The 72,089-nt window shown below is 42.6% G+C and overlaps 1 protein-coding gene across 1 annotated transcript; it reads left to right on the forward strand.

Moving 5' to 3' along the window:
* Positions 1-3,072: 3,072 nt before the first annotated feature.
* On the forward strand, positions 3,073-16,195 carry LOC308610305 (centrosomal protein of 78 kDa-like; the record flags this gene model as incomplete). Its single annotated transcript, XM_081259489.1, has 4 exons — positions 3,073-3,522; positions 6,167-6,305; positions 15,347-15,424; positions 16,100-16,195. The coding sequence occupies exons 1-4, from the start codon at positions 3,266-3,268 to the stop codon at positions 16,193-16,195; spliced, it is 570 nt and encodes a 189-aa protein (XP_081115615.1). The 5' UTR covers positions 3,073-3,265.
* Positions 16,196-72,089: the final 55,894 nt, after the last annotated feature.

Consider the following 72,089-nt stretch of genomic DNA (forward strand, 5'->3'; position numbering starts at 1 on the left):
ATATCAGGACTTGGTTTGTTATCTTGGATGCCCTGGTTTGATATCTTAGATGCTCTTTAGGTATCTAAGCGTCTGGATGGTGCTCAGACTGTACTTTGTATCCAAAGGTATCCAAAGCCACTTTAGATGCAAAATGTTTCAAGTTGACCTTTGCTGCTGCCAAAATAGTAGCCACTGTGGGCAGTCTGCAAGATGGCATCTTAGGTTTCTGAGGAAGAAATTAGAATACACAAAGGGGGAAATAAGTGTATAATTATATAATGTAGATTTCATATTTAAATGTCTGGGAAAAGCAATAATTAGTTGGCTTTTGGTTTTAAATGGAAATAGCCACTCATTGGAAAATAATTAGTCTAATTTCAATTCATTTTACTTTAGATCATTCTGTGATGAAAACAGTTACCAAACAAGTTCTCCAGATAGAAGGAGTGCCAAGTCAGAGGTATATAGCATGTTTCAGTTCTCTTGGAAGAATTTCTCTTTAATGGCTTGGTTTTCTTTCTTTCTTAAAAGAAAATTATCAAGGTACTTTCTGCCATCTTAAAACTAAGATTTTAGTCAAATCAAATGGCTTTTCTGTTTTTGAAAATGTTGTGTGATGCTTTAATTTAGGTTCCCAGATATGCAGATTGAAAACCTTTTAACTTTTTACTTTCTGTAACATATTATCGTTAGTCACAAATAGTCTTTTTTTTTTTTTTGGTGATAAGAATGAATAGCAGGAGCAGCATTTGTGAAACCAAATCTAATATATGAAACTGACTCTTTCTTGTGAGTAAATTTGAATTTTGAAACAGCAAAACAATAAGGTTTAATAAAAAGGAAAATAAATTTTTTATGTTTATGATCTGCCAATTTCCCAGAAAGAGTTTTGTGGTGACTTTAGTTATATACCAGATACATTAAAATCACCAGTGGACAACACATCTTTTATTCAGGTGCCCTCTGAAAGTTTTAAAAATTTGTTGACTTCATATCACTGAACGGTCCACTTTAAAATGGTTAAAATTATAAATTTTCTTTTTTGTGTAGTTTACCACAATTTTTAAAAAATGTGTTGTTTGAAGATTTTTGGGTTTTATAAAGGTATTGTATTAGCATAAAAATGAAAAATTTAAAAGACCACCTCTAATCCCATTATCCTATCAAGCAATATTTACATTTTTATTTTCTCTTCCTGCTGTCTATAAACATAATTCCACATAGCTTCAATATAATTTGCCATTCTTATCTTTTCATACTAAATTTAAATTCTGTGATTCATAGTTAATACTTTTTAACATTGCATTCACAAGGTTTCATTGAGTAGGTCAATTTTTTAAATTGGTGAAAAATTGGAAATAACCTAAAATAAACTATTGTAAACATCTTCATAAATACAGCTTTTTTTTTCTACTTAAAGTTGTATGTTTTTGATTCTCTATTAATCAACTTGCTTGGACAATAGTGTATTAAATAAGTTGTTAAGAGTGTTTATGAAGTCAAAAAAAAGCTTATGATCGTCTGCCAATTGTTATTTCAAGAGAGTGATATTTTAATAATCAAATAGTACATTCAAAGAAGTTAAGATTTGTGATATCACACTAATTAGATATTATTATTAAAAATTTATATCATATGTAAAGCATTCTTAAAATAGCTACATTGACTTTTGCTATGATATTAGAAATGGAAATATATATAAATAAAACATGTATATGTAAAACATATTAGGAATTCTGTAAAATTAGTACAGAATAATAGGGCATCATGGAATGAGAACAGTTAAACATTTTTTTTTAGTTAGCATGATTAAACAAAGTGGAAATGTAACTGAAGTATACAAGCTCATTGAGCTCTTTTAAGAGTAATTTTATTTCTTGGGCTTTTTTTTGTATTTGCCTCCGTTATTTGGAGCAAATAACGGAGGTTATTTAGAGGTAAGCCAAATCAGTATCTGGGTATATACCTAGATCCAGGTGAGTATAGGGGTGAAATAATGGTGTGAATTGTGTCACATTTATATTGTACTTATGTATGCCTAATAAAAGATGGGAACTTTTATTAGAAATTTTTTAATCTTCTAACAAGAAAAGTGTAATTTAAAAAAAGTTTAATACAAATGTATTTGCATTAGTTTCTGAAAGTAAAGGAAGGGTATACACATAAAAACCATATGCATACAAACATTTTTTTTGATGGCAATTAAGTTAAAAAACAATAAAATAGCACAAAATGAACTGAGCTCCTATATATTTTTAAGAGGCATGTAAATCACACAGGATCGTGTGGTGATTATCAATAAGCTACACTCTATGAAATATTTGTCCTATATTACCGCATACACTCCATTTTACCCTGCATCCTAATGCTGCTAAAATATAGTAGAAAGCAGCAGCATAGCACAGGGAGATCAGCTTGGTGCTTTGCGATGACCTAGAGGGGTGGGATAGGGAGGGTGGGAGGGAGGCTCAAGAGGGTGGGATATGGGGACATGTGTATGCATATGGCTGATTCGCTTTGTTGTGTAACAGAAACTAACACAGAATTGTGAAGCAGTTATACTCCAATCAAGATCTATTAAAATAAATAAATAAAATAACATAAAATATAGTAGCTTTGAAGGATAAATATAACCATTTTAACCTATGATGTTTGTTTTCAGTAAATTTAAATTAAATATTTAAATGTGAATTTTAATATATGGCTTGTTCTAAGTAAAATATTAACACGTAGGTCTGGTTTTTGCAACCAAATGTTTCATATGAAGATACTTGCCTCTTTACTACTGAAATATAGGGTAAGTCTCCACATTTCACTCTTTCATCCAGTGGGTTTCATTTGTTTTTGTGTGTGTTTTCTATATGAAATCAAAGGAGCAGTGAAGGTTGACAGGCTTATAGGAGGGTAAAATTGACTCACCTACCCCCCAGCAACTTGCAGCCTTATAACTTGTATTGTTTTTACATAGAAAAATTCATCTTAAATTTAACTTTTGGTCTACTTCTGAAGATTCTGTTTGGCAGAAGTCATGGGTGTATCTGTGTTTCTGTGTCCTTGAGATTCAGAAATGCCAAAGGTGTTCTAAGATTCAGGAAACTTGAGTGTTTCTGCATGATACATAAAATGTATCATACTTTGGGATTTTTTTTAAACTTTATTTTTGTATTTCTGCACATCTCAATACTTTTGTTTTAGTTAAAATAACTTGTTACTGTAGAGAACTTATATTTTTTAAAAATGCTGGCTTATGTAAAACCTTTGTACAAAACCGATCCTCTTTTTAATGGGCTTGGCATCATTGTCAAGTGCCTTTTTGATTCCTTTCGACGTGTGCACGTGTGACAGTTGCTCTGTAGACCTTTGGTGCATCTTGATTCCTTCTTTTCATGCTTTGTCAAACGTAGTCTTGGCCGCAAAGAAGCCTGTAAGTAATGGAAGGAAACACTCTGCTGGTAAAGAATGTTACCCTCCTGAACCGCTACCACCTGGAGTGTCTGGTTTCCGGCCATTGTGTCCTGCAGAAAGTGCAAAAAGCAACAGGTAACCTGTTTGCATTCCCTGTCTTTTTCAGTCATTTAGAGTTCTTTATTTTGGGACTTCTATTATGTGGGTGGTCTCTGGTGCTTTCTGTGGAGGAAAAAAGGTAACTCACACATGGCTTCTGCCTAATGAGCCCTCTAAGGAAGAAAAATTAAAAGTAATGGGGAGTTTCAAGTTGTTTCTCAAGTGTCACAACAAAGGTAACTCCGTGGGAGTCTTGAGGAGACTAAAATTATCACCAATTGTGCATGTGAGAAAAGTTTCATTAAAGGCAGGTGTAGTTGAGCGAAGCCCTACAGCACAGAAGTAGGAATTTGGATACGTACAAATGGGAAAAAAGACATTTTAGGAACGGGAAATAGTTTAATGCAGAATGGATGAAAAATATGCATTAGACCTATTCTAAATCAACTGGCTTATTAACTCAGTAAATCAGATTTAGTGAGTCAAACTAGCATTACCTGATTTCTTATCCAGGGGATAGCTGTTCATAGTAATTTTTGTCACAGAACAGTAAATAAAATGGTTGAATTATAGCTTTAGGCTTGGTAAGTGAAATAGATGGCTCTAGATGATCTTCAGGTGACTTACTTGGTAGTAATCACGAAATTGGGGATTAACAATTGCTTAAGAAAACAAAGAGAATTGATTTTGAATAGTACTTGAAGTAGTTACTGTGTAAAATATCTGTTCAGTTGCTCATGTTAAATGGATGTTTCTAATCCCCACTGGACAACCGACTACTTTTTTGCAAATGGTAATGTGAATTGCTGTTGCATAAACTATAGTGTTGAATCCCCAGTGTTTGCACTTGAGTTTCACAGCTCTGTGGTTTCCTATCTTCTTCCTGAGACACTTAATCGCAGGTCCATCCTCGTCACACAGGGTGGTAAATTAGAGAACGATTAATATCACCATTTAAAAAAGTGAGACTGAAATCTCAACCATCCTGAGCATAGGCGCTGAAGGGGCCTCTCAGCAGTTCAGAGAGTTATTACCAAGCCAGTCGGCTGAATTCTGTTCTGTTTTCTCCGTAGCAGAGGCCTCCAGGTCCTTGTTTTGAGCTTATTTATTTTTATACACAATTCTGTATGGATACTGTTCATACTACTAAATAGTTGTATTAAGTGGGTTTAACTGGTGATGTATTTACATGAAGATCTAACTTCGTTTTGTTGATATCTTTTTAGGGGCTTTCCATTCATCAAAGCTTGTGATGTAGGTAATCAGTTGCTGGTGTGTAGCTATCATATTTATGATATATAGGGCTTGAACTGGGAAAGGTGGATGGTCATTCTTCTTGCTTTTTAAACTGACAGAGCCTTACAAGAAGCATTTCCCTCTCTGAAATAAATCCATGTAAAACATGTTTGGTCGCTCTCCCAATGCAACTGTGTAGTTGTGTGGATTTGGCACACAACGGGCAGCCTTGTGGCTATGTCTGTAAACAAGGAAGCCTGTTTTCCAGTCCGCAAATCAGCTGTTACCCAGTGAAGTGAACTTGGCTGCCATTTCTGACCCCTCACACGGAGCTGTCATACTCAAGAATGTTCACACGTTTTCAAGAAACGTTGTTTGCGGGCTATATGTACAAAGTCCTGATCTGAAAGCCAATATAAAGCAGCATCTCCCAAACCTCTGCTCTCTCACCAAGGCCACACACATTCCCTCACTTATGGCCTCATGGCAAGCTAATACTGTCGGTATCAGATTCTCCTTCCCAGTGGTCTTGGGAGACTGCGTAGTTGGTCTGTGAAAGGCACCACTGCTGAGGTTGAGAGAAGAGCATCTTGGGTGTCAGTCCTGGCCTTGCATTCCCAGAGAGAGGGGTGTGCACCTCGTTCTCCTGTTAGGGTTTTCCTATGCTGCAGGGTTTGCTGCTTGTTGTCAAAATGATGTCCTAGTGACTTGTCTTCTGCATGGTTATATAATCCCAGCACAGTTCTTTATGATCTGTAGACTTTTATGGAGTTGTGGCACGGTCAGTTTTTAAATGTTTGGAAATGTCCTATTGAACAACATTGCAGTGGCAGTGAAGCTTGCTGGGAGAATTGTTGCCCTAGTTTTGGCTTAAGGGTGGTGAGAAGATGAAATTTTTGATGGGTCAGTTTTAGTTGTGTATGTGTATGTGATTTATTTTTTTAAATTCTAATGTCTGTTATTCACAGCTTAGATATGTTGACTTTCTGATTATTCATCAGTCCCTTTACTGATGTATTTTCCTCTGAAAACTACATTTTCTTCCAGACTGTTTTTGTCTGATGGTGAAGAATAAATTTTTCATTTGCAGTATAAAGTTGATCTGAGAAAAAATGTTTACCTTGGATCTTCACTTGGCTTCTGTGAAAGAAACTTAATAAAATAATATGGACAATTCCCATTACTAATCCTAAGCATGTACAACAGAGGTCTGTACAGTAACATAGCAAAAATAAGTTCCTGTAATTTTACTTAGTCATTGCCTGTTTCAGACTAAGGAGCAGTGAGAGACATTTATAAAGAATGATACCTCAGTTCACTTTTGTTAAATGTCCTCTAATATTTGGATACTTGGTATCTGGCTTGTGTTGTCTTTTATACAATCTTGTCTTCTTTCTTTGCACTTTAGTTTAACAACTCTGTGATTTCTTATCTTCTTCCTCAGACACTCAGGTCCATCAGAATTTCTTATGACTGTGACTGTAGAGAGTCCTTCCTCCTCAGAAGTGGAAGAGGCTGATGATTCCTCAGAACGTGGTCAGGAAGAGCCAGACAAAATCCGTTTGAAACAAGGAGCAGTGCAGGTACAAAGTTATCACTTTAAAGCCATAGAGAAGATTATTTTTCAAATGGAAGCCTGATTGCAACACTGCACAGCTTGTGTGAGGGTTCTGTTTTCTCCTCCCATCTGCATTGTATCCCCTTGAATGATTCCTTAAGCTTAGACCAAGGTGAATGGTGGACATTTGAACTCTAAGACACTAAAATCAAAACATGTCGTTAGTAATATATTTTCCTTTCCTTAGAACCTTAGTATATTAGATTTAGGGAGAACCTCAGTGATCATAAGATAAGGAAATTGAGTTCTGAATGAATACAGTCAGCTGATTCAGTGATCTTGTTTTACAGATGAGAAAATTGACAGTTGTAGTTGAACTCTCTTTTTATAAGAGGAAAATATGGCCTCATTTTAAATAAAAGTAAAGTTGAAAAAAGTTTTGATGTTGATATTCTCCGTTCCTAAAATCAAAAATATCAAGAAGCTACATTCTATTACCAGATAAACCTGACCTCTAATGTCATTCCATACTTTTGTTCGTATGGACAGAAAAGAAAAATAGATTTTTATAAGAAATTTTTGCACCTCAAAATTAGTATATTTATTTTATTTCAACTTTAATGCAGAGCTGAACATTTCTAGTAAATAAAGGAACACCATTTGGGGGGGACCTTGTCTTTGTGCTACAAAGTCCATGTTTAATTTTTAAAAATTATTTAATATGACTTTCTCTTCATATGAAACATGACACTTGACAGGTTTCAGAACTAATTATCCCATTATTGTAGGACTACGGGAATTACTCTTTGATTTTCAAAAGAGAAAGTTAGATTTTTATTTTTTAATTAAAATTAATGATAATATAGAGAAATTTTAAGAAAAGAACTTAGAAAATTATGAAATGTTAGAGTAGGAGAAATCTATAGTTCATGTAGATTTACTCCTTTTCGTTTTATAAATGAGCACCTACAATTTGTAGAATGTAAGTGGTTTATTACTAAATGGCAGAGTATGAGAAGACCCTAGAGCATCTAACCCACATTCCTTGTTATTTTAGATGTGGTGTATTCATTTCCTTCACGAATAGACCACGAGATTGTATTTCTAAAAGCAGTAATAGACACTGGGGAAGTCCAAGAAGTTTAAACACTGGGACCACAGAATAGCAGATTCAGAATGCACTGAGAACCCTTTTAGCTCTTCTCTGTTTTGACAAGACACTACAATGATGGTATCAAAGTGTTTCAGTATATAAGCCCACAACAATCAAGAGATTTCAACATAGTTTTCAAAGACAGAAGACAGGTGGAAGAGTGTGAAACCGAAGCAGTAGGACAGAGGAAAAGCATCACCTAGAATATGCACAGGGACCACCTGCAACTGAGGAGGATTCTGACCCCACCTGAAAAAGTAGCCCCATGCTCAGGTGCGCATGTAGGAGAGAGGGTGGAGTTAGTTAAAAGTGTGACTGAGATAGGGGAGCTCATTGAAGGGTTGTGTTTGGAGGAGTGGACTCCCAGCCCTGCCCTCACGCTCCTGAAATAAGATGATTTCATTTTGAAAACAGTGAAACTGGCGAGAACTGGGGCAGCTTGTGTGAGTTTTTATACCCTAGAAAATTCTGTTTGGGGGAGATCCTGTTACAATTACTCCCCACTTCTTCCTGCATAAGAAGCCAATCAATCGTTGACTTCAGGGAGCTTTCTGCACTCATTCTTAAATAGAAAATAACTGTCATTTGCCTGTTAGTTGAGTAAAGCTTACAACATGAGAGAGGGGGAAAGAGTGCAAACATATCCTAGTAGGACCAGGGACAATTTAGGGAACAGAATAATTTAAGAAAAAACCCTAATTAGTATCCTGAGAGAGGTTAAAAAAGAGCTAGCAACTATAAAATAAGACTAGGGTATTAATGAAAAGGAGGATGGTCAGAAAGCAAGAGAGGTCTCCTGGAAATGAAAATATGGTTGCTGAAATAAATTCAGTAGGAATTTAAAACCTTTCTCAGTATATAAAAAAGAAAGACACAATGGAAAATGTGATAGAAATATGTTAGAGAGGCTGCATCTGGGAGATCCCGCATGTTACTATTAGAAAGTCCAGACCCAGAAAAAAAATGGAGGGAAGCTGTCAAAGGGCAACAAAATTCCCCACAGCTGAAAGTAGACATCAGGCCTCAGATTGAAAATAGTTATGCAAGACGAGCAAGAATAGACTCATACCTAGGCACCCTTCATTGTGAAACTTTAAAATACTGAAAAAATAAATTAAAATAGAATAAAATACTGAGAGGATACATCCATTCCAGAGAGAAAACTACTGGTCACCTAATAAAAAGGTTAAAATCTGACTTTATCATACTTGTCATCAGCACCATGGATCCTGGAAGGCATTAGAAAGATACCTCCAAAGTTTTTCAGGCACATAATTTTCACCCTAGGGGTTTGTATCCAGCCAAACTATGAGTCATAAGTGGAGGCTGAAGAAGATATTTTGTACCCAAAGAAATTTGAACAATTGACCTCCTGTGCTACACCTTAAGCTATTTATAGAAATAATCCAGCAAAATGAGGCAATAAACCAAGAAGGAAGGTAATAGGGGATTCAGTGCAGATTGCAGCTAGTCTAGAGTGGAGAGACTTCTACTGATTGTGTGATTGAGAGCTTAGAAACACCTTGAGGCATATTGTACTTACTAGGTGTTAGGCACTGTTGGAAGGGAGGAGGGAGAGGAAGAGGAGAAGGAACTTGAACTCCAGAGGAGAAAAGGCTATACGGACATAAACCTGAAGCAAACTAAACTATGGTTGATTTTTAACCTACTATTGGTGAGGAAGGGAAGAATCCATTTAAACTGGACACTATAGATGTCCCCCTTCTCAGTGACACACAGGGGTAATGACCACCTAATTTGTTGTCCAAACCGGAACTTGTCCAAACTCCTTCCACTTCAATAGTGTAAGGAGGCACTCTAATTCTGTAACATCAGGACAACAGGTATAAACTGGAACAGCCCAAGGCGGCTTGGGGTATGTGGTCACCCTGCACAAGGGCAGTGACACTGGCACGGTATGGAACGAGGTGTAGTCTATACACAGAGACACAGTACATCTGCAGGGGGCAATATTAATGTCATTGTAAGAATGGCAATGCTGTCTTGGTTTGCAGCTTTTATTGTCAACTTGCATGTAATCACAACTAACGTAAACTATACTTAGTATGTATTAGTATTAACTTGGTATGTACTGAAATGTATTGTGTACTAGTATGTATTTAGTATATATTAGGCTCTAAGTGTTTTTGCATATATTAACTCATTTAATCCTCTGAATAGCCTTATGAGGTTGGTGCTAATATCATTCCCACTTTTGAGAACAGGAAGCTAAGACAGGGAAGGAACTTGCCCAGGCTGTACCTAATTTAAGGTTGGATCGAGGCTTTGAGTTTAGGCTCTCTGCCTATTCTCTTAAACCTTACTCCGTACTGACTCTCAAATAACAGAAGACTTAACTGCACATAGAACAGAATATAAATTTCAACTTTGACAACGTAAAAGCTAGGTTTGGAAGGTAGACAGGAAGTAGGAAAAAGGGAAGATGGTATGAATGTCCTCATTTTACAAAGCGTGACGTTGAGAGACTTTCTAGTTGATCAACAATGTAGGTTTTTAAGTATATCACTACAAGTCAAAGAGATCATGAGCAGTGGAATAACTCATGATGACATAACTTTACTGAGCAGTGTGGACATAGGAAAGAGTGTAAAGGAACTAAACCCTTACTTATTAGTAAGTTAGAAAGTGAACAGATAATGCCCCCAATTTAGTGAGAAAATAATCATGGAAGAGTATTACTTGGAAATGGAGAAGAATTCAAAATAACAATAGTTGGACCTCCCTGATGGCGCAGTGGTTAAGAAACTGCTTGCCAAGGCAGGGGACACGGGTTCAAGCCCTGGTCCGGGAAGATCCCACATGCCGCGGAGCAGCGAAGCCCGTGCGCTACAACTACAGAGCCTGTGCTCTAGAGCCTGCGACCACAACTACTGAGTCCACGTGCCACAACTACTGAAGCCTGCACGCCTAGATCCTGTGCTTCATAACAAGAGAAGCCACTGCAATGAAGAGTAGCCCCCACTCTCCGCAACTAGAGAAAACCTGCACGTAGCAACGAAGACCCAATACAGCCAAAAGTAAATAGTAATAATAAAATAATAAAAAATAACAATATTTGACGTAAACCTCATAAAAAAGGAAATCCATACAGCCAGTAAACACAGAAAAGTGTACGACTTCATTAAGTAATAAGTGAAAAGTGAGTCAAAATCAAGGAAACTACATGTCAATCAGATTGACAAATACATAAATAAAAAGTCTGGTAGTATCAGGTATTGTAGACCTGGAGTACTATGGGAATCTTCTACCCTACTTACACTGGAGTATAAATCGACACAACTACTTTGGAAAGCATTTAGCCTCTCCATCAACTGAAGGTATATAAAGAGCCTGTGAGCCTGCAGCCCTCACCCCTGCCCTGTGTAAATGCACCAGAGTAACCGGTACAGCAGGATTCCTGTCCATGATTTGCATTAGCACAAACTGAAAACAAACCAAATGTCCTTAAGAGTCAAAAATTAAATAAATGATGTGTATTTGTACAGTGGGAAAACTATCCAGCAATACAGTTGAATGAACTAGAGCTACAGGCAGCAATGTGGATGAATTTTTTAAACCAATGTTGAGAGAAAGAAATAAGATAGAAAAGACTTCATATACTATGATCCTGTACCTAAAGTTAGATGTTGACACAACTAAACTCTTTTGTTAGGGATGCATGCAGGTTAAAGGAAATGACTGTCAAGAAGTGAGGTTGGTGTTTAACCGGGAAGAGGGAAGGAGCTTGTGATGAGAAGATATGGGGGGTTTTTGCGATGCTGACAAGTATGAATACTTTCAGATTCGAGTAGTGCTTATGTAAGTATTCTCTTTTTATTTGTCACATTGACAGTTTTGTTCTGTGCACTTCTCAGTACACATATCGTATTTTACAATTAAAAACTGCATAAAGAATCAGTCGCTTCTTGAGTGCTGGATGTGGGAGTGGGATGAGACCGTTTCATTTTAAGCCCTTCACTACTGTTTGCATTCGCATGTTCATTCATTCAGCATTAATTGCACATATTCTATGTACCAAGCTCTCTTCTAATTTTATATGTGTTTTAACTCATGTAATTCTCACAAGAGCTCTGTGATATGGGAGCTTATCTCCATTTTATAGATGAGGAAGTTGAGGCCTAGAGTTATAGAAGTTGTCCAAGGTTATATAGCTAATGCGTAGTGCCAGGCCCATTTGCCTCAGAGAATCTGAATATTTACAATATAATCTAAAAGAGAAATTTAATTACTAATTATAAGGAAAAAAGTTGCACATTAAAGAAGATGACAAGTTTTCATCTATCCAGTTAGAGAAAAACACACAGTCTTTCTTTCACACACATACATCTTATATGTACGTGTGTGGCAGGGATTTTCCTTATTAAGCAATTATTTATTGACCGTCTACGTTGTGCTAGGCACAGGTGCTGGGGATAAACACTTAATAAAATACACCCCCTATCTTCAAGTAACTTGCACTCTAAGTGAGGAAGTAAGCCAACAGTTATAGTAGAGGTTATATACCAAGTGATACATCGCTGATGGCAGTGTAAAATTTCAGAAATCTTTTGGAAAGAAGTCTGGAGATAGGTACCTCAGAGCCTTAAAAATGTTCATTTGCTTTGATCTCAAACTCATTTTTATGGATTTATTGTAATTATGTTATTCTCAATATGGAAAAAAGCCTTCATGCATAAAAACGGTTATTTTGTCTGATAATATTGAAAAGTTGGAAAGAATTTAAATGTGTAAAATGGTTAACCAGTAAACCCACTCAGTGGAATATTTTGTAGCCCACACAAAAAAATCAAGGTTATGAATCCCCTGATTATATGAGAAATGATTGATTTCAATGTTAAATGGAGAAAAGTTGAACATAAAATTTGATATCCAATATGATGGGAGCTTTGTCCCAGAAAAATCACCCTAGCCGGTGTACAGAAGGGAGGAAGGGAGAGCAGACGGCAGGAAGGAAAATTCTTCCAAAGCCTTATCATTAGTCTTACTTAAGTAATAGAATATCAAGCAATTTTACTTTCTAACTTTTTTGGTTCCATATTTCCCACGTAAGGGACACGAATTCTGAATACTTTGTAGGAGGAGGGTACACTTTTTCACAAAAATTTAACACTGTGTTCTAATTCCCTCCATTAGAGGGAGAAACTGTTGCATGTAATTGCACTTTGATGTGCTATTTCGAACCAGTCAGGAATTTTAGTCTACTTTCCTCTGACCGTGCTGAGGGTTTTTTGTTTTTTTGTTTATTTGTTTAGAATTTCTTTGAAATCAGTTTTAGAAGATTGATTAAACCATTATATTAAAAGTAGAGGAATTTTGCAATTTTTTTCCCTTTTTCCCCATTGAAAACTTGACTGGCTTTAGTAATGAAACATTAAAGAATTTGAAGTTCTTAGACTCTCAATTTTTTAAACATGTTCTGAATATAAAAATATATGTTCATTGAGCAAATGTTTGAAAACAATGAACAACTTCTTGAAGGAAATAAAAGCCACTTCTGCATGTACACACACCTAATCTGCTCTTTTGTCTTAAAAAAGTATCAGAAATATTTTGCCATGTCACTAACTACTCTTCTACATCAGAGAATTTGATTAAGCTTATGCATCATCTCCCAGGAAAAACGCACAGATACATTTTGAATGTAGCACTCCTGAAGCCCATTCATTAACTCTGGTTGAGACCTCTTGTTATTCTTAGTGGCTTCATAGCGCATTCCTTCAGACGATGAGCTGTTTTTATTTAAACCAGTCCCAATTCGGAGGCTCTTAGCTTTCTTCTAGGGTTTGGTTATAAACAATCTTATGACATCATGTTGGTAGATAAATCTTTGCCCACATCTTTGATTTCCTTAGGGTAAACTCCTGATGTAGGATTGTTGTTAGGTACCAAAAGCTACTCTCCAGAAAGTGATACCAGCTCCTCTCCCAATGATGGCAGGTAATAGAGTTCCTCATTCTTTAAGTGATTGTTCAAAGCAGTTAACATGTATAAATATATCTTACTGTTTTCATAAGTATAGGTATTATGATTGTTTATCACTGCATAAGAAACCACCCCAAAACAGTGGCCTAAAACAATGACAATCATTTATTTTGTTCACGAACCTGGAGGTTGAGTAGAATATTAATTCTTTTACTACACTCTTACTGAGTGAAAACAATACCTATTTGACTAGCTCAGAGTTCTGTAGGTCAGAAGTCCAGGCACAGCGTGACTGGGCTTCCTGCTCAGATACACACGGGAACATGTGGGTTCCCTCCTGAGAGTGTTAAAGCATGTGAAATTTAAGTGTAAGATATTGAGCCCCAAACGTTGGATGTTCACCATAGTTTGTGTGGGCCACAGAGCTGAAATCAAGATGTCAGTCTGGCTGTGTTACCGTCCAGAGGCTCTGGGAAAGAATGCCTACAGGCTTCTTCGGCTTGTTGGCATAATTCAGATTCTGCAGTTGCAGGACAGAGGTCCCCATTTCCTTGCTGGCTGTCAGTGGGGGGAGAGTTTCAGCTCCTAGAGGCCTCTCGCTTGCCTTCCCTGCCGCAGCATTGGACTTCTTCAGAGCCAGCAATGGAGAGTCTCCCTCTTGTCCCTTTTGTACTTCAATTCAGGAAGAGTTCAGGTCCTTTTCATGGGGTGCCTGAGTAGGCCACATCCACCTAAAATAATCTCCCTATCTTTAAAAATCAACTGATTTTGAACCTTAATTCCATGTGCAAAATCCCTTCACTACAGCACCTACATTTAGAGTTTGATTGGATAAGTGGAAGGTTTGTGTACTTCAGTAAGTGGTAATCTTGGGGGCTCTTGTCAGAATTCTGCCTATTGCAAGCAGTGTCCCCACTTCAAGGACCGAAGTGTCCTAGTTCCTAAAACTCCTAAGAGAGTTTATCAGTGTTCATTTTATTTCAGTGACCTTGGTGAAGGGAAGACTACCACCTCCGTGAGCAGGAATGGCAGCCAGCTTCCTGAGTCCACAGTGTGGCTCTGCTGCTTAGTGGTGTGACGTTGGCTGTGCTGCTCTGCTTACTCGACTTCTCTGCCTCTGTGTCCCTCATCTGTAAAATAACATGGAGTTAGTGATCGTTCTTTCCTCGTAGGGTTTTTTGTTTTATAAATTTATTTTTGGCTGCATTGGGTCTTCGTTGCTGCTCGCCAGCTTTCTCCAGTTGCGTCGAGCGGGGGGCTACTCTTCGTTGCGGTGCGGTGGCTTCTCTTATCGCGGAGCACAGGCTCTAGGCGCGCAGGCTTCAGTAGTTGTGGCACGTGGGTTCTAGAGCGTAGGCTCAGTAGTCGTGACGCACAGGCTTAGTTGCTCTGCGGCATGTGGGTTCTTCCTGGACTAGGGCTCGAACCCGTGTCCCTTGCACTGGCAGGCGGATTCTTAACCACTGTGCCAGTAGGGAAACCCCCTCTTAGGGTTTTGATGATTCGATTATTTAATACCCAGGGAACTCCAGGAACAGTGCTTGACTGTAAATTGCTTTAAAAGTGATTACTTTTTTAAAACATGCTTTTGAATCTGCAATTATGCAATACAGGTATGCTAAGCAGGTTCGTTAATAGGACTTCCTGCTATAAAGAGACCCACAAATAAAAATAGAATTTTTCTTTCTTGGTCATAACTTCTTATTTCTGACTTACTATGTTATATGCATATGCCTTTTATGGTGGGCTGCCACAAATTTATGTTGGAAAGAGTGGAATTTAAATAAATCTTTGCCAATTTGATAGATTTTGATCATTCATTTCACTGGCATGGTGTGGTATTACCAGTAGCAGACTAAAACCTGAGTTCGCTTCTGGCTCTGCCCCTAAACCCTGATGAGACCAATAGCTGGAAAGGCTTTTGGATATTATACTATGAATTACTTATAATATTGACTCTGTTTGCTTAGGAAACCCTGGAGGAGTGCCTAAAGCAGTTAAAGGAGGAAAGAGTAATAAGACTGAAGGCTGATAGACGAGTCAGTGAGGTAAACACGTTTCATCTGCTTTTGAGAGTGTTTTGGTTTTATTTTGGTTTGATTTTAAGCCATATACACATATTTTGTAAGCTTTAAAACTGTAATATGTTGCAAATTGGTTGTATCATAGGGACTTTTGCATTTACTGGTATTTAGTGATCATATGATCTATATTCCAGAAAGCATGTTTTTAAAGATGTGAAAATCTGGTTTTGTGTATGTGTGTGTGTGTGTGTGTGTGTGCTTTTATATGACATTAGCTTATTTCCTGTTCATGATTCTTTGATTCAAGAAGGCACTTTCTGTACATATATTGTATATACAGTAACATAAAAGACATGATGAGACTCTCCTGGCAATGAATTAGGAAGGAGAATCATTTAAATAAATTTAAGATATTGGAAAAGTTCTAAGAATGCAATGAAAGATAAAAATATATACTATGAGAATTACATTAGGTAATGTGCATGAAAGCAGGGCATAATCTAAAAAGTTCTATCTGAATATAATTTATCACAGGGTGAGTGTAGGGAGGAATTTTTGAAAGTGCATCCATTGGATTGGCAGACACTCACTCAATAAATGTTGAGCACCTGCTCATGTAAGGCGAAAGGGGCATCATGAACATTAACGGCCTTTCTGAGAAATACGAGAGCTGAGCTTACGGCGGTTTTAAGTGCATAGATGATGAGCGGAAGGGGAGGAGTGCACGGGGTGAATATTTTCAAGAAGCCAAAGAAAACAGTGGTGATTGGACATTTAATAAATCGGGTTGGGTAGGATTTAGGACTTTTAAACGTAAGCATGAGATATTTTGCTCACTAAAGTTAATTCTTAACATTCAGCAGAGTTGTAATATGTTTTGTTCAAATCAGATTCTATAATTCACTTTCTAATTTAAGGAAAACTTAAAGCAGGTAATTTTCTAATGTGGAATGAGGCTCCATTATGAATTGAACCAGTTAGAAATGTGATCTTTTGTGAAAGATCATTAATAAAACGGTAACTTTGGTTTATTTATATACCACCTAAGTGTTATATAGGAAACTTTGTTGGGTGCCTGTGGGTTTTGGTTATTATGTGATATGGTCTCTGTGTCTTTACTGGCGGAGGGTTACATTAATTATAAATTAATTACATTTTGAGTGTTTTAGTTTTGTTCCTTGAAACTAGGCAAGACTACTTTTTGTTTGTTTGTTTTTTGTTTTTGGGGTTTTTTTTTGCGGTATGTGAGCCTCTCACTGTTGTGGCCTCTCCCGTTGCGGAGCACAGGCTCCGGACGCACAGGCTCAGCGGCCATGGCTCACGGGCCCAGCCGCTACGCAGCATGTGGGATCTTCCTGGACTGGGGCACGAACCCGTGTCCCCTGCATCGGCAGGCAGACTCGCAACCACTGCGCCACCAGGGAAGCCCAAGGCAAGACTACTTTTGATGACAATGAGAAAAAATCATGTCAGACGTTTTCAGTCTTCTTGTATAGCTGGAACATGAAAATGCCCAGTTAAGAAACACAACTTTCTCTTTGTCTGAAGCCCTTCATGCCCACTCATTGACAAGCATGATCCTGGATGATGAAGGTGTTTTGGGCAGCACTGAGAATTCTTTCCAGAAGTTCCATGCTTTCCTGGTTCTCCTTAAAGATGCTGGGTTAGTTCATTTCTCTTCATGGCATTCTTTGCGACTATAATGGTAGTTTGCTGAGGAACTGGAGCAATTTTCATCACTTATGTGGCTATATTTAGCCAAATTTAGTGTAATTATAGGTAATATAGTTGACGTTTTAAAATGAGGAATTAAACTTTTTAAGAAATGCAAATAGGGAAGCCTGCTTTGGTAGAGTGTGGAGCCCATTATAAAAGAGTAACCTGTAGACAGAGTAATTAGTAGGTATAGTTGTTTTGTAAAGACTAAATTAAAGGCAGTTTTCATTGAAAATATTCGGGAATGCATAAGAATTTTCCTATCTTTCACTTATTTTGCTTGTTTGATAAGTTTGAATTAAAGTTATCTTTGCCTTAGACATAAAAATGATTATTAATCTGCAGGGGAGATATAGGTCAGTGGTTCTCAACCGGGAGCAATTTTGCTGAAAGAGGGAAGTGGAGATTGATAGTTGATGGAGTGGTGTTTTGTCAGTGAATGAATTGGTGTTGGTGTTGGGAAGGAAGGAACAAACACATTCTTGGAAACTGGAGGAAAGGTGGTAAAGAAGTGTGGGAATGGAGGTGTGACAGGCAGTGGACAGGGTGCATGGTACATACTGAAGCTGCTAGTGAGACAGTGGGATGTCTCCTAGAGGATGAATCTGGAAAGGGCTGAGGATTTGGGGGAGAGAGAGGCTTGTAGTCTGGAGTAGGATGTTGGCTTTTAAGATTTTAGAAGTAGGGCTTCCCTGGTGGCGGAGTGGTTGAGAGTCCGCCTGCCGATGCAGGGGACACGGGTTCGTGCCCCGGTCTGGGAGGATCCCGCATGGCGCGGAGCGGCTGGGCCCGAGAGCCATGGCCGCTGAGCCTGCGCGTCCGGAGCCTGTGCTCCGCAACGGGAGAGGCCACAGGAGTGAGAGGCCTGTGTACCGCAAAAAAAAAAAAAAAGAAAGAAAAAAAAAGATTTTAGAAGTATTTCATGATTGTAGGTCTGGGGAAATCTAAACTGCTCTTCTGTGATTATAATAACCTTTGTCTTTTCTCCTTTCCTCCTCTCGTCTAGGCTTGGGCAGTTGGCCACAATGGCTGGTATAGATCAGTCAGATTTTCATTTACTAGGTCGTCCCCAGATGAATTCTACTGTTAGCAGTCCACCTAAAGAAGAAAAGAAGGCACTTGAAGAAGGAAAATCAGAATCAAAACAGGGTGCCCCATAACAAATGCAAAATATCCAAGTAAATGGACAGAACAGCACTTAATGATTCTAAGAGTGATTAGCAAAAAGGAAATGACCGAGTCAGGGAGAAAACAATAATGATCAGTCTCTAATAGTTCACATGCTCGGGAGCTAGAAGACTCTGGAATCCTTTCCAAATCTGAGATTAGTAAATGTGTGCCCATTTCATGATACTGTACTTTTGTAAATAAGGAGACTGGAAGTCCTTGAGAAAATTTATGAGTTAAAGCAAACTATCCTTAATGAAGAAAGAAGACATTAGAGAAAATATTGCAGATTTTAAATTGTATAAACGTCTATTCTGTTTATATTTTATCTAGGTTTCTATTTGTATGCAGTCGGCTTACAATGAAGGAACACTGATGAAGGTACACATACTGATGTAATTTTTAAAATAAGTAATCCCGAGGTAGCTAATAGGTAACATATTAGAGTGAATCACCTGGTTATGGGAATGGGGGGGAACCCGTCAGCTTTTCCTCTGGCCTCACTTGGAGCCCCCATCAGCCAGTCTCAGGGCGGTCTTGGGACCTGACAGCCTGAGAACACAGCCTGGTCACAAACTGTTACGGTTTGCGTGTGCCTGGAGGGTAGAAGAGGAATGAGGGATCTTACGGAACAGGGTGTCATTTTTAGTGAGGGAAAGGAAATGGGTAATAACCACCCCCGCCACCAAAGTCCGAACACGTAGCGGACATAGCCTTGGATATAGCTAGGTTAAGCTGAGAATCACCTGGCAAGATATAATTACAAAAAAAACTGGCTCTGAAATCTTCTGATTCATCAATTGACTGTGTTAATGATAAGATTACAGAGTAACATTGAAGTTTTGAGCTCTACTTTTTAATGGTTGGCTTTGTTCATCACTGAATTTTTGTCTTGTCTTTTGTCTTCCCCTCCACTTTCAGAAAACTACAGGTGATGCTAGGATTCCTTTGCCTCTCGACTCCTTCCGTGTCCCAGCGTCTGCTCAGGAGGCCTTAGAAACTTCCAAAGACAACCTGGGGGTCCCAGTCACAGAGCAGCGGCAGGAGTCTTTTGAAGATTTCATTGCTAGAACATGTTCTCCTTCAGCAGACGTCATTCCTGGAACTGGAAGTCAAAGAAAAGAAAAGGAATTATCTAGAAATAGCAGGTCTTCTTCAGAGAAAATTAGCAAAGCAGGTGAATATACCAAAAAATACTCTGCTAAGAAACAACCTGGGAAGGACCTGCATTCCTGCTCTGACTCACCTGTAAAGCAGAAAAGCAAAGGAATTGGGCAAAACAATTCTTTGGTTAATAAACCAATTAAAAGTGAGTCTTCGAAAAAACACATTTCTGTTAAGAAAGAGAGTAGAATAGTGACTGTTTCATCAGAGACAACTAAAAGTAAACTCAGTCTACTAGAACAGTCTGAAAGTGATACTCTTGGATCTGATTGTGAATTTCAAGAAAGCCTCCATACTCTATCACGCCTAACATAGGTCTAAATCTTTTAAAATTATGTTTTTGCCTTCAACTTTTAATAAATTACTTATGTTTTTATTATAGCATATGGTGTTTTCAGTTACTTGACTGGAAGCCATTAGAGAAAGATTTTTTATCTATACTTTTTTATTATAATGAAAGTTGTGGTGTACTTTTCCTTGTAACACTTTGCACCATTCATTCAGCTAGTGTTTACTGAGGGCTTCATATGTACAGTACTTTTCTGGGTGCTGTTGCTTTCAGCAGTGAACAAAATAAAGCCTTTACTCTCCTGGAACTAGCACTCTGTGGTGGGAGAAAACATAAACAACAAAGCAGGCTAGGGGTTAAAAAGAGATCGGAACAATAAATGGAATAGTTTTACCATTTGGTTAAACATCAAACTATTATAAATCACACAGCCAGAAGCCATTGACATATTTTAATTCATAATAACCAGAGAGCCTCAAACACTTACCAAGGCACTTAACCGTGTTTATGGATTACAGCAACGCTCTGAGGTAGGGAACTGTTACCATCCCCATTTTATAGATGAACAGTCTGAGGAGACATTATGTGAGTTGCCCAGAATTACACAGCTATAAGTAAGTGGGAAGTTGCAATGTGACCCGAACCCATGCTCTTTTTTTTTTTTTTTTAATGTATGGACTTTATTATCTTTCATTTGTTTCTGATTTATGTGAATTTTTTCTTTAAAGATTTTTTCTGATGTCAACCATTTTTAAAGTGTTTATTGCATTTGTTACAGTATTGCTTCTGTTTTATATTATGGTTTTTTGGCCTCAAGGCATGTGGGATCTTAGCTCCCCAACCAGGGATTGAACCCTCACCCCCTCCATTGGAAGGCGAAGTCTTAACCACTGGACCACCAGGGAAGTTCCCCTTATGTGACTATTTTTCTGGCAATTTTTTTAAATTTTATTTTTTATTGACATACACTTGAATTACAATGTTGTGTTAATTACTGCTGTACAGGAAAGTGACTCAGTTACACATTTATGTACATTCTTTTTCATATTCTTTTCCATTACGGTTTATCACAGGATATAGAATATAGTTCCCTGTGCTCTACAGTAGGACCTTTTTGGGGTTTTTTTAAATACATGCACTTTTTAAAAATAAATGTATGTATGTATGTATGTATTTATTTTTGGCTGTGTTTGGCCTTTGTTGCCGCACGCGGGCTTCCTCTAGTTGAGGTGCACATGCTTCTCACTGTGGTGGCTTCCCTTGTTGCAGAGCACGGGCTCTAGGTGCCTGGACTTCAGTAGTTGTGACATCCGGCTTAGTTGCTCTCTGGCATGTGGGATCTTCCCGGACCAGGGCTTGAACCCATGTCCCCTGCATTGGCAGGCATATTCTTAACCACTGCGCCACCAGGGAAGTCCCATGTAGGACCTTTTTGTTTATCCATCCTGTATATACACCAGTTTGCATCTGCTAATCCCAAACTCCCAATCCAACCCTCTCCCACCCCCTCCTCCTTGGCAACCGCCAGTCTATTCTCTATGTCCTTGGTTATGTTTCTGTTCACACATAGGCTGTAACCAGGCTCTTAATTACTTTGTTATCCTGTTTCCTTGTTAAGAAGGGTTTAAGGCAGGCACTGAGAGAGAAGCCAGTGAGCACTAGAAGTGCAAAAACAGTGGGGCTGTCAGAAAGCACACCTGTCTCCTTCCCCCATCGTGAGCAGAATTTTTAAATGGCAGAGTATGTAAGAGTATGTGATGACACATCTCTGGATTAAATTATGTCTCCCTGGTAAAACATGTACAGATAAGTCTTTAGTTCAATCAGAGTGAAAGGTGAGATCAGAGGAAAGCCGGAGTGTCAGATTTCTTGTAGAAGGTCCTGCCTGATTGTTACTAAGAGGGCTACTATAGTACTAGTTAGTTCATTAGTCATGGGTTGAGTGTTAGAGGAGTGAAACAATGAGCAAGATGTAGTGTTGGCCCTTTAGCAGTGGAGTGAGAGGGGAAGACGCACAGCAATGTCTCATCCTGCACGTGACATGCTGTGACGGGCATATTCAGGGCGTTTAGTCAGTGTTTGTGGAAGAAGAGGGGGAGCCGTGAGGCAAAGAAAAGTCATCGGAAGAGGCAGTCCCTAAGCTAAGTCTTAAAGGGCTCGTGAGAAACTGGTGAGTCAGCCGGTGAAAGGCAAGGATACTCAAGGCAGAGAGGACAGCGGAAGTCCAGAGCCGTGAGTGTGCGAGGGGTGTGTTACAGAGCCACAGGCACAGGCTCTGGAGGATCAGTGCAGTGTCCCCAGGCGGCGGCAAGTGCCCCTAAAGGAGGCAGCGAGGAGGAGGAGAGCAGGTCTTAACCATCCATGTGCGTGGAGCTGGTTTCCTCAGAAAATAGCTAAGAATGGAAAGGACAAGTTCAGGTGGCATTTTAGACCACTGACGTCAGTATGGATGAGGAATCTGAAGAAGCCTGGAGATAATTATGCCCCACTCTTCTGAGGAGCAGTGCTTTATATTTTCAAGTGGGATTTTCACGCTGCCACCTCCTCTGCTGTCCCTACTGAAAGGTTTATAGGCCGGCAGAAGGGAGAACCTGGCTTAAGTAAAGTTAACCAGGTTTCTTTACTGTACAGATTCTCGGGGCTGCTGTAGGCTAATGTTCATTCTGGATCGTCACAGCCATCCTCAAAGCTATTTGACCCTAGAGTCCTTTTTTAATGGAATGTCTAACAACTGGTTCCACCAAACAGCAATTTCGTAACTTCTAGACCAGGTAATCGCAAGAAGAAAGGGGTCTGAAATAAGGTATAGATGAAGGGAGGAAATAAGTTCTAATTGTATTTAGGAAATTACCAGCAAGACTTGACCTTGGGAAGCAAGGAAGAAGTAGGAGGCGGAGGCTGAACCCCCATCTGTGTGACTAAGGTTGGGTGGTGGTATCACTGAGTTTGGAAATAGGGGATAAAGAACTGAAGTGGGGAAAAGACTTTAGTTCTGCACATGTAGAATTTTAAAGCACCTGTAGAATTCAGAAGACAAACTGGTAGATAACTGGACATGCACGTGAAGACATGGAAAGATAAAAATTTGAATGTCCTCAGCACATATCAGCAGTCACTGAAATCACGAAAATGGATGAGACTTCGGAGGATTGTGCGTCCTGACAACGTTTAAGTGATAAGCAGAGAGAGAACTCTGGGAAGGACATAGGTGATAGAGTTACAAGGAGGAGGAAGGAGATGCCAGCGTCGTCCTTCCGAGAGAGTGAGTGTCCATTGGATTTGGGCAGTTAGGTCCCCAGTGACCTTCGAGCCCTGCAGGGAAGTGGACAAAAAGCCAGAGGGCAATAAACCGAGGGTGTAGGGCTGCCTGTCGGGGCCAGGCGGGGCTAGTGAGGACAGTGGGAATAGGCTGCTCTCAAGGAGTTTGCATGAAAAGAGAAAATAATTAGCAAAAAAGAATTGTTTAGAATGAGAAGGACTTCTATTTTATATGTTGAAATGAAGGAACCAATAACGGAGATCCTGAAGATGTAGACAATAATTTAGAGAATTGGGGAAACATGGACATATGAATAAGAAAAAAAAACCTTGCACAGTATATAAAAATCACTTGTATCCTTCGAGCTGGATGGATACTGGTAAGTTTGGGAGGAAATAAAGGTAAGAAGAGATAGAAGTTAAATAAGTTTATACCGATAGCCTCAGTTTTCTTTGACACAGATTTTTCAGAGACACATATAGACACATAATTACCGTTTGAAAATTCTTTCATAGTTACATGTTTTATTAATCACGTCTGAGAAAAGTCACTGATTTTCATTTTGTACAGCATTATCTTGTAAGGACAAGATACAGTGACAACTTCCATGCTTTTTGCATATCAGAGCTGACACCGAAAGTATCTGCATAATTGAATTTTCACTTCTTATTTGTAATAAGTTTATCCTTAGGAGGATACTTTCATAGTGTTTGATCACAGATGAGTTTGGGCATTGCTATCACTCAATAATGTTAAGCATCTGTCAGGTTCTCTCCTATACTATATATTAATTTTTTGTCCGTTAAGCAAATATTTATTGGCGGCCTGTGGGAATAAGATACACCTAGGTCCTCTTTCCTTGGTATGTTCACAAAAGTCTCTGAAACTAAATTTCCAAGTCAGGCCATACTAAGGCCTGGCATAATGAGTTTTCATTGTTAACAGTTTTTTTGTGTTGGTGGGGGTTTTTTGTTTTTATTTTTTTGAAGCAAGGATAAGACACTGTCTTAACTCAGTAGTTGTCCATTCATTAATAAGTCAAAGAAGACATTGATGAAGCATGGTATTTTGAATATCCTTTCCACAGAATAGGTAATGGGCCATCCTGAAACTCTGGAGAGATGCTTATCATTTTCAGATTTTGGAGTGGCTGAGAAAACCCTATTACACCTTGAATTATCACTAGAAACATGAATTCGGCCAAATAAAAACAGTGCCTCTGCCTACTGAGGTTGTCAATTTCCATCTCAACAAAAGTGACCATTTTCTCCTTTAGATTAAAATCAAGAAAATCCCCTCTGTCCAGGATGCAATAATGGGGTAAACGAAAGAGGAAAACTGAAGCTATTCCCTCTTTACACCTGAACAGTGAATTCATTCTGATATCAAATATTTGTTATGATTCTGTTATGACCAGGTGCTTTATTGTTTAGAGATCAAGTTACTGTTCATTCTTGGTAAGTAAGAAAAATCCACGTTTTAGGACTCTGACTAGTAACTTTATATATATTATATATATATATATTAAAAATACATATGTATATTATATGTAATATATATTCCACCTATTCAACAAAATTGTAACTTTCATCATCTCTTACGAATGATGAACTGTATTCACTCTTTGGAAAGGGCTTATAGGGAATTAAAGTCTCCATATACTTTTTATACAAGACCGTGGCAACCAAATTCTCAACTGGGAGCAAACTTAGGTTTTGCTATGAAGGTTTATGCTTGCCTGGCCTTAGAGTGGTAGGCCAGGAACTCAAGTTTTTTTCCTCTAAGTTACTTTCATTGATGCCACCCTGAAAAAATTTGGAGGGAGTATTTTTGAAATAGCTTTATCTCAGTAACCCTTTAAAAATGCTTCAGGGTATGGGGAACATAACTGTCAAAATGTTCAAGCAACTCTTGTTGATTTAAGTGTAATTGATCAGGAGCAATACAGGAAGGAGCTGGGTACAAAAGACAAAAGGCGTGAGGCTATTTCATGTATTGTTTTTGGCTTATTGTACAAAACAGAGAAAGTCTCATACACTCGCACAGCCAAGGTCCCCTACTGTTCTCTCCTTTTAGTGGAAATAAAAGAGAGCTCGTTTCTCAATAGCAGCATTCTATCCTTAAGTGGGTACACAGTGATATTCTGATGGTCTCTGGAGCAGAGAATAATTCCGTGGCAGCTCTGACCTCCAGTCACCGGGTTCTCTGTAACTTAGTCTTTCATGGCCAAGGACTATAATCATTATTTCAATTTATATTTAGCATCTCAAAATTGAAAGGATTCCATGGACAACAAAACAGGAAGTGATTTCATGAAGTGTTTTAGTATGGATAAAACAATAAACTATAAAAATACAAATCATCAGTAAAGCTTTTTCTTTCCGGAGAACTATATTCAGAAATTAATGTAAGCCTCTAAGGTGCGCATGTGTGTTTTTTCACCCATGATCATGTTTGTATGTGTGTGCATTCCACTGCTACAGGAGACATGCAAAATGATATCAGATTTGCTACTATATGCAGTACTGGTTTCTCCCAAGAACTGTGCTCGCAGGGCTCGTTCAGGAAGGCGAGTGCCCTATCACCACATCACAGTCATATCTCATCACCTTCGGCAGGAATAGTTGACACTTTAACCTCACATGCAGGCTTATTAAATTAGTATTACTCATCAGAACTTGCTTACTAATAAAACAAGCTGAATTAGCCACTGCAGAATCATATTTGGAAATTCAATGAAAATTTTACATTTTTAATAAAGGCCCAGAAATATTATTTCAGAGCAGGTGGTACAGAAAACTGTGGTCAAATCTGACATTCATTAATCATTGAAGTGTGGAACGTGACAGGGGAAAATTGATATTGATTTCTTTCCTCTAATATGTGGAAGAGTTCTAACAGGTAAATAAAATGAGATAACAAGACATATCAAGTCTCACTCATTTCTATGATCACATCCTCCCCACATATCACTCCTTCGCCTGTCATGTTTTGAATAATTCAATGCCCATAGTCTTTCCAGTCCAGTGTATTATAAGCTGGGTTTCAATCATATTAGACTGAAAGCTGAACATTTTATGAAGGATTATTTAAAACCAAATGCGTCTTGAGCCCAACAGCCTTTGAAACCAAACAATCCTGGGAGTTCAGTTGGATTCAGAAAATTCAGTAATCCTATTTGATGTATGTTAACCGTATCAATATTAACAACCTTCTGCTGGATTTCAGCACTGATTTAGAGCTGAGTTACTACTGGTCTTGGATTTTACCTAGTTGTGAAAGCACTGAGAGTTGTTCTTGGGTTGAACTTGACCTGCCTCTGGGAATGCTCTCTGTTCTATCCATCTTAAAAAGCTTTATTCAAGTGCATTTCTCTGCCTTCTCTTCACTTGCACCCCTTGGGAAAACGAAAGATGCTCAAATATAGATGTTAACACTGCAGGTGCTCTGCTTGGCAATGGTGTCTTTCAGCTTCCCAATAAAAAATTATATTGCTGACCACCCATTTGACTGAAAAGTGACTCATTTTACTGACAGATATCTGGATTGAGATGCCAAAAGAAATAGGTCATTTCAAATTTCCTTTTTAAGTCATAGCTTTGTGTTGCAACACTACTTGTTCAAAACTTAGATCATGAAGGTTCCTTCCTATGACCTCCAAATAATTAAAATGTTCTTCAATAGGCTATATAAAAAGCAAGCAGAGGGGCTTCCCTGGTGGCACAGTGGTTGGGAGTCCGCCTGCCGATGCAGGGGACACGGGTTCGTGCCCCGGTCCGGGAGGATCCCACATGCCCCGGAGCAGCTGGGCCCGTGGGCCATGGCTGCTGGGCCTGCGCATCCGGAGCCTGTGCTCCGCAACGGGAGAGGCCGCAGCAGTGAGAGGCCCGCGTACCGCAACAACAACAACAACAACAAAAAAGCAAGCAGAATATTCCTAATTATCAATCTTTCTCTTGAGTCATATAGTTCTTGTAATTTCAAGGAAGAGAAACTCAAATGTAAAGTGTTACAGTAGCCGAGCATACCAGTACTATTATCTAACCATTCAGCAATTTTCTCTGCCAAGTCACTCTGAACCTTAGACTACTGAGGATGTCTTCTTAATTAATTTTTAAGGTTCTCCTCTTTTGAGTTAAAAAATGGTCACAATTTTATAAGTAAAATTAAAGAAAAATACCAAATAGAACATCTGAGATGTTTCCATTAGGCATATATATATATATACAAAAATTTAATAGATATACATATATAAATGCACTGGGATAAATCTCCATCTTCTGTGTCAGTCGGACATAGGTCCATTTTCTTAGGAATAGGGAACTCCTTTCACAATGGAAGTGAGGAAATTGGCTGGACCATCCTTCTTGAAAATAATTCTGTGAAGCCGCCATTCCTTCTAGCAATCTACTACTCCAACAGTGTGTAGTTATCAAATTCAGGTCTTCTGAAGCCAGGCTAGAAATACAAAGTGAGGTGGACTAAGGTAACTGACAAAAAAGAAGGAAAGGAAGAGGAGCAAAACAATTTCCCAATTTCATTCTTTCCCATATTCTCTGTGCTTGACAAGGGAAAAAAATATTCGGGACTGAGTGCCTCTCATTCTTAGCCATTGTTAGTTCAAAGTCTGAGAAAAAAAAAAAAAAAGGTAAAAACGAAAATATGGAGTCCAGAATTCTGTTAGCTCTCTTGCATGCAATATCACAACTTAAAAGGCCTTCCAAAATGGAGGGATAAACTTTTAAAAATATAGCCCAATCTTTTCAATCTAAACAAGTAAACACTAAAAATATATTTTTAAAAAATCCAGCAAACACACTAACCACAGTCAAAGCAAAGGAAGGCTTATGGCTTACCAAATGACAGTGGCTGTCTACAAGAGAGAGAAAGAGAATAGTCCAAAATTCTATCTGACCTGGCAGAGCTAGGAGGGTGCCCTGGTTAGGGTCTTTCATATACAGTTATTCAAGCTCAGACTTGATCATCTGTCAGGGATGCTACAGTAGGGAGAGTTTTGCCTTAACTGTGAGACTCAGCAAGATCACTTCCAACTCTAAAACCTACAACTTTAATTTAATCACCAACACCAGCCATCATTAAGAGCGACCTCAAATAACTCCAAATCTGTTCATCTACTCACATATTCTTTACACAGTCAACAGACCTCGAGTGATTACTACATGCCAGACATAGTTCTAAGACCCAGAATAAGGGATAAGAAAGGTAACAACCTCTGTCACTGTGGGGCTTGAGTTCTTTGGGAAGAAGTTCATCTAAATACAAAGAGACACCAAAGATAATATTTGGTTTGATTATTATTCTGTGAAAGAAGTAAGGTAATCTGTTAAATTGGGACTGAGTTAGGCTAGTAGGACAATCAAGGAAAAAATATCTTTAAGAGGTGAGTGCCAAAGAATAGAAAGGAATCAGTTATGGAAAATTTTTCTGGAAATAATATTTCCAAAACATGGGAACAGTGAATACAAAGTCCCTGAGGCAAGATGAAGCTTAACTACAATCAAGGAACAAAAAGAAGCTAAAAGGTTAGGTCAGGATATAACCACACAAATTTACACCAGCTGGTCTCTAACTTCAAGTCTACGTGGGTATATTCTTCAGGTGAGTTACATATATATCATCCAAAAAACAAAACAAAAAAATTGACTCCAAAATTACCCTGGAAATTCTGAGTGAGATTCTTTACAAAGGCACAAGCATATTAAAGATCACAGCCATCATTCTCCAAACTCCACTCTGGGCATCACTTGCAGGCATTTAACGGGGGTGTTTCATGTCCTCTCTAAAATATTGGGCAGGAAGAACAAACATCCTAGCATGTCTTCACTGTGCACCTAGTGTCTCACAATTGAAAAGTAGCTGGAGCTCACCCTGCTGATGGCTTTGCTGGGTTTTTCTAACCATTTATTAAGAGTCCCACCTCTTTTAAGAACTGGGATATATTTTTTGAGGAAATAAAGTACAGGAAAATTCAACTGACAGAGATCATACTGTAGTTGACTTTTCTGTTCTCTGTTACATAACGTCTGTTCTTAACCTTTTTTTAATGGCTCTGTTAAATAGAACGGACACAGTACACTGCACATACTTAAAAACACAATTTAAATTCTGAAATATGCATATACCCATGGAACTGCCAACACAATCAAGAAAAGGAACATATCCATCACTTGCAAGTGTTTAAGCCTCATTCATAAAGCCCCTTTTTTCCCCTCACATTCCAGCCCTCCGCATCCCCAAGTGAGCACTGATATGCTTTCTTTCATTATAGACGTGTTTGCATTTTTCTAGAAATTTATATAAAGGGATTCACACACTGAGGACTCTTTTATCTGGCTTCTTTCACTCAAAGTAATTATTTTGAGAGTAATTCATATTTTGGTGGGTGTCAATAGTTTATCACTTTGTTGTGCTGAGTAGTGTTTCACTGTATGGGTATACCACAGTATATTTATTCATTCACCTGTTGATGGGCGCTCGAGGTTGTTTCAATTCCGTCTAGTAAAAATAAAGATGCTATGATGATCCATGTACAAGTCTTTGTATGAACATACGCTTTCATTTTTCTTGCATAAATATCCAGGTGCAGAAAGGCTGGGTCATACGGTAGGCGTACGTTCAACTTATAAAGACACGGCCAAACTGTTGGCTGAGGTGACTGTACTATGCTCCGTCCCACTAGCGTAAAAGACTTGCAGTTCCTACGCTGCCTCACCAGTACTTGGTGTGGTTGGACGTTTCTAAGTTTAGCCTTTCAATAGGTGTGTAGTGGTATCTCCTGGGGCTTTCATTTCCATAGAGCTAATAATTGATTACATCGAGCAACTTCATGTGCTTATTTGCATCCGTACACCTCCTTGGCAGGATCTCTTTTTAAATATTCTTACCCATATTGTTAATTAAAAATTTTTTTTTCTAATTACTGAGTTTTGAGAGTTCTATACATGTTAGAGACACAAGTCTTTTCAGGTATATAATTTGTAAATATTTTCTTCCAACCTGTGGCTTTTCTTTTATTAATAATGGCTTCCAAAGATGAAACCCAATTTATTACTTCTTTTCTTTTATGGATCTTGTTTTTGGTGTCATCTCTAGGCTTAACCCAAGGTCAAAAAGATTTTGTCCAAGTTTTAGAGATTTATGTTTTGATCCCCATTTAGTTAATTCTTTATATGGTGTGAAGTAGGGATCAAAGGTCATACTTTTGCATACGGCTACCTAGGCACTATATCCATGTACTACATGCTTCCAGCACCATTTGTCAAGAAGACTATCCTTTCTCCTCAAAATTGGCTTTGCACCTCTGTTGAAAAATCAATTGTCCTTATATGTGTGGATATGTTTCTGGGATCTACATTCTATTTGATTGACCTATTATATCTGACTCTTGGTTATAATATATTCTTTCACTGATTTCTTTTCACTTGCTCATGTAAATATTCCCCCAGTAATATAGCCTTACCATTTGACTGGACATACCTAGGTATACCTGAAATGCATTTGATAAATCGATGGAACTTGCACTCAAACTAGGGTTACTTTCCAAAACACTTAAAATGTTGAGGTGTAAAAACGATGTACTCTACAGCCTTCCTGCCTCAACCAAGTGTATGTTAACACATCGCCACACAAGCTATTTTGCATGTGTATGGGGCTGTAGAGTCTGGGGAGTATGAGAGTGGTATGTGCTGTCTATCCCAAAAGATCATCATAGGAGGCAAAGGAAACATTAAGGAAATAGATAAGAATAGTCAACTGCCAAATGTTAACATATTTCTCATGCGTTTTTAATATTTACATTGAGATAAATAAGTAAATTATTATAAAATAAAATACAAAACTTTAGAGAATATTTCAAAATGCTCTTTTTTGCCAGATGCAACAAGATACTAGGAATAGAGGGATTTTCTGGAACAGGCTTATCTTTCCTTTTTTTATCACCATCGAGTGATGGGGTTGTATTTATTCAGTGTATTGTACATGTGGGTGTGAATAAGATGGAAGTTGTCTCAAAAAGAGAAATGAGTAAAGAATATATGTCGTCAACTTGTCTAAAACATTTTTTCATGTTCTGACTCATTTTTCTTTGTATTGGCATTTCAAGGCATTTTGTTTTTTATTGACTATTAAAAAACCTTGATAATTTCACTGAAATCCCATGAAGATAATATAAACAACAGTAATGGAAAATGAAAAGATCATAATAGCAACCAGCACTGTGATATTTCTTGTCAGTGTTCTTTACTATTTAGAATAGTAACAAATCCCATATTAATTTGACTTTTTGAACTTTGGCCTTTACTTTGGTGGAAGAAATTCCTTACACTTTGCTTATTATCTGTTTGCAATTAAAAACAATTAATGACCATACTTTGATATGATCATCTTAGAGTTGTATAGAGGGAGGATAGTTATGCAACTATTTATATATCTATGGGTTCAAGGAAGTTTAAAGGCTTGATATTTGAATCCTGTGGAAAGTAGCCTCCTTTCCCAGAGGGAAATGAACATATACATGTACTTAATGTAGTTTAAACTAAAGCAACACCTGTTCGTAGAGGCACCTTCTATTCAGGTATGTTTAGGTATAGGGAAGGGGAACAAGAGCTATTAAACATAATTCTTGTGTATAAGAAGTTTACAGGGGCTTCCCTGGTGGCACAGTGGTTGAGAGTCCGCCTGCTGATGCAGGGGACATGGGTTTGTGCCCCGGTCTGGGAGGATCCCACATGCCGCGGAGCGGCTGGGCCCACGAGCCATGGCTGCTGAGCCTGCATGTCTGGAGCCTGTGCTGCGCGTCTGGAGCCTGTGCTCTGCAACAGGAGAGGCCACAACAGTGAGAGGCCTGCATACCACAAAAAAAAAAAGAAAAAAAAAGTTTACAGTTTAGGGGGGTTGAGGGCACTCACTGACTCAATGTGGATGAGCCTGATGCAGGTTACTAAAAGGTCACCCTTGAATAAACTCTGCTTTAGGAAAGACCAGCCTACTCTTATTCTGTTAAACTCTTTAATGTGGTGCTCAATATACCTGAATATCAATGTCAAAGGCCACTTTAGAAATGTTTCCAGGGGTGCTAACAGCCAACAAGTTAATATGATTCCTATACACTTGACACAACTCACCAGAGGTCTTGAATTCGGTGAGCATATTGGCCTCCTTTAAGAAAGATCACCCGTTAAACTTCGAATGCTAAGTGCTAAGAGAATGAAGTAAGTAATAAGTGATATTCAGGTTCAGAGGCGGAAGAGAAAAACGTCTCACGTTGAGCAGAACATTTTGTTGGATTCTCCAAAGTGGCAAACAATAAGGAGAACACTAAATAACTAAGACTGAATAAGTTGAGAAATAAGACAAAAGCCTAAGATGGAGGTCAAAATGTCCCCTAGATTTAAGGATACATTTAGGCTGAAAGGGAAACTATTGAAAAAGATGTAGAAAGTGCTAAATATTTCACAAAAAAATTATTAGAACAAAAAATGTATTAGAATAAACTTAGCAAAGTTTGTTTGCAGAATATGAAATCAACATACACACATCACTTGCATTTCTGTACATTAACAATGAACAATCTGAAAAAGAAATTAGGAGAACAATTCCATTTACAATACCATCTAAAAGGATAAAATACTTAGCAATAAGCTTAACCAAAGACATGAAACACTTGTACACTGAAAACTACAGCAGTATTGAAAGAAATTAAGGAAGACATAAATAAATGGAAAGACATCCCATGTTCATGAACTATTGTTAAAATGTCCATGTTACACAAAGCTATCTACAGATTTAATGAAATGCCTATCAAAATCCCCTGTTTTTGCAGAAATAGAAGAAACCACTCCAAAATTGATATGTAACCACAAAGGACCCTCAATAACGAAAGCAAACTTAAAGACCTCACACTTTCTTTTGAAATGAAGTTTTCTTGTTATTGTGGGTTAAAAATCCAAAGTCCTAAGTGTCCATAAATTATCCTCCTAAATTTATATTTTGGTTCATTCTCAGTGACAGTGCTTTCAGTGCCTGAGTGGCATTGAGGGCCCCTTCAATATCTGTAGCTTGGACTCCTGTCCCTGACATGGTGTGGGTATCTCACAGCCTTGGCTGTTTTACCAGTTTATCAAGTCCCAGAGGAACCATGCCCAGAAGGGCCCCACACTTGCTTGGTTTCATGCTCTGATATTGCTGTCTTAATATTCTTAAATGATTTTATCTTTGCACTTGCGTTCTGTAAGTAAAGTTTATGGGACAATAAAATATACGTGTGAGCAGAGGAGACGTGTGCAATGTGTGTGTCTGCCACCAGTCCTGCTGCCCCATTCACATCTAGTTCTCACCCTGCTTATGGTGTGCTTTCCATGACATGTTTATTTGGAACCCATTTGGAGTCTGACTGTGTTCCACCAGAATTCTGTGCTACTGGTCACATCCAAGACTAAGTGACGGTGTTAACAGATGCGGAGGCCATGCTTTCCATTTGAATCTGAACTTACTTCTAACACAGAAAGAAAGCGTTGTTTTTTAAGAAACAAGAATGTCCGAGGAATCTTATCATATCCTTTCTTACTCGTGTTACTTCCCAATATTAGCCAAACATTCTGCTGAAAAAGATGACATGTATGAAAAAGAGAAGAGAGAACAACCCACAGAACGCATTTAGGGCTCATCCTAATCTAGTATGATGTCATCTTATCTCGATTCTATCTGAAAAAAGAATTGACTTGGGCACATTCACAGGTTCCAGGTGAACATGAATTTGGGGAGGACACTATGCACCCCAGTGCAAATACTTTCAACAAGACTTTTTCTTTGCAGTTTGAACAAGAGGCACTATATTTTCATTTTGCACTGGAGCCCACACATTATGTCACTTGTTACTGTTAGAGCCCATGTTGGAAAATGGGGCTTCATGACATAGCCAAGTGAGTCTGTCAACTGAATTCTAGAATTATCCAGACTTACCCACTTTGTTGCAGCAAGTTGGTTCCAGGCAAACCCAGGTGAGAGGGGCATGTCCACAGTGGAGCAGAGAACTTTTCTCTCTCTGTCACCAGACTCACTCCCAAGACGAAGGAAAGAAGAGCTTAGCAAAGCATGGCCAGTTATTCTTCCCAACTTTGCCCGTCAGGTAGGTCACCTCACCTAGCCAGGGTCAGTGAACATAAGAGCAGGGAGGTTAAAAGTTATACTAATCAAATTCCTTTCACATGCTGGTACCCGTAGGAATGAGAAGGGAAACTGTCACTAATGCTCCCCTGGTTTTTTCAATCTCTTGACCCACTCAACGATGCTTTTAAGCCTATAATTAATGGAATATGGCTCTCCCTTCAGGAAAAAGAATAGACCTTTATCAAGACAGTCCTGCTCACACTTTTATGGGGCTACTCGTTTGAGTGGCCTCCAGGAACTGCTGGTGGATGCCTTAGAGTTTCATCCCAGAAGTCTCTGATATGGGTGAGAAATTGCATTAATTCAAATAAACTCCAAGGCTACTCATATCCAATGATCAGAAACAACTTTTTGTTCTACCAGCCAGCCACAACATAGCTAACCATAGACATTTGATGAGGTCAAATGACAAACTAAGATTAAATACATAAAAGCATCCAGTAATACAATTCAGAAATCATAGAAATGTTGCAAATGTGTAAGTACACCTTTACCAATATCAAATTCTTCACAGAGAAATTAAAAGGGCACACATTACACGCTCTTATGAATTAAGGTTCCAAAGTATTAAATCCCAATTTTGAAATCAAGTTTCCTTGTTACTGTGGGTTAAAAATCCAAAGTCCTAAATGTCCATAAACCATCCTCCCAAACGTACATTTGGTTCATTCTCAGTGACAGGGCTTTCATTGCCTGAATGGGACTGAGGGCTCCTTCAGTATCTGTAGCTTGGACTTCTGTCACTGACACGGGTGTGGGTCTCTCAGGGCCTTGGCTGTTTTATCAGTTTATCAACCCTCTCATGAACCATGCTTTTAAAGAGTCTAAAGAGTTACTAAGATACAATTTGATTTTACAGCACTATCCCCCAAATTTAAAAACAATCTCAAAAGCAAGCCAATCCCCCACTCTTAGAAGAGTGAAACTAGGCACATTTTTGTTCCCGGAATCCAGTAAAGACTTTGACCAAAGAACATAGCAGAAACTCAATGGCATTTGAGAGAAAGATAAAGTCTCTTTGGTTTTAGCCTCACTAGAATGTCCATTAGTCTATGCCATTTAACTGAAACTTCTGACCTGCGAACTTCGAACCAGGAGGAAACTTTTAGCTTGACCTTGATTTGTCACTATGAATTTGCCGTGTGCAGTGCACAGCCCTGAGCCTCTGTCACACATGGTCTCTTGAGTTATCCTTCCTCTTTGATGACCTTGTTGTTTACACTGCAGTACTGAACTGTTTATGGGTTCTGTCGAGTGACATTACACCCCCAGGTCTGAGGCGTAGATTTGACAGTCCTATGCCGCCATGGCCATTTTCACTGCCTCCCGCTATGGAACTACATAGACCAAAGGCGGCTGCCTTTAGGACAACATTTCTTTCTCCAATATAATTGACAAATCCAGTGTCAGCTTGGGCCCACACGTAAAGGGCGTCACTTGAGCCTACGGTAGACCATATGTGTCAATGCCGACAAGTTCTATAAAACATGCTTTCCTTACAATTGAGTCTTTGTCTCAGTCAAGCCTGCTTGGGAAAAACTGTACCTGAAGAGGAAGGCAAGGTGGACGGCTGCCTGAGACTTTCCTGCCCTGTAAACTCTTGCACACTCTCAAGTCAAGTGCCAGGTAAAGGTCTCTGTATACTAAAGACCCTCCAGGTGCCTTATTCATTCCGCTCCAGGTATTGCTCAGTCACCTGCAACTCCCTAATGCCCCTTTTCTTTATATCAGACCTTTACTTAAGTGGCTCGAAAGAAGCAGCCACTCTCCCACACCATAAGCTGCAGCCGTCAGCCCAAATCAAAGTATCTTATGGCTGGTGTAGTGGGTTGGATGGTGGCCCCCAAAAGGATATATCCATGTCCTAATCCTTGACCGTTACCTCATTTGAAAAAAAAAGGTTTTGCAAATATCATTAAGGATCTTGAGATGGGATTTCCATCCTATATTAGCTGGATGGGTCCTAAATAGAATGACAATTGTCCTTAATATACAAGAAGGGCAGAGGGATACCTGAGACCCACAAAAGAGAAGATACAGACACAGAAAGGGAGTAATGTGAAGACACAGACCAAAACTGAGTGACGTGGCCTCAAGCCAAGGAAGCTGGCAACCCGCAGAAGCTGAAAGAGGCAAGGGATAGAATCTTCCCTAGAGCATCAGTAGGGGGAGCAGCCTCGCGGACACCTTGACAGCACACTTCTGGCCTCTACAACTGTGAGAGAGTAAATTTCTCTTGCGTTCAGCCTCCACGTTTATTAGTCTCCCAGCAAGCACGGCACATTTATACAGCATGCATTAAACGTTTTCTAAGCTTCAGCAGTTTACTGCACAAACCTAAATATTTTCAAACAGTCAAAGGTCTCAACCTCCCACCATACATTAAAGACCAAGGCAGTAGACTACCTTCCTTGGCAGTAACAAAAGATTTTCCACACGGACATCTTCCTCTCCAAAATGTCTGCTCCTTTCTTTTTATTTCTCAGTGTTCCCAGGTAATGCACCAAGTGTTAGGGACTTCTAATTACCTTTCAGCAAGTACAATGCCTTAATTCCATTTGGTTTGGAATAAATTAGGAAAGAAGATAAAAGGGAAAAGATGGAGGGCCGAATATTCCTGTTACTGTTGATAACCCTGGCTTGAGAATCCAGTTTGAATGAAATGATCACATAACTGAACCGCAGAATTGGGCAGATTTACTAACTAGTAATACACAGAATGAGAGAAACAGAAGACACTCACTCACACTCTCAAGGGAGAGAACAGAATTAGCCAAGGCAAGCATGCTCACTTAATTCTTGTCAAGCTTTCTATATAAGTCACTTGATCACCCTGGGGCAGAGTCAGTAAAGAAGCAGCGCTGAGAGGACCCTACGAGCTCTCTTGACAGGACTGAAACATCAGGAGCAGGAAAGGAACATTCCCTCACTCCCCACCACCGCCACCCCCAGCAGTAAAAAGATGATCATCCACATTGACAATGTAAAAGAAATCAGAAACTACGCTAACTCTGATTCACTCTTAGTATACCAACAGCTAATCGGGAGCCTTGTGAAAAAACATCTTGATTAGTTGCTAATAAAACTCCTTAGGGGCCTGGGGGAAGATGGCGGAAGAGTAAGACGCGGAGATCACCTTCCTCCCCACAGATACATCAGAAATTCATCTACACGTGGAACCACCCCTACAGAACACCTACTGAACGCTGGCAGAAGACCTCAGACCCCCCCAAAAGGCAAGAAACTCCCCACGTACCTGGGTAGGGCAAAAGAAAAAAGAATAAACAGAGACAATAGGATAGGGACGGGACCTGCACCAGTGGGAGGGAGCCGTGAAGGAGGAAAGGTTTCCACACACTAGGAGCCCCTTCGCGGGCGGAGACTGCGGGTGGCGGAGGGGGAAAGCTTCGGAGCCGCGGAGGAGACCGCAGCCACAGGGGTACGGAGGGCCAAGCAGAGAGATTCCCGCACAGAGGACCGGTGCCGACCGCCACTCACCAGCCCCAGAGGCTTGTCTCCTCACCCGCCGGGGCGGGCGGGGCTGGGAGCTGAGGCTCGGGCTTCAGTCAGAGCGCGCTGGCGGCGTGAACACAGCCTGAAGGGAGTTAGTGCGCCACGGCCGGCCGGGAGGGAGTCCGGGGAAAAGTCTGGAGCTGCCGAAGAGGCAAGAGACTTTTCCTTCCCTCTTTGTTTCCTGGTGCGTGAGGAGAGGGGATTCAGAGCGCTGCTGAAAGGAGGCTCCAGAGACGGGCGCGAGGCGCGCCTGAAAGCGCGGACCCCAGAGACGGGCGTGGGACGCTGGGGCTGCTGCTGCCGCCACCAAGAAGCCCGTGTGCGAGCGCAGGTCACTCTCCACACCTCCCCTCCCGGGAGCCTGTGCTGCCCGCCACCGCCACGGTCCCGGGCTCCACAGACCACATCCCCGGGAGAACGCACGGGCGCGCCTCGTGCTGACGCAACGTCACGCCGGCCTCCGCCGAGCACGCTCGCCCCGCCTCCGTGCCCCTCCCTCCCCCGCGGCCTGAGGGAGCCAGAGCGCCCGAATCAGCGGCTCCTTTAACCCCGTCCTGTCTGAGCGAAGAACAGACGTCCTCCGGCGACCTACACGCAGAGGCGGCGCCGAATCCAAAGCTGAGCCCCGGGAGCTGTGCGAACGAAGAAGGCAAAGGGGAATCTCTCCCAGCAGCCTCAGAAGCAGCGGATTAAAGCTCCGCAATCAACTTGATGTACCCTGCGTCTGTGGAATACCTGAATAGACAACGAATCATCCCAAATTGAGGAGGTGGACTTTGAGAGCAAGATTTATGATTTTCTCCTCTTTTCCTCTTTTTGAACAACACAATAAGTGAAATTAAAAATACTCTAGATTGGATCAATAGCAGAATAACTGAGGCAGAAGAACGGATAAGTGACCTGGAAGATAAAATAGTGGAAATAACTACTGCAGAGCAGAATAGAGAAAAAAGAATGAAAAGAACTGAGGACAGTCTCAGAGACCTCTGGGACAACATTAAACGCACCAACATTCGAATTATAGGGGTTCCAGAAGAAGACGAGAAAAAGAAAGGGACTGAGAAAATATTTGAAGAGATTATAGTTGAAAACTTCCCTAATATGGGAAAGGAAATAGTTAATCAAGTCCAGGAGGCACAGAGCGTCCCATACAGGAAAAATCCAAGGAGAAACACGTCAAGACACATATTAATCAAACTGTCAAAAATTAAATACAAAGAAAACATATTAAAAGCAGCAAGGGAAAAACAACAAATAACACACAAGGGAATCCCCATAAGGTTAACAGCTGATCTCTCAGCAGAAACTCTGCAAGCAAGAGGGGACTGGCAGGACATATTTAAAATGATGAAGGAGAAAAACCTACAACCAAGATTACTCTACCCAGCAAGGATCTCATTCAGATTGGATGGAGAAATTAAAACGTTTACAGACAAGCAAAAGCTGAGAGGGTTCAGCACCACCAAACCAGCTTTACAACAAATGCTAAAGGAACTTCTCTAGGCAAGAAACACAAGAGAAGGAAAAGAACTACAATAACGAACCCAAAACAATTAAGAAAATGGGAATAGGAACACACATATCGATAATTACCTTAAATGTAAATGGACTAAATACTCCCACCAAAAGACACAGATTGGCTGAATGGATACAAAAACAAGACCCATATATATGCTGTCTACAAGAGACCCACTTCAGACCTAGAGACACATACAGATTTAAAGTAAGGGGATGGAAAAAGATATTCCATGCAAATGGAAATCACAAGAAAGCTGGAGTAGCAATTCTCATATCAGACAAAATAGACTTTAAAATAAAGACTATTAGAAGAGACAAAGAAGGACACTACATAATGATCAAGGGATCGATCCAAGAAGAAGATTTAACAATTGTAAATATTTATGCACCCAACATAGGAGCACCTCAATACATAAGGCAAATACTAACAGCCATAAAAGGGGAAATCGACAGTAACACACTCATAGTAGGGGACTTTAACACCCCACTTTCACCAATGGACAGATCATCCAAAATGAAAATAAATAAGGAAACACAAGCTTGAAATGATACATTAAACAAGATGGACTTAACTGATATTTATAGGACATTCCATCCAAAAACAAAAGAATACACATTTTTCTCAAGTGCTCATGGAACATTCTCCAGGATAGATCATATCTTGGGTCACAAATCAAGCCTTGGTAAACATAAGAAAATTGAAATTGTATCAAGTATCTTTTCTGACCACAACGCTATGAGACTAGATATCAATTACAGGAAAAGATCTGTAAAAAATACAAACACATGGAGGCTAAACAATACACTACTTAATAACGAAGTGATCACGGAAGAAATCAAAGAGGAAATCAAAAAATACCTAGAAACAAATGACAATGAGAGACACCACAACCCAAAACCTAGGAGAGGCAGCAAAAGCAGTTCTAAGAGGGAAGTTTATAGCAATACAATCCTACCTTAAGAAACAGGAAACATGTCGAATAAACAACCTAAACTTGCACCTAAAGCAATTAGAGAAAGAAGAACAACAACAACAAAAAAAACAAACCCAAAGTTAGCAGAAGGAAAGAAATCATAAAAATCCGATCAGAAATAAATGAAAAAGAAATGAAGGAAACGATAGCAAAGATCAATAAAACGAAAAGCTGGTTCTTTGAGAAGATAAACAAAATTGATAAACCATTAGCCAGACTCATCAAGAAAAAAAGGGAGAAGACTCAAATCAATAGAATTAGAAATGAAAAAGGAAAAGTAACCACTGACACTGCAGAAATACAAAAGATCAGGAGAGATTACTACAAGCAACTCTATGCCAATAAAATGGACAACCTGGAAGAAATGGACAAATTCTTAGAAATACACAACCCGCCAAGACTGAATCAGGAAGAAATAGAAAATATGAACAGACCAATCACAAGCACTGAAATTGAAACGGTGATTAAAAATCTTCCATCAAACAAAAACCCAGGACCAGATGGCTTCACAGGTGAATTCTATCAAACATTTAGAGAAGAGCTAACACCTATCCTTCTCAAACTCTTCCAAAACATAGCAGAAGGAGGAACACTCCCAAACTCATTCTACAAGGCCACCATCACCCTGATACCAAAACCAGACAAGGATGTCACAAAGAAAGAAAACTACAGGCCAATAACACTGATGAACATAGATGCAAAAATCCTCAACAAAATACCAGCAAACAGAATCCAACAGCACATTAAAAGGATCATACACCATGATCAAGTGGGGTTTATTCCAGGAATGCAAGCATTCTTCAATATATGCAAATCAATCAATGTGATACACCATATTAACAAATGGAAGGAGAAAAACCATATGATCATCTCAATAGATGCAGAGAAAGCTTTTGACAAAATTCAACAACCATTTATGATAAAAAACCTGCAGAAAGTAGGCATCGAGGGAACTTTCCTCAACATAATAAAGGCCATATATGACAAACCCACAGCCAACATTGTCCTCAATGGTGAAAAACTGAAAGCATTTCCAATAAGATCAGGAACAAAACAAGGTTGCCCACTCTCACCAATCTTATTCAACATAGTTTTGAAAGTTTTAGCCACAGTAATCAGAGAAGAAAAGGAAATAAAAGGAATCCAAATTGGAAAAGAAGAAGTAAAGCTGTTACTGTTTGCAGATGACATGATGCTATACATAGAGAATCCTAAAGATGCTACCAGAAAACTACTAGAGCTCATCAATGAATTTGGTAAAGTAGCAGGATACAAAATTAATGCACAGAAATCTCTGGCATTCCTATACACTAATGATGAAAAATCTGAAAGTGAAATCAAGAAAACACTCCCATTTACCACTACAACACAAAGAATAAAATTTCTAGGAATAAACCTACCTAAGGAGACAAAAGACCTGTATGCAGAAAATTATAAGACACTGATGAAAGAAATTAAAGATGATACAAATAGATGGAGAGATATACCATGTTCTTGGATGGCAAGAATCAACGTTGTGAAAATGACTCTACTACCCAAAGCAATCTACAGATTCAATGCAATCCCTATCAAACTACCACTGGCATTTTTCACAGAACTAGAGCAAAAAATATCACAATTTGTATGGAAACACAAAAGACCCCGAATAGCCAAAGCAATCTTGAGAACGTAAAACGGAGCTGGAGGAATCAGGCTCCCTGACTTCAGACTATACTACAAAGCTACAGTAATCAAGACAGTATGGTACTGGCACAAAAACAGAAATATAGATCAATGGAACAGGATAGAAAGCCCAGAGATAAACCTACGCACATATGGTCACCTCATCTTTGATAAAGGAGGCAGGAATGTACAGTGGAGAAAGGACAGCCTCTTCAGTAAGTGGTGTTGGGAAAACTGGACAGGGACATGTAAAAGTATGAGATTCGATCACTCCCTAACACCATACACAATAATAAGCTCAAAATGGATTAACGATCTAAATGTAAGGCCAGAAACTATCAAACCCTTAGAGGAAAACATAGGCAGAACACTCCATGACATAAATCACAGCAAGATCCTTTTTGACCCACTTCCTAGAGAAATGGAAATCAAAACAAAAATAAACAAATGGGACCTAATGAAACTTCAAAGCTTTTGCACAGCAAAGGGAACCATAAACAAGACCAAAAGACAACCCACAGAATGGGAGAAAATATTTGCAAATGAAGCAACGGACAAAGGATTAATCTCCAAAATTTATAAGCAGCTCATGCAGCTCAATAACAAAAAAACAAACAACCCAATCCAAAAATGGGCAGAAGACCTAAATAGACATTTCTCCAAAGAAGATATACAGACTGCCAACAAACACATGAAAGAATGCTCAACATCATTAATCATTAGAGAAATGCAACTCAAAACTACAATGAGATATCATCTCACACCAGTCAGAATGGCCATCATCAAGAAATCTAGAAACAATAAATGCTGGAGAGGGTGTGGAGAAAAGGGAACACTCTTGCACTGCTGGTGGGAATGTGAATTGGTACAGCCACTGTGGATAACAATATTGGGGTTCCTTAAAAAACTACAAATAGAACTACCATATGACCCAGCAATCCCACTACTGGGTATATACCCTGAGAAAACCATAATTCAAAAAGAGTGATGTACCAGAATGTTCATTGCAGCTCTATTTACAATAGCCCGGAGATGGAAACAACCTAAGTGTCCATCATCAGATGAATGGATAAAGAAGATGTGGCACATATATACAATGGAATATAACTCAGCCATAAAAAGAAATGAAATTGAGTTATTTGTAGTGAGGTGGATGGACCTAGAGTCTGTCATGCAGAGTGAAGTAAGTCAGAAAGAGAAAGACAAATACCGTATGCTAACACATATATATGGAATTTAAGAAAAAAAATGTGATGAAGAACCTAGGGGTAAGACAGGAATAAAGACACAGACCTGGGGCTTCCCTGGTGGCGCAGTGGTTGAGAGTCTGCCTGCCGATGCAGGGGACACGGGTTCATGCCCCGGTCTAGGAAGATCCCACATGCTGCGGAGTGGCTGGGCCCGTGAGCCATGGCGGCTGAGCCTGCGCGTCCGGAGCCTGTGCTCCGCAACACGAGAGGCCACAACAGTGAGAGTCCTGCGTACCTCAAAAAAAAAAAAAAAAAAAAAGACACAGAACTACTAGAGAATGGACTTGAGGATATGGGGAGGGGGAAGGGTAAGCTGTGATACACTGCCAAATATAAGGTCGCTAGCTAGTGGGAAGCAGCCGCATAGCACAGGGAGATCAGCTCGGTGCTTTGTGACCACCTGGAGGGGTGGGATAGGGAGGGTGGGAGGGAGGGAGACGCAAGAGGGAAGAGATATGGGAACATATGTATATGTATAACTGATTCACTTTGTTATAAAACAGAAACTAACACACCATTGTAAAGCAATTATACTCCAATTAATATGTAAAAAAAATGTCATGAAGAACCTAGGGGTAAGACAGGAATAAAGACACAGACCTACTCGAGAATGGACTTGAGGATATGGGGAAGGGGAAGGGGAAGCTGTGACAAAGCGAGAAAGTGGCATGGACATATATACACTAGCAAACGTAAAATAGATAGCTAGTGGGAAGCAGCCACGTGGCACAGAGAGATCAGCTCGGTGCTCTGTGACCACCTAGAGGGGTGGGATAGGGAGGGTGGGAGGGAGGGAGACGCAAGAGGGAAGAGATATGGGAACATATGTATATGTATGACTGATTCGCTTTGTTATAAATCAGAAACTAACACACCATTGTAAAACAATTACATTCCAATAAAGATGTAAAAATAAAAAATATAAATGGTTTAAAACAGCACGTAAATATCTATGTATTGCTAGAAAAGAGATAATTTAATGATGAGCTTTCTTTATTAGTCATATTTTATACTGTTAGAAGAATGAGACTGTCAACTGAATTCTGTTCCCCCAAAATTCATATATTCAAGCTCTAAGAAAGTGATGGTATTTGGAGATGGGGCCTTTGGCAGATAATTAGATTAAATGATGTCATGAGGATTAGGCTCTATTAGTGCCCCTATAAGAAGAAACCAGAGAATTTTTTCTGTCTCTCTCCAACATGTGAGGACACAGTGAAAAGACAGTTGTCTGCAAGCCAGCAAGAGAGCCCTCACCAGGCACTGAATTGGCCAGCACCGTGATCTTAGACTTCCAAGCCTCTAGAACTGTGAGTTGTTAAAGTCACTAAGCCTATAGTATTATGTTATGGCAGCTTGAGCTATAAGAGTACTAAATGGAAGAGACATGGAGGAACCCTAAACGCATATTGCTAAATGAAAGATGCCAAACTGAAATGCATACATGCTGTATGATTTCAGCTATATGACATCCTGGAAAACGGAGGGCACTTAATCTATTCTGTATGATACTGTAATGGTCAATGCTTGTCATACATTCGTCAAAACCCATAGGGTATACAACAGAGTAAACTGTAATGTAAACTATGGATATTAGTTAATAATAATGTATGAACATTGGCTCATCAATTGTAAAAAAATGCCCCACACTAATGCAAGACGTTAATAATAGGGGAAACTGTGGTTTGGGGAATAGATGTGCGGGGGTATATGGGAACTCAATACTCTGCTCAAAAATTCTCTTTAAACTTAAAACTACTGTAAATATAGTCTACCAATTTATTTCAACAAAATAAATCTAAGTTGCCTCATCATATTGTGAGGTTATTAACCATCTTATAGTTTTTCTATATTCTATTTCTATTTCTAAAGACCTACTTCTTTAATGTTCATTTCTATCTTCTTTTATCCTTGTAAAAAATATATCAAATGTTTTGTATTATTTCACCTCCCAGCCTATTATCTTTTTAGTTATATGTCTTTCACAAACATTCATTAGAAACTACATTAGATATCCTTGACTTGTTACACTCTATGCCCATTACTATTTTCACCACCTCCCTCGTAATGCTTGAACCTTGGCTATGACCCATTGTCACCTCTGGACAAACAGTTTCTGCTCTATTTTCTGTCTTCTGTCCTTCTGGGCCACTTCTATCTACCATCATTACCCGAAGAACTGACTTTACAGATTCTATATGCCAGTGTGTAAGACTTGCAGTGTTTTAAGAAGTATCCCAACTTCATGATGATGATTTGGGGTCATTACTAACGCACTCGGGATCATACATATTCTTTTAAGGTAGTTTTACAGGACAACGCACATTGGTATTTTTCTCCTATTAACAGAGTAGGAAATTGTGGGTTGATTTGCAGTTATTTCGATTAAGAAAGCAAGATATGAACACTGCTTCTTTGCTGGGGTACTTGGCACTGCTCTTTCTCGTGCTGGGACATATTTTGCACCTTTACAGCCTTGCACCTAGGCCTACTGATCAGACTAATGTTTGGCTTTATTGGATACGTTGACCAGTCTGATTGATATTCAGGTACATACAGGGTACTTGGTCATGTTTGCTCACCTCTGAACCTCAGCTTCATCACCTGCAAAGTTCAACTAATAGCATATCCGCTTTGTGGGGTTTTTATGGATTTGGCAAGCATCATAGTGCCTGGTACATGCTAGAGACTCAGGTGATGCAGTAATTACTCAAATGTGCATTTTCAGTGGATCCTTCCCACCTGGACAGGGTGACTTAACAGCCTTGGGAGAGTAAGAGCAGGACAAACAGCAAGGGCAGCATGGGCCAAGGGAAGGAGGTGAGAACTGACATGCAGGGAGCCCTCTAGCTGGTATCACCAGAGGGCCCATAGTGAGCCAGGATGTGGGGAGAGACTGGCCGCTCAGTAAGACCAGGCCAAGAAAGGCCGTGTGAGGGGGCTTAGCTTTTACCTTGTGGTAGAGGCCATCCAAAGGAGAAAGTGGAAGATGGGTAGGTATAGACTTCTCCCTTAGGAATTGTCCTCAGGGTCTGTTTATCTCCTGGCAGGGTGCGTTCAACGAGTTGGCCTCTCCAGAACATTCTAGAGAGGACTGGCCATGTCTGACCTTCTGGAGATACAGCCCTGACCTCCTGGCCACCTCACTGAGGAGAGGGCTCATGGGGGAATCAGCTTCACTCTGCATCTGTCCACCAGTCCTGCACCCTGGACTCCAGGACCACTCACTTGCAAGAGGCACATCCAGCTGCCAGAGGAAGTGACATTTCCTGACTCATCTGGCTGAGAATGAGCAGAGTATCGCTGGCCATTCCAGGGGAGCAGATGCCACAGAAGATCAGGATGCGTACAAGCCATAGAAGATCAGAAGGAGCAAAGGTCAGTCCACGTGGGAGTTCACATGGGCGCCTCGCAGTCCCCAACAGGCCCTCGAGTTTCCCTTCCAGCCCAACACACAGTCCACCTGCCCACAGTCACCTGTGCCACCATCACAGAGCCCCACAGAGCTCCAAACATCCTCAAACACACAAACTCCCTACTTATGAGCAAATGCCTGACTGTGTGCCCAGAACCCTCCTGCTCCAATATACATGCACTACAAACCCCAATAAAATCACAGCCACAGTCTTGAATACAAGAACACACCCCCAACGGCCCCTGATAATCAAACACCTAAATCCTCATACCCCACAAAAATCCACCCAACCCCATATAACCCCTCAATGCAAACACACAAGCCCTTCAACAATAGCCAAATATATTCAAACCAAACTCACAGACTTCTTAATAGAAGACACAACCCCCCAAAATCCAAATAGAACACATACAGCCCGCACACAGCTGTCAACATCCACGTATGTACAATGCCTCAGAAGCTGAGACGAACACAACATACCATCAGAGAGACGCAATGTTTCCAACCTGCCCCTGAAGACTCCCCAGAGCACATCCTGACCTCACGCCCCCGACACAAACACACACCCATCTCCCTCTTGAGACGCTATAAACCGCCTCTGTCATATCCCCGGATGACACACACAGCTGGCGGCCCCAGTCTACACTGACAACCCCAATCTCTGCAAGTTCCTCCACACCAAAAATACACTCCCTGGACTCTTACCCTACAGGATGAGCATGTGTATAACCCCTGCACTCCGAATACACACGGATCCAACACACAAAGCGTGAAAATGCATACCCCTACCTCTCCTCAAATGCCTGCACACAGAGCCTCAAAACACCCAGAAGCAGCCCACCACCCAGCCACACCATGCTACACCAACCGTACACTCACAAAGGCACTCATGCCCCTCACCTCTCCCCAGATCACACATACACAGTCTCTACACAGCTTTACTATTACCCCAAACCATCCTATACCCTAAACTTACATCCAAGAGTCCCCCACACAGCCCTAACCGATGATAGAGGTAGCTGTACCAGGGGCATCATGGTACCCTGAACGGGCAAATGCCGCTGAGGTAAGTGCCTCCTATGTTGCTGCATTTCTTGCTGCTGTTGCAAATCATCCCTTAACCCCACCCAGGCTGACTGGGACACCCTAAACGGGAAGTGGCAGCGTATGAGTCAGGAAGAGGAGACTCCATTCCAGGTGCTCCCTGTCACCATCCATTGCACCAAAACATCGGATGACCAGCATGAACAAGAAACAGAGACATGTAACTATACCATGATAGAAAGGCCAATTTTTCTAGAAAACTTTGTCCAAGGGAAGGCGGAGAAGGGTGTTCCCCCTAACTATAAAGCCATGAAACGTCAGATACAGCACAGCAGGCGTGGGACTGCATCCATGTTGTAGCTGGATACGAAAAAGATAAGTTTTCGGAAGCCCCAAAGCTCGCTTGCCAGTAAAGGCACATGGGCCCGGCTGCCCCACTGGCCAGGAACCCAACAGAGGACCTTAAGGGATATAGTGACTTCTGGGACCCTTACTGGTCTCCACCAAGGGGTGGTGCCATCACACAGCTCCATCCTTCATGAGATGACTAACAGACCTCCCTGTATGGGCAGCTCTGGAGATCGGGGGTCCCTAATGACGTAAACTTGAGACCGCCCAAGCACAAGTTAGAAATTTTTGCTCAGGCGCTGCAGACTCTTCCGGAGACTGGAGTGATGGGTAGCCATCACCTCTCCGAATCCTGTACCCTGACCTCTGCCAACGCCTCTGCCTTAGGGACCTGGCAGGTCCCTGGAGCGTGGCCCTCCTCTGGGACACTTGCCCATATACTTCTCTAATTATCCTTGGGACACACATAAACAGCTTTTCTTATGGCTCTCATTGACAACTGGAGCTCGAATTACAGTGCCTCCTGGGAACCCCTCCAATTATAAGCAAGGGCCACACTTTAGATTACAAGGCATAGTAGTCAGGGGAGTAGAAAGCATTCAACTTCCACTGAACGTCACTATTGAAACAATCTTTATTAAAAATCTTTTAGTGGTGGTAGACCCTTTGGCCCTGCCCTTTCCCGTTTCAGCTATGGATGCCTTGATGTACTGCAACGCCATTTGGAACAAACCCAAAGTCCTGGCCTTCCTGGTGGAAGCTGAAACTGGGAGCCCATAAGACTGCCACCTAAGACAGTAAATATCCCCCAATAACATGTATGACAGGGGGCTGTGGGATTGCAGCCCATAATTCAGAATTTATGAAAAGAAGAAGTCATTAAACACACCATTTCTCCTTTTCAATTTCACCATTTGGCTGCTATTAAAGCCTGCTATTAATGAGTGGTGACTTATAATCAACTACTGAAATATAAATGTTGATCCCCACTATTAAGGCTCCCATTTCCAACATTGTCCAGTTCATTAAGGATATCCAAAGGGCTCCAGGGAATTACTTTGCTGTGACAATCTAGCTATTATGTTCTATTCAGTACCAGTTATTAAGGAGTCCCAGCTGCAGTCTACTTTTACTTCAGAAGGCACCCAGTATGTTTTAACCTGTCTGCCTACTGGCTATCTTAACAGCCCAGCTATTGCCCACAGTCTTTGCTGGCAAGACCTGGTGTCCCCTTGCACCGTCTGGCACTATACTGATGTTCTAATCCACAGCCCCTCAGGAGACTGGTGCACAAGGCCCTAACATGGTTGGTGACCCATCTATAACATACAGGTGGGCTATTTATTGCCCCACATAAAATGCAAGGGCTGTCCACAACTATTAAATTTCTGGGCACTAACTGATCCTCTAAAAGCCAGGAAATTCCTTTTGCAGCTAAACCTCAGCTGTTAGCTATTCAGCCCCCCAACACACTATAGCAAGCCCAACACATCTTACTTAGGTCTCTCCACACTTTGGAGGCAACGAATACCACACTTGTCCATCATTCTTAGACCCATTTATGCAGCCACGTACAAACCCTCCATAGTTTACTGGCCAAGAGCTAAACAATAAGCTTTATAGCAGGCACAAAGCTCAATTAGTCAAGCCCTCCCACTGGTTCCCCCTGGCTGCTCCTTCTGGGCTGAGAATGGACTATGTGTCCCGGAGCCTTTGGACTAACACAGCTCCTCCTAGCTGCCTGTGGGCTTCTGCACCAGACGGCTGCTCTCTACACCACTACACCCCCTCAGAACCGATTTGGGAACTGGTTCGTTGGTTTTGGTCTTGGTTTTGTGTGCACTGATGCCAGAATTTGTTTGCGTCTTTTGCGTTTTGGTGTACAAAATGGGAAATACTCCATCAACCCTGAAGGAGAGCCCTTTGGGGCCTATAGTAGATAAATGGGTGTAACATAGCCCTGAGCCTATGACTAAGAAAGACATGTATACTATTGTAATAGGGTGTGGACCCAAAATATAGGATCAGAAGGGCGGTAGCCCCTAAATGGCTCACTCAATTTTTATAGGATCTCGCAGTTAGAAGTGTTTTGCAAAACAGCAAGCTGCACCGGCAGTTGTTCCACCTGCCCACCCTCCCCCCATGCCGCCATCATATTCACCACCTCCTGTTTCCCCTACCCACGGGGATCAAATAGAAGTTTCTGTGTTAACCCCCAGAGGACAGGAGCCTGATTTAGTATCACCATCTAAGACTCCACAAGCCACCCAATTTGGACTAGGAGCCACATCCACAGCAGGGCAAGTTCCCTTGTGCGGACATCCTATAAGAGGCCAGGGGACTCCCTTGGACTTGAGGAGTCCGATTCTAATTTCCCCACAGGAGCCCCAAGGAACTTTGACAGTGGGGAAGTCCCAGGGAACTTTGACAGTGGGGAACGAGTTGATTGACTCTCCAATAGATACCACTCCCCAAACCCTCCCTGTTTATCTTAAGAGGCTTGTAAATATTAAACAAAGGGGAAACAAAGTCATCCTAGGAAAAACTTGCCTGTATCTTTGAGATGCAAATGTCCTTTCTGGTCTTCTCAGGAACTCTCATCTCTGCCATCTTTTTAAAATGCACCTTTTTGAAAGAGGGTAAAGTAATTTAGAAACTGACTTATCAAGGATAAATAAAAAACCTAAGTGTCTTTTCTGTAAAAATTCAGCCATCTAGACAAGTGAGTTTGATTTGTTCCATCTGCCAGAAACCTAATTTGAATCCAACCACTTTTTGTAAACTGATGGGCTTCACATGGCTGTACCTGACTCAGTGCTGAAATCCTGAAATGACAACCATGACGTCTCTGTATGTTTGTGTCCTTGTATGTGTCTTTGTCTTTGGATAACATTGCTGAGGTTGATTTGTGGATGAGCTCTATTTAATTGGCTTAAAGAAAAGTAAGCACTTACACACCAAACTATTCTAAATACAAGAGAAACTGAACTAAATGAGCTTCAGGTTCATGTGAACTGGGAAATATTCAGTATTAATTAAGACCTGGTATTAACGTTCGTTTGTTGATCTAATTAATATAGACATGCTGTTAGAGTCATCAACATTAAGTATAATACTTTTATTGTGCCTAGGTTTAATATAAGCTAAATAAAATCTTGTCATATCTGTTGCAAATTTGTCAGCAAGGAAATAACTTGATGTGAAGAAACTTTTAAGGAAAGAAAATGCAAATGAGATAAGAGCTTTAGGTGAACTTTTTAAAATACTTATCTTTTAGGAAGGTCTATCTAAAATTAATCTCTCCAGATATTTGACCACTTGAAAGTCAGAATTGTGCTAAAGTAAGTGACAGAAGGTTTATGGAAAGTGGACCCTGAAAAAAAGAGTTCTGTACGTGGTCAGGACTAAGTTTAAAATCAGTTTAATTGAGTAAATAAATTTTAAAAGTAAGCTGGTGCACAACTTGAATTTCGCTTTTCTCTCTGTTAAGAAGACAAGGTTTCTTAAGATTTTGGACTGCCTTTGATACCAGATTTTAAGTTTTTCTACCTTTTAAGAGATCTGTTCTGTACTTGCCTTTGAAATCTTTTATTGTTACTTTGGCTAAGTGAATAACTATTGTTTCACAGTGACACGTGATCCTATCTGACTGTTTTAAACCCTTTTCTTATTTTTTTGACAAAACTTCCCAAATCAAATTATAATGAAGTTCCTTTGACCTCTAGCTAACTTTGGGGTGCTTCAAAGGGCCCCTGAAACACCCCAAAGAGAGATATTAACTAATTAGGTTGAATTACATGGGAAGTGTTGTCAAATAAGCAATAAATCTTCTTAGGTTATATTGTATGCCAAATGACACAGGTATTCTACAGATTATATGGAGTTCCTAAAATTTGGTATGTCCTGGTAAAATGTTACCAGTCAGAATTCTCTTTATTATCTGAAAGTGTTGCATGTCACCGCAGTAACCACGTTACTTTCTCAATTGCACTGTAATCAGATTTAAACGTGCCTTCTTAAGTCTTTCACCATTGTACACAGTCATGGTTTCACTCTGATGCCTTTGCAAAAATGCTTCCTCTTCAAGAAGATTTATAGAAAGGTCCTTTGGATAAATACAAGTTTCTGATTTTCAAACCGTAAAGGTGAACTGGGTAAGAACTTGAAGAATTCTAATGGGAAACCTGATGGCTTCATAAAGCTGTTAACAAAAACGATTAGTTGCACATGCCTGGGTAAAAGGGTTATAATTATGGTTATAATTTTGGTTATAATTATGGTTATAATTTTTATGGTTTCTATCTGAAAAATGACTGTTTTAAATCTGTTTTCCAGGTGTAAGCAAAACTCTCCCCTTAAACTAATTATGATTTACAGTCATTTGTTAAATTATACCCTTGTAAGCAGAATTGAAACATTTATCTTTTTCTCTCTACCTGGGTGATCCTGCCAGTAGCATATGCTTGTCTCAAAGATTAAGCCATGCTTGTCTAAGTACGCACTGCTGGTACACTGAAACAGCGGATGGCTCACTAAATCAGTTATGGTACCTCTGGTCGCTCGCTGTTGCAACTGGATTACAAGTAGTTATACTGATCATTGTTCTTTGTTTCCAGATTGTTTGCTCTTTGTGTCTCCCTGCTGTACTGTGTCTTTGTTAACGTTACTAGCTGCATTACTTATATCCTGTCTACTTTATAAGATTGGTGTCTCTTACAGTACCCAGTATGTAACCAGGCCTCCAACAATACTTCAATGGCTAAACGTCTTGAGGAAATAGACCACATTTATAACATGAAATAATTGTAATAGTGTGATTCTAGGTACGGGAGGAAGCAACAAGGGAAAATGTCTCCTGGATCATAATTAGATAGAGGATCCAAAAGATCTTTAATTATCAATACGGCCTAATCCAAAAACTAGCACCTGGAGTGGCATATCAAGAATTCTCCCCTGACCTGGGATGAGCCTCCCAGTGCCGTGGGACAAAATTTGATCCTGAAATGTCTCCCAAATATTGGTCAAAATCCTGACCAAGAGGAGAGGATCTGAGAAATGGAATATTTCCTGACACATCAGTCATTAGTGACCGCAGCCCCCCAACGTGAGCCGGTGAGCCCTGACGAAACTCAGGATATGAGAATACAGGACAGAGGCCCCGGACAGCTGAGGTACAGATCAAATGAACGGTTTCAGTGAGCCCAGACTCTTGCATCTTCCCGTACATAGCAAAGCGCTAAAGTCCTTAACTTGAGATGATGCCTCCCAGGCTTGAAGCCCTCCAAATTCCCATCAAAGAGATCGTAACTCTCAACTTTTAGGCTGAGAATATTTTTTTAAGGCTACAGGTGTAAAGGAGACACTTTCCAGAGAGGAACAAAAAACCAAAAACCCAACGTTTGGAACACTGGCACCAATGGTGGACACTCCCGGAAAGATCCACCTGATGAAGCAATTAGAAGGGCCGTCACCCCCTTTTATCCACAAGACTGTGGAATGGACATTGACAGTAGGGAATTGTAACAGGGAAGAGCCAAATCGGACTACACATTGGATCTGTTCCTTTTATTTAACCTTTGCCTTCCGCTGCTTTTGTTCACTAAAAGGATACTGTCTGTACCTGTACATAATGGCCTGCCTCGGGGAACCCTGTCCCTCTGTCTGAATGTTAAACCAAAGTGCCTTTGTTCAGGGAAACATATGGACTCCGTCCACCTGTGGATGGCTACAATTAAGAAGAAATTAACACATCTCCTCCCCGAGGATGGCCATTCCAGGGGCTATTCGCAAAACTTATGGCCTTCTTACTTTACCTCCTCATCTCCTCCCCATCTCTGTATGATAAAAGAAACTGGCACCCAAACCCCGACAAGATGGTTATTTTGAGACTTTACTCTGCCATCTTCTCGGTCTGCTGGCTTTCTGAATAAAGTCACATTCCTTGCCCCAACACCTCATCTCCGATTTATGGCCTGTCGTGCGGCAAGCAGAGCAAGCTTGGACTTGGTAACATCTTTACTCAGGACACGGTGTCACAAAATGGGACACTGTTTTCTGTTTGTTTGTTTTGTTTTTGTTTTGGGCCGTGCCATGTGGCTCGTGGGATCTTAGTTCCTCGACCAGAGATCGAACCCGCGCTCCCTGCAGTGGAAGCTCGGAGTCCTAACCAATGGACTACCAGGGAATTCCCATGGGACACTGTTACCTTGCAGTCATGGCCCTCACCTTTGTGAGTCAGAGGTAGTAGTGTAGCAGGATTGAGAACGTTGTAAGGTTTAAAGATTAGGTGTTGAAAGCAGGATTTCACAGGAAGTTAATCTAGTGACACTTGCAGAGAAATGTTGTCAATGCAGCGTTAAGAAGACTGTGGACAACGTGTGGAGTTTGCAAATAAATTTCATTTTCTAGAGTCAAATCTGCCAAGGCTTCCACTAAGTTTGCAGTTGTGGCTATAACCTTAAGACAACTGAGACAGGCAAAAGCACCTGAATCAAGTTGTATGCTATAACAGGCAATAGGCCTATGTTTACTACCATGCTCACACAGTTCTGCGCGGCCTGACTATGCCTTTCATGCACAAATAAAGTAAAAGGTTTTGAATAACCTAAAGTTAATCTATTAAGTAGAGATCTCTTTTCGAACTTAAAAGGGCTAATACACTTTGCCTCCAGTGGCGATCTCACCTTAAAGTATCCGGATCGGGCTTCCCTGGTGGCGCAGTGGTTGACAGTTCACCTGCTGATGCAGGGGACACGGGTTCGTGCCCCGGTCCGGGAAGATCCCACATGCCGCGGAGCGGCTGGGCCCGTGAGCCATGGCCGCTGAGCCTGCGTGTCCGGAGCCTGTGCTCCGCAACGGGAGAGGCCACAACAGTGAGAGGCCCGCGTACCGCAAAAAAAAAAAAAAAAAAGTTTCCGGATCAACCTGAACCTGATCATTTGGGTAACCCTAAGGCAGGCAGCTCTTGCAGTGCTTGTTTTAGCCTTATAAAAACCCGCTTATGTTTATCTTCCCAAGCAAAGCATTCAGGAACTAAATCTTTAATAAGTTCATAGAGTGGAAGAGGTAACAGAAAAATTTGGAACCTAGAACTTGCAATAACCAGCTAAACCTAGAAATCCACAATGCTAGCACTTAGTTGTGAGTCTAGGAAGTTCCTGTATCAGCCTAATTCTCTCTGGAGATAGCTGAATTCCTTCAGTGCTTAGATTACGTCCTAGGTAATGAACAGCGTCTACGGATAATTGTAATTTTTCCTTTGTGTTCTTTCTCAGCTAACTGTTGCAGCAAATAAATGGAATCTCTTATGAATGCCTTATGGAATCTTTACAGTAGCTGAGTACAGCAGGAGGTTATCTCCATATGGTAAAAAGGCTGATTTCTCAGGGAACTAGAGGGTACTTAAATCTTGGTGAAGTACTTGGGAGGAAAAAAGAAGGAGTCCCAGTGAACCCTTGAGGCATAAAAGTGCAGGTATATTGTTGATTGTTCCAAGTAAAGGCATGTAGATATTGGCTGTTGGGTCTCCGGGATGCTGAAGAAAGGCGAACAAAGGTCTCCAACTGTAAACCATTTCAAGTCAGTTGAAGCTTGTGACACAAGGGTGGCTAGGTTTGGAACAACAGGAAAACAGGGAAAAACTATTTTTATTAACAGCTCCCAAGTCCTGGACAAATCGCCATCCTGCCAGGTTTCCAACCAGGCAAGATTGGCATGCTGCAGGGACGAGTACAGGAATGATTACCTCCTGGACAATTAAGTCTTCTACAATAGCTATGAGACCTTGTATGACCGCAGGCTTTAATAGCTGTTGAGGAAACCTAGGGAGAGGTTTAGCTACATCTATCTGAATCTTTATAGGTTTGCATTTTTTTATTCTTCTCATGTTAACACTATCAGAAGTAGCCCCCAAATTTGCAGGCATCTCCATCCAATTAGGGAACTTTTGTTGAACTTCCGCTTTTATGTCCAGGACAGATTGTAAGGAACATAACTGATCAGGTTCAGGTTGATCAGGAATTTTTAAGGCGAGATCTCCACTGGAGGCAAAATGTACTGGCCCTTTTAAGTTAGCAAAGAGATCTCTACTGAATAGATTAACTGGGGCTATACTGCATAGCAGAAAGGAATCTTGGTTGAGATAAAAATTCTCTCTGAACTGTATTAGGTACTCCCACTATGGAAACATCCTCTTTACTCAGAGGGACCTGTTGTTCTTTGAGGGTGGGATTTAGAGTAGAAAGCACAGCTCTGGTTAGGGCTAGGGGTAGGGTGTTAAAGGGTTAGGTAATTATGTTTACAGTTAGGGTTAGAGTTTAATGTAGATTTCAAAGTAAAATATGAGAGTGGGGTTTCAAGTAGAAAGCATAGCTCCAGTATCAACTAAAATTTGGCAGTTTTTCATTATATTTTCCTCTGGGCTGTTTAAGGTCATTGCTGGTAATAGTTTACCAGAGAACATCTGGAGTTCTGCCAACTAGGGGAGAGGGTCATGGGGGGCCCTCCCTGTGAGACAGGTATGAGAGCATTTGTGAAGAGTTTGCATAGGACCTTTGAGGACACCTCTTTTTCCAGTGTCCTCACTGATTACAAATGAAACATCAACTTTGGGTCATCAAATTGATCATGGACCCCTAGGAGGTTGTAATGGGGGAGACCCAGGTGTCATTTTGTGTCCCTTGCCTTAGAGCTGTTGTAACTGTAAGGCTATGAGCTTGGTGGATTTCTGTTTGTGATCTTGCTCCAAGGTCCTTTCAAAATGCTCAGCTATAGTCACGAGTTCAGTCAGGCCTATAGCCTCCCACCCTCTTTTCTGCCCTTTGATCAATCCACTAATCTCAGAAGATAATCCACTTACAAAGAGGGCAGTTAAAGCAGGCTGAGTGGCCTTTTTATTCCTTGGAACACCAACTGCTGTAAAAAGAGAGCTTCCAAACTGGCTCTAAAGTCTTCCACAGATTCACCCCTCTTTTGTTTGTACGAGTGAATAATACATCAATCATTATTAGGCCAATTAATAATAGACCAAGTGTGAGCAGGGAAGATTTTAGGAATAGCTTATAAAAGGTTAGTTGTTATTCTGCAAGCCTTTTTAGGTTGAGGATCTTGAATATCATCCTAGGGATTATGTCATTTTGCTTCCCACATCCTTTCTGGGGCTCCCCCCAGTCCTACCAACATGTGTACAAGTGGATAAAGATCTAGCAGTTTGGGGACATACGCCCTGACAGTGACTCTAAGTTCTTTAAAAAATGTTGGGGGTTCCTCCAAGGTTTAGAGAATTCTTTGACTACAGCTCTCAGTTCAGTCTTTGACCAAGGGGTAAAGGACACCTGAGGGGGCTCACCTGCAGCCTCAGGTAGTTTTACTTTAAATGGCAATTGTTCAATATTCTCTTTGGAACAGACAAGTATTTCAGACAGAAAATGAGTAAAACAAGAGTACTCAGGTGAGGAAGGCCGGGGGCGGGCAGCAGGAGTTAAATCCGCAGTCACATCCGTCCTGTGGTCTTTTGTTCCAGGTACCTTTTGTCTCTTTAATTTTTCATTAGCTTTTTGTTCTAAGTCTCTAAACGAAGCTATTTTGGAATCTTGAAACCTTCTGTAAACTTTTACATACCAAGTAAAGCAGGCATCTCATTCTCCCTGTGCAATCCGTGAACCCTTGCTCTCTAGTGTTTTCCTTAAATGTACAATCTTGTCTAACTGGAACATGCCCCACAATGACCACTGTAATTCTAGATCAATATTAGTATAATTTTGCCATCCTTCTAAATACCTACAACCTCCAGGACCATAGTTCTTACATATAAAATAAGCAGGTGTGCCAGAAGCTGGCATTCTCGACTCTTTGGCGATAAAGGATCTCATTTCCTTAGCTAGCCTTTGTCAACCCAAAAGAACACACAAAAAACCTGCGCCTTAATATATCAGCAGTAACAAAGAGATGTTACTATGTCCTGGACAAAAGAAGGCCTGGTATGCACCACCACCGATTCCCAGGGATCCTTGGACTGAGGAAAAAGATCCAAACGGCAAATCCCAAGGAATGGGGACTGCAAACTGATTCCAAACAAAATGGAGAACTATAGCCGCCACCAACAGCTCCAAGCATGGAAACTGGGGGCTGATTCCAAACAGATGGGCAAGTGCAGACTACACTGTCAGCAGTGCCCAGTGTGGAATCCAGGGAACAAAATTAGGGGCTATGGTTTACCACTCAAAAATATACTGGCAATAACCAAGAGATGTTACTGTGTCCTGGGAATTTCCATCTGAAAGGCTAGGGGTTTGGCCTCAAGGAGAATCCTCTACCAGCCAAACTGACCTGCCCTGTAAAGGAAAGCCAATTAGATTGGGAGCACAAACGCAAAGAGAATGGAGCTCAAACCAAGAGGAGCTTACCAACAACCTTCAGGAATGGCAAGAAAGACAGTGAACTCAAAGGAGCTGTGGGCACCACACCTGTTTCTCCTTGTCCCAAATGTTATCAGAAATTTCCTTCAGATCCCATCACTACCACCAATATATTTACCTTTTTCTTTTTAAAAAGATAAGCATTTAATCATAAAATCATCTTGTTAGCAGTAGCAATCATAAGAGTGGATTTTAGAAAAGTGCACATACATATTTTTATACAGAACATTTCTGGAGGGATACATATTAAACTGTTAGTGGCCACCTCTGCATGCCCCCAATGTATTAAAAAACAAAATTTAACTGAGTAAATTGGAAGATTTACTTTGAATTTTGAATAAATTGGCCTTATTAAACGATTCACGAATCAGGCAGCATCTCATCTGATAGAAAGGGAGATACTCCAATGGGTTACACAACATGGAAGGCTTTCTTTTTTTTTGGCCATGCCACATGGCATGTGGAAATCTTAGTTCCCCAACCAGGGATCGAACCCATGCCCCGTGCATTGGAAGCGCGGAGTCTTGGCTGCTGGACCACCAGGGAAGTCCCAGAAGACTTGTATAGTAAGGAGGGTGGGACAAGGAAAGAAAGTCATCATCAAGGGAAAAAATGAAAGTTCACTGGAGGAAAGTAAAACTTCAGGTGACAACGGCGTCTCATTGGCTAAACTGCGGAATTTTCTATTAGCTATTTCTATTTTCTATTTCTTGTTGCTGGCCAGGAAGGAAGTCTTCCCTCCTCCAGCTGGGGTAGTAAAGTGGTTGCACTTCCTCTTTGGCGTCAGTAAATGACCTCTTCCTGTTGGGGTAATTGATGATGAGTGGCACGGCATGAGAGCTCCCTCTACGGGCCTTCCAGACTCCAATTCTAGTGGAGGTTTCCTTTTGTTAACATTCACAACATGTTTTATTGGCAGGAGGAGTCACAATGAGGGAGAAAAGGCCACAAGACTCACCATAAAGAAGGCGCAGAAATGCTTGGGTGGGTCCAAGGGAGGCACAAGGTGGCTGTGGGGTCAGCTGGTGGCTACAACGATCACATGGTTCCCTCTGAGGGGTTTGCAGCTTGATGTGGAATAGTGAATAAAAGGGTCAGTTCATCCTAGCAGAGAAACATGAAACTGAGATAAGCTTCCCACTGCTAGAAGCATCTTGAGCCTTCGGAAAAGAACAGAGAACATGTCTAAAGAATTTGGGAACATCAGAGCCGTATCTCCTCAGAGTGGGACTCCCCAGGCTCTCCAGGTCTCAGTCCCCAACTCTCCCTCAGGGACAAAGGCTCCCTACCTCTGTCCTTGTCAGCTCAGTGATCCCTAGAGGTCCTGCCTATCCGTGAGGACTTAGGTTTCCAGGAGACAGGTTGGTTGAGACCTAGTGATACAGTGGACCAGCCTGATACGCAACAGTCCCCACCACCCTGGGGCAGTTGGGCTCAGGGACACATGGCTCTGGACCCCATGTGGAGGGTGTCCTTGCACGTCAGCTGTTCCACAGGAGAGCCAGGAACGCCTGTAGCTGTCCAGCTGATTCTCAGGGGGTTTTCCTGGGAGAGCCCTTGGTCATCTGACCTCCTATCCAGGAAGCCCCATGACTTTCCGATTGCTGCCTGTCACGCCAACAACACACCTGTGAAGGTTCTGCTCTGCATGGCCATCTGTCCACCAGGCCCCCCCTTCTAGGGACCCAGATGCTAGGACCACACAAATGCTGAAGGAGTGTCCACCTGCCTAAGGTACAGACACCCCTGTATCCATCTGCATGATTTCTACTGGAAATCAACAACATTTATGGGGATTCTCTGGCCCTAAAGAACAGACCAACCTGATAGGAGCAATGCAATGATTCACAACTACCAGGGTCAATGCACATATACAAGGGCCCATAGCCCCAGATGCCCCACTCACAATTCACATGAGTGTCCCATACGTACCCACCGATGCCCAAATATTCTTGCTTCATACATACACAATCCAAACACGCACATCAGTGGTACGCTGGTAAGTGCTTGATAAAAAGCTCTCCGAGAAAGGCGGGAAAGACTTCACTTATGGTATCTACATGGTATAAATATTCCCAGCATGACCAATTTCAAGCTACCCACCTGACATCACTAAACACACAGCTGGGAAGAGGTATGCACCACTGACTCTCCCAAGACAGTATGAACCAGTTCCAGCGCATCCCATAACTTTTCCTGTGAATATGTGCACAGAATCCACTTACACCCCAAGGAGAACCCTCCACTCCCACCACAGATACATAACCAAAAGGACACCACATATACGTTTGTGTTTGTACATATATATATATATCTCCTGAACACACACCCTCACCCTGAATAAATACACAAACAGACCACCTCTTACTACCTAAATTTTTACAGATGAAACCTTACTCACCCTGAATATTCACATTCCACTCTCACAACTATATATACACACACAACATGGGCCTGAAAACAAACATGTGCAACGAATATGCCATCCAGATGTACACACTGAGTACCTAAGCACACAGGCTCACCAAGTACACAACTGTCTCATGTGCAACCCCCAAGAAGACCCATATGCAATCCCACAGCCCTAAAATACATAGACTGCAGGGTTCCCGCACACACACACGTAACCCACACCGTCTACCGGTTTCCAAACACACAAACGAAACTCCCACATCTCGCAGAATCCACACCCCAGAAGCCCCAGGAACTCAAAAACACACACAGACACAAATAACCTCTACTTATCAAAGACAGCTGACCCTTGAACAGCTTGGGGGTTAGGGCGCCAACCCTCCATGCAGTGGCTCTGCATCCATGGATCCTGTAGTAGTCCTGTAGTAGTTACTGAAAAGGAAATCCACTATAAGTGGACCCGTGTGGTTCAAACCCGTGTGGTTCAAGGGTCAACTGTCCATATAAGTCCACCTCACTAATACTGAGAACACACATACAAGCAACACCACTAAATTCTTCAGGCGTTACATTTTGAAATAGACACATAGAGGACTCGAAGCCTCCTGCTACACTCACAAATCACAAATACACACATCCACAAACTACTCATGAGTATACACCCCAAATGCTCAGACACACTCAAAACAGAAAAACACCGACAACCTCTGCAGTCCTACTAATATACATACACAATTCTCACACACCTATGGACACACACATGCAAATATTCCTAACCCCTGAACATATGGATCCCCTCCCAAACACTATACATTATGCTACCTCTCCAGAATACAAGCTCCCCACCACTACTCCAACATACAAACTGTATATGTGTGTGTGTATATATATATATATATTTCTACCCTCACCCTGAATATATAGACAGACCACCTCTTACTCCTACCAAACACATGTACAAACACCCTAGCGTTCTTCAAAGAAATACACTTTGAATACTCCTAACAACTCCATACCTTATGAACAAACTTTGATAATGTATGCACCTGATGATGGACAAGCACACGGATTAGAATACACAAGTAAGATACATGGAAATATCTCCAGCAAACCATTTATGAAACAACTTCCATATATCAAATTATCCCTAGCTATCAGGAGCCAGCTCACACATATGCAAGTACTAACAAATACCCGTATCACATATTTCTAATACATACAAATGCAATTGTCCATCTTCCCTGTAGAAACATAGAACCCCACCTCTCTATCAGATACACATATACTCACTTCCCAAAATACATAAGCCTAAGAGGCTCCTACTGAAAATTACAAATGCACAGCCTCAGCAAATATTCCTCCAAGTGGCCATGCCTCTTGAATACACACACAAACTCATTTAACACACAACTCTCCACAAGTCCCAAATAGAACCACAATTACCAAGTACACTACAAATAGGCAATAATGTCACCCTATACGCCCTTTGTTCCAAATACACATACAGTACCACACTACTGGTGTATACATAACCCCACATTCCCAACCTCTCACACAGAATGAACTCTGCCATCTTGCAGAATACAGGATCATACAAACACAACATACCTACACATTCAACATCCACCAGCCCCATAAAATAGTCACAGACTTGCCCTCTACACATCCAAATATACATAGACAGCTCCTGAAAATGCACACCCACAAACACCCCATAACCATACAACATGCCCTGAATACACAAATGATCAGCCTACATTCCCCAAATATATACAAAATTAACAGACTGGACACCCAAAGTCATATACACCACTACTTTTCCTGACATTGCCCTTATGCATATGCAGATAATCCTTCCAAATCCACCATTAGACACACACAAATCCCCACATTCATGGGTGAAAAAAACACACGTAAACATATTCCCCAAACACCAAATTACAAACACCTAACCACCAACTCCTTGAGTATGCCTGCGTCACATCTCAGCACCCTCCAAATACAACACTCACGCTTACACGCTCTCACAAAAACACAGGCATGACCCCCCTTCAAACACACATATCCACGGACAAAACCAACCCACACATTTGACTACGTATCCGACTCCCACCAACCAATTAAATATGTACAGACCCCACCTATGCTTGCCAATCCATCATGACTGGACACCAGACTACAAATACATGTCTATTACCACATTCGGCACAGTTGCTCGCATCACTGACAAAAGAACGCAGTTTGAACGTAAGTGTTGACGGATGTTTTTATGATAAGAGGGAAGACACCAGTGAAGCGACGAGTGTGTTCCTTCCATCTTCGCTCCTGTTCCAATCACCTGAGCTGCACCTTCGGAACCAGATGAGGGTTTTCAACTCGCAAGAACGTCCCTCTAGCTTTTGTACTCTTCACAACGCGCAGACTAGAACGGCACCTGTTTAATAGCTCGCACACACTATTCACCCCCCACTGTAGGCCCCGCAATCACTGAGCCCTTCATGCAGCCGGCTCCCCAGTGGTGCCAATAACCCTGGGGCAAACATCTCAAGGGACTCGAGCTCTATGGGGGCGTGAATCCACATTGTGGGGAGTCTCCTTACACAGACAAGGACACAGATAACCCACAGGGTGAACAACAGCGCAGAGCGGTGACACCGGAGGGGTGAAGAGTCCCCGTACCCCTTACCTCAGGGTTCCTATAATTGACTCTAGAGGCCGCCGTGACAGGCCCCTCCCCCGCCGGACAGCCACTGGGGCCCCACCCTCCGCGCTCGCGCATGCGCTCCTGTCTTCTGGAGCAAACTGCCCCAACAGACGCCGGGAGCCGTTGGAGGACGGCGGTCCGCGTGCCCGAGAGACCCGCCCCAGTGGGCGTGCGCGGGCGTGCGCGGGCGTGCAGGCGCGGGGTGCGCGGGCCTCGGAGGTCTCTGCAGGAGAGGAGAGAAATGGAGGGTCGGGCAAGCTGCGGAACTTCTCTGGCGACGCTCCTCGCCGGGAACCTTCGTGACGGTCTCTTCTTATAAACCAGCTCTTGTGAGATGTGCACTCGTGAGTTTTATATTGCACTCGTGAAACCCATGCACTTAGCTACAAAGAGTTCTGGAGAGCTCCGCTGTAAGCACAGTAGCCTCAAATTGGGGCAAGTACTTTCATGCCCTTTGGACTGCAGTTCCTTGGTTCTTGTCAATGCCTTTCAAAAAACAGTAGGTCCTTTTTCCAAGCACACCTGAAGTTTCCGTTAAAGAACAATGCTCGCAAAGAATTTCAGACCTGGGAAACACTCTTAAGATACTGTCTCCTGACTCCGTTCCTAGAGTTTTTCCAACGCATTTACTCTACTAGAATATTTTTTTCTCAGTGTTCACAGGTGTTTCCTTTGTACGGTTTTGGGGTTTTTTTAAAAAATAATTTTGAGAAAGAGTTGACAATCTGGGCCAATTTCAACAGGTAGTATGGGAACAATTTTATTTTCCCTCCCTCCTTTTTTATAATATCTTGCAGAATTTCAGTTGACAATAAAACAACAGCAACAACAACAAAAATAGTAGCGGGATCAACTTACTGACCTGACTTTGTAATACTTCCCAAAGAAACTTCAATCATCAGATCCGCTTTCTGGTCAAATGCAAGATTAGAGCATTTCTCACTCAACAGGATGCCTCTGAAGACCCCTCACATGTAACAGCACTAAGCGCCTCCAAGTGCAGACTTGAAAACTCCACAAGACACAAACATGGTACCTCTTCGTTTCTTTAATGTTTCGCGATTGAGTGGAAGATGAACTGTCTTCTGAGGCTTGTGATGCATGTCCAGAGATGTTTTTTCTCAGTAGTCAATGCCCGCCCCCACCTTCTGTGCAGGAATAGTCAGAGATCATGATCCAAAGGACCTTTAGATACTCCCTTCTGTGACTGGTCTTCCCAAATTACATTTGGGCTAATTTGATTATCTCTGTCTGTGGGGTGTAGGATTTTGAAGTATTACAAAAGTGATTGCAGAATTGGGACTGGCTAATTTTTGCACAGTGCAATTTTTGTATCAGTGGCCTTGAGAAGAGTCCTTCAAATACTCTATCAGAATTATGAGTGAGAATCTTGTAAATAATTGGTTGAATGACTGAACAAAGGGAGGAAGCAACAAGGAAGCCTGCCTTTCTCGAGTGCCTGGGTACAATATTTTGCCTCACCATTCCTCTAGTATGAAGTTATTGGTTGCAAATCATTTAAGTTTTCCTTCATTATAAAAGCTCCAGGGCTTCCCTGGTGGCGCAGTGGTTGAGAGTCCGCCTGCCGATGCAGGGGACACGGGTTCGTGCCCCGGTCTGGGAAGATCCCACATGCCGCGGAGCAGCTGGGCCTGTGAGCCATGGCCGCTGAGCCTGCGCGCCCGGAGCCTGTGCTCCGCAACGGGAGAGGCCACAACAGTGAGCAGCCCGCGTACCTCAAAAAACAAAACAAACAACAAAAAAAAACCTAGGTTGATGGATAAAGACGTGAAAGGAAGGGACTGTCATGTTCAACCTCGGTGCCGTGAATCAAAACAACAGTTTATAAACTGCCTAAAGAGGCACACGCCAACTGTGTTGCCCCTGTGGGAGGTGGAAGGAACTTCCGGTTCTTGCCTCCCCGCCAGAGCCCTCGTGGAATGTCCCCCCAGCGCACGCCACCCCGACCCACGTGCCCTCTGCCCCTCCCCCACCGCAGAACGGTTCAGCCCGCATTTTCCTGTTTACTTTCAAACGTGTCCCTCGTTGACTTGGATCCCGAGCGTTTGCTGAAGCAGGTCGCTCTCTGGCTCCTGGTCTTGACTTTTCTCATTGAGGCTACCAGGCACAGTAGTCCGTGCCCAAGCCTGCAGGATGGCTTCAATAGGAGGCAAGCCTATAGGCTGGGGGCGTGTCCTCAGAGACCCTGCCATCCTCAGATCCTTCGGGTTCACACGTGACACTTAACTGTGGGCACCTAGTTAGACTGAAGTAGAGGGAGAAGAGAGCGCTGGACGCACAAGGACATTTCACCTGGGGAGACTGGGGAGCCTGAAGAAACCCGAGACTGCCCTGGGGACGGGGGGTCGTTGGAGGTGGATCAAGAGGAATTGCCCTGGCTATGGAGAAAGGATGGCAGCAGACAGTCTGATTCTTTCTAGAAGGGAGACAAGCCACTTTGAAACGTGCGTGTAAGGATGTGTGTGATGTCCTGGTGGTGACACAGGGAGGGTCATGAGGAAAGCCTAGAGCTGTCTTGTGTGCCTGAGGCACCTGAAGCTTGCCTCACCATATCTTTCAAAGGGATTTGAACAGGAGCATACTGTATCTCAGGGGGCCGTGGGGAGAGATGGTCTTGGTGAGAAAACTATTCAATGGGGCTGTGTGTGGCCACACCTGCAGTGAAGTGTCCTCTCCGAGAGCTAGGCAGGGGGTTACTCTGCCTAGCCTGTGCCGCAGCCCACACCTCGTCCACTCCTCCCAGCCCAGAGCTCACTTGTCAGTTCACGTAACTGTTGCCTTGGATTCAACAGAGGATGGGCAAACGTTACATGTAACTTCAGCCAAGAGAGGGCTCAGGTTCCTGAGTTGCTCTGAATTGTTCTTCCTTTTGTGGAATGGCAGTACTTCAGACCTACTTCATCTTGTCCAGTATCTCATGGTGGACCCTCAGGCTGCCTTGAGAGGAAGAGTTTGTTCCTATTTCATGTCACTCCTTCATGGACAGGGAACAGATGTGGAGTGGGGTTGTTTCGGGTGGAATGTCTATGAAAGCTGCTTCCTCTTTTAAAGGGGGAAGGAGTGTAGCCCAGGATCAGGAAGATGATCTTCTGTGTTACTATTAAACGTCCTATGACATCTGTTCTGGTTAGTTAGGTGCACCGTGGTGTGTACCTTGTTCTCCTGAACGGGGATGTGTTTCAGACAACTTGATCGCCATGGCATCTGGCTTATGTCTGCATCTCGGGTTGTCTCTCCGTTATTGGGAGCTGGAAGGGGAAGGACCACAGGCAGTCTATACTCCCACGACCAATGTAACATGACAATTCCCTGGCCCTTGTTTAATCCTCTGCAGCCATCACTGGCTGTGAAAGGACAGAATCTAAGGGACACGCGCCTACTTCTCAGACCACCCCAAGCCCCTAGGAACAGAACTCCTGAGTGATGACAGTGACTCTGGGCACTGGGGAGGGGCTGGCAGGACCTGGCCCATGTCACGTATCTGCTGTGGGTTGTTCTGAGATGCGGGTGCTTTCTGGGCCAGTGTCATGGGTTTGTATCAGGATTCCATTAGAGACATTTTCCAGCATTTTGTTTTGTTTTGTGAGGCTAGGAAAGCAAGAGGGGATTTATACTGAGCATCAGGAAAAGGAGGACTGAGGAGGAGGTGGGGCCCTAATATTTTACACAGTGCCTGTCCACAAAGGGCCTTTGGGTGCCTAGAACTTACCTTGCAGAAGGCCCCTACCTGCTAGTACGCCGGCTGAGGGGCATTTCTCACAGAGCGGATGTCCACACAGCTCCAGGTCTTGGGAGACAGCCTGTGAGGCTTAGGTGCCAGGGTGTGCCTTAGGGAGGCTCTCCAAGTGAGTGCTTGCTGAGGCAATTTCTTCTCGGCAGGCAGGGGTCAGGGAGCTTGGTGGATGGGCGTGGGGTCACCAGTGGAATAATTCTCAACTGGAGGTCAGGGCATGAAAATCACTTGAAGACATTTGCACGCTGCAGTTTCCCTTGTCCAAGAGTCTCTCATCTGTGGAGATTTACACTCTGATGCCGCAGAAAGCCTCAGTCCCACTTGCCCATTCTCCTCCTCCGTTCACTCCTTTCCTTTGCCTCAACAGCATCTGCAGTGCTGGGAACGGATGTCCCCATGAACCCCGGTGCCTCCTTGTCTACTTTCATGGCAGTGCCCTTTCCTCCACTCATTCCTGGCGCCCAGCACCGGCCACCCTGGGAGCAGCACCTGCCACCTCTCGTCACCCCCGCATTCCCTCCTGGCAGTAGCCTGCTGCTACCAGCTTTCCCCAGGATGCCTTTGGTGGCTAACGGTGGCTGTGGCCCCAGTGCCCCTGGGGCTTGCAACTTCACTGTACAAGTCAGGTCACAAGGGAGGCCAGTGCAGGCCCCCCAGACTCAGACCTTTATCGTTCCTCAGGGCCCCCTCAGCTGGAGCACTCCAGGGGCCCTCAGCGGGAGTGCTGCATGTCCTGCACCCATATTCTTAGCAACCCCTGCGATGGAGACCATTGTGACTGCTCCAGCTGTTGGAGTTACTCAGGCTGGCAAGGGAGGCTGGACTCCAGGCTTTCCTCCTCAAGCTCCACCACCAGCTGCCCAGATGGCCCCTAACATTCGCCCAGTGAACTCTGGGCCATGGCCACATGGCACTTCCAGGGAGAGCAGCCTGGACACCACCCAGCCCTATGCCTCGCAGGAGGACTGCTCTAACCACCAGAGCGTGTACAGTAACTTCCGACGGTGGCAGCGCCTCAAGCCACTGGCCCGGAGACACCTTCCCCAGAGTCCTGATGCAGAAGCTCTTTCCTGCTTTCTCATGTGAGTGAACGCTCAGGGGGTCGTGAGCTTATCGGAGCTCTTAGATAAAGAGGAACTGGGGATGGACTCGCAGGTTAGGTTTCTAGGGATACTGGAAGCAAGGTGTGAGGGCGATGTCCACGCCACGAGAAGGCACATTGTCGGTCATACGGGCGAGCCTGCCAGTCCATGACATCGTGGCAGAAATGTGCCTTATCTCAACTGACCCCACCCCCCCGTGAGTCTAGCCAGCTTGCTCTTCCATGATGGCCTGAAGACTTGCAGTCAGAGAGGGTCGTGGTGTACGTTGAGGAGCCGGAGTGGATGCCGCACTCTCCTGTGCTGACGTCTCCTGTCATACAGCACCTGAGTGTACGTGGCCGGGGGAGGTCACTTCGGAGAAGGGGGAGGCGCGCAGGGCCCAGGAGAGCGCTTCTTGCACGCCTCGACTTCGCTGATGTGGAGAATTCCACTAGGAACAGGGTGATGGTAGAGCTCTCCTAAGGGCGTGGGCTCTCTCCCACTAGAGTTGTGAGCCTGGCAGGCGTCTCCATCCTAAACCTCCGCTCCCTCGTAAAAAGGGGACAATCACACCTCACTCAGAGGACCGTGCAGAAGACTCCTTGGGCTAATCTGTGAAGTGTGAGCAGATTGCCTGGCACATGCCACGCCTCATTGATGACGGTGATTTTTATTATGAAAAGGCAGCCTTGAAGAGGACAAGAGCTCCCCAAGGCACAGCGTCCCGGCTCTAGCCTGGGAGTGGATGGTCATCCTCGAGGGAGTGTGAGGGGTGACAGCCGTCGCCGGGAAGTCTTGTCCCTGCTCCCAGACACCTGCCTCTCACCCTCCTGTTGCTCAGTCATGCTGTGTTGAGTGATGTGTGGTCCACATTGGTGGGCGGGGTCAGGCAGGTGGGGGCTGGGCTGGGCACAGAGACTGACCCCGCGTGCTTACAGCCCAGTGCCTCGATCCCTGGCCCGCCTGATGCCCACCATGACACTGGAGGAGGGACTGTGCAGGGCCGTGCAGGAATGGCAGCACATTAGCAACTCTGACCGGATGATCTACTACGAGATGGCGCAAAAGTGAGTCAGCGTCCTGGGCCCAGGGGCTGCGTGGAGGGTGAGGCGAGTGGGTGAGGGCAGGGTCTGGCCGTGGGGGTGCTCATCAGAGAGGACAAAGGACAACGGCTGTCGCTCGGAACAGGGGCCCCGCAGCCCAGAGGCCCTGCAGTCCTCCAGAAACCCCTCCCTCACCTTGAGAGTGTGGGTCTTCTGTCCTTCCTCCACCAGGAGCTCTGCCCTCCCCTGACTTTGACCTACCCTTGCCCTGACATGAAGGTCTCAGGACGGGGCAGGGTGAAGCTGTGAGTCCAGTAGGAGTCCAACTCCGGACATATGGGCTGGGCCGGGGAAAGAGCTCCACCCGCCAGCCTGCTGCTTCCTTAGTGGTGGCTGGCTGGCGGCCACTGACATAGATTTGGGACCCCCTCTCCTCACGAAAAGTGGCCTGAGTGGGTACCCTGGCATCCCTGAAGAGGTTGGGGAAGCCAGCTGTCATCAGCCCAAGGGTCTCTGGCCCTTCCAGTGTTTGCTCCACGGTAATCCCCTTTGTTTAAGAAACAAAACCAAACAAACAAGCGCCTCTCAGAGGAAAGGAAGGCCTGTCCTCTAAGCTCAGCATCCACATCGTCCAGCCTCTCCTGAGCCCTGTCTCCAGGTCTATGTTCTAGAACTCTCAATCCCAACCCAGGGTCCTGGATTTGGGCAAGGACCCCTGTGGGGAACACATGCCTGTTCCAGCCTCTGGCTGTCAGCCCTTCATGTGGCTCTGGATGGGGCATGAGGAGGGTGCCCCCTGGGTCAGCCACGTGTCCCGTTGACCTGGTTCAATGCAGCGACCTGGGTCTGTGCTGTTGAATGCTCTCCAGTGCTGGCGAGGCAGGAAGGGTCCCAGATCTTGTATCAGTTCCAGGAGCAGCTCTCTGCTGTGGACAGCACCTTACAGGGCCTTGACGGCCCCAAGGCACATCCTCTCCCAATCCCTCATTCTTGGCTGCCTTTGTTGGGCTCCAGAACCCAGGCCATTTTCTCAGGGTGGCTGTGCCTCCGTCACCCCCCAGGTTCATGGAACTTGAGGCCGAGGAGGAGATGCAGATTCAGCCGTTGCAGTGGATGCAGTGCGCGCAGGGCTTGCCTCCTCCAGCGCCACCGAAGCTGGATCCTTGGGGGCCCCCAGCCCCAAAAGTGGGCCTTCAGCCAGCCACCCAGGTTCCCACTGGAGTTGAACGCACAGGTAACAGGGGCCCAGGGTTGGCCAATGTTCCCATGTGGATCATTGTCCTTCAAGACAGGGGCATTGGTCTTTCAAGCAAAACAGCCACCGAGGCGGGGTGTGGGGGGGTGGGGTCTCAGATGCCCTTTGTCACTATGGGGTATTGACTTGGTCAATTTTGTAACTTCTCTCACACCTCCCTGTCAAAGGACTGCACACAAAGTCTGCCTAAGAAGTGGGCTTGATGGGGACACCCCTGGAAAATTGGAGGTTCCCCACTTCCTTACATGTGACTCTCTTAGATGCCCCCTTACCTCCCCCCTCCAACTGTGCATGAAGCTTCAGGTGGTCCTGACCCCCCCACACCCACGTCAATGTCCCCCAACAATGCCCTCACCAGCGTGCGCTCGGTGGTCAGGAGGTGGACCGGGAGCCCCTCACCGTCCTTCCCCTCCTCCTCCTCTGCCTCAGCCTGTGCTCCCAGGATGTCCGGCCCCAGCGCCCAGCCCTCCCGCCCGAAGCCACACAGGTCCCAGCGAGCCCCGGAGCCCAAGGCACCCGAGGAGATTCCACCTGAGGCTGTGAGGGAGTATATGGACACCATGGAGGCGCTGGTGGGGCCCGTCCACTCAGCCACAGGCGACTCAGATGCAGAATGGGGAGAGGACGGAAATGAGCTGCAGCAGGAAGAGGACGGCACCTACTCGGACCCGGATCTCTTGAGCTACACTGACAAGCTGTGTTCCCAGGAGGACTTTGTCACCAAAGTAGGCTAGGCCTGGAGACTGGGGTCTACAAGATGCCAGGACATGGAACACTCAGCACCCAAGATCTGGGTTCTGCTCAGGCCGTTGGGACTTAAGCTCAGCTCCTTGTTCCTGAGCCTGGTGTTAGGGGAGGTTTACGCAGATGTTTGTGTGTATATGTTTGTGTCTATCTGTGTGTATGCCTTTGTGTTTGTGCCTCTGTATATGTGCTCTTTTGTGTGTGACTGTGTATGTGCATGTTTGCGTGTGTGTGTGTGTGTGTGTGTGTGTGTGTGCTGACCATCCCCGCCTTGTGGAGGAGAGTGGGGTGGGTCTCTGCTTTTCACTTTCCCTCCTGGCCTTCTTGTCTCACAGGCCACTCCTGGCCAAGGATGCTCACAGCCTCTTCTTTCTGTTCTAGGTGGAGGCAGTCATTCACCCTGGATTCCTGGCAGATTTGCTTTCTCCAGACCCACAGCTGGATCTCTTGGCCCTAGAGAAGGAGCTGGAGCAGGAGGAAAGGCTCAGCCCCGAAGAAATGAGTCAGGGGAGGGAGAGGGACACTCAGGGAGCCAGGGGACTCCACGGGAGGGGGACCCCAGGTGATCCAGGGGACAGGGAAACCCAGATGAACCAGGGGAGCCAGAGGAGGGAGGGATCCCCGGTAGAACAGGGGACACAAGGGACACCCAGGAAGACGAGGGCACGGAGGGACCCCAGTGAACAGGGGAGAGGTAGGGCCCCAGAACCGGAGGGCCACATAGCGCTGTCCATCCCTCCCCTGCCTGGGACGCCTGGCATGGGGAAGGGCCCG

Source organism: Mesoplodon bidens, assembly GCF_964165515.1.
Source record: "Mesoplodon bidens genome assembly, contig: HAP1_SCAFFOLD_289, whole genome shotgun sequence".
NCBI classification, from domain to species: Eukaryota; Metazoa; Chordata; class Mammalia; order Artiodactyla; family Ziphiidae; genus Mesoplodon; species Mesoplodon bidens.